We start from the raw sequence: 72,089 nt of genomic DNA, 5'->3' as shown, positions 1-72,089 counted from the left end.
GACTAGAGAAAATAAATCCTTAACTGCTCAAGATCCTTGAGAAACATTACATTCAGGGATCAAGTCCCAGTTAAAAAGTGTTTGTTGAGCCTACTTAGATAGGGAATGGGGCTGGATTTTACAAAAGCAGATTGATAGCAGAAAGATGGAGCAACTGGCCAGAAAATCATTAAAATCTAATGTGGAGGAGAGAGAGAGAATATAAATGGTCTGGAACCATTTAGTGCAGGGACAAATATTAAATCACATTTCAATAGGCCTTAGACTACCACTGTATTATGCCATAATATAACAACAGATAGTCATAATCATGATCCTTTTTCTTGTTGCTGTCAATCCTCACCCAGGGATATTTTCCCCCATTGACTTTTAGAGAGAGTGGAAGGAAGGGGGAGAGACAGAGAAAGAAACACCAGTGTGAGAGAGACACATCAATTGGTTGCTTCCCATAGTGCCCTGATAGGGGCCAGGGATCGAGCCTGCAACTGAGGTGCCTGCCCTTGATTAGAACCGAACCCATGACCCTTCAGTCCACCAGCCAACACTCTAACCACTGAGCAAAACAAGCTAGGGCAATCATGATTCTTAATAAAAAAGTTTGTTATGTCCATAAATGCTATATAAGATGCCAGAGGAGTAGATTGTTTCTTTGTTTGTTTAATTTTTTTGAAAAATTCCATTCAGGGTGGATAAAACACTAAAAGCTTATGGTGCTTAAATAGAGGAAATCATGAGCCATTTGGAAACCCTCATTATTAAAAATGCATTATTCTAAGAAAGAGTCCAGTAACTGAGGTTTTACTCTACTTGGTAAGACAAGTTGAATGTTGAGATGTAACAGTAGATAAAAGTGTTATAGGAATTCTGAAAAAGATGATAGCATAGTCAGAGAAGGCATCATGGAGGAGGCAGAGCTCGTGATTGCTTTCCATTGAAGTGTCTCTCTCCATCCAAAACCTGTTTCTGCCTTTCCTGACTTCCACCATTAAGCAGTCCTGCCAGAGCCTCAGATTCAGAATCACTAAAGAGGACTAGTCTTAAGGTAAATTTAATTATAGTGAATAAAGGGAAGGACAGGATGCAGAACCTGGCCCCATAAAGGAGCCATAAAGAAGCTAGCTAAAGCTTCAATGCCTGAAAAAGCAGAGACTTTCATATGAGCAGCCATTGTAATAAGCAGCAAAAAAATTGTGGGAACAATGAATGGTACCCCATCCATAGTTCTGCACTCTTAAATTACTGGAAAAGCAAGGTTTAACAAAGAATTTTACTTGATTGTCAACTTTTAATGCAGTATATAGAAGTATACCAATGGGAAACCATAAAACATTACTGAAAGAAATTAGAGGACACGAGTAAATGGGAAGACATCTGTGTTCATGTATTGAAAGACTTAATATTAAGATGTCCACACTATCAAGTGATCTACATATTCAATGCCATACCTCAAAATCCCAATGGCATTTTATTGCAAAAATAGATAAATCCATTCTAAAATTCATAAGGAATCTCAAGGAACCCCAGATACTCCCCCCCAAAAAATGAAAGATAAGAAAAAAGTTGAAGGACTCATATTTTCTGATTTCAAAATATATTTCAAAGATATGGTTATCAAACCAGTGTGGTACTGACATAAAAAAAAAACAGATAAATAGAACAACTGAATAGAATGGAGAGTTCAGAAATAAACCCTTGCATATATGGTCAAATGGTCTTTGGCAAGGGTGCCAAGACCACTTAATGGGAAAAGGACAGTCTCTTCAACAAATGGTGCTAGAAAACTGGATATCCACATGGAAAAAGAATGAAGTTGGAATCTTACCATAGACCATATACAAAAATTAACTCAAAATGGATTAAAGGCCTAAACATAAAGCCTAAAACTATAAAATGTCTAGAAAAAAAAAAACAAAGGGAAAAAACTTCATTATATTGGATGTTGCAATGTTTCTTGGATATGATACCAAAAGGGCACATAAGAACAGGAAAAAAGGCAAATGGGTAGCATCAAACTTTAAAACTTTTCTATATTAAGAACACAATCAACATAGTGAAAAGGCAACCTATGGAATAGGAGAAAATATCTGTAAATAATATATGATAAGGAGTTAATATCTAGAATATATAATGAACTCCTACAACTCAAAAACAAAAAATCAAATAACTTGATTTTTAAAAATCAACAAAGGACTTAAATAGACATTTCTCCAAAGATGATATACAAATGGCCAGCAAGTATATAATAGGACGCTCAACATCACTAATCATCAGGGAAATGTCTATCAGAACTTCGATGAGCTACTACCTCATATCCATTAGGATGGCTATAGGAAATAACAAGTGTTATTAAGGTTGTGGAGTAACTGGAAACCTTCTGCACTGTTGCTAGGACTGTAAAATGGTGTAAATACTATGGAAAGCAGTATGGTGGTGCCTCAAATAATTAAAAGAACTATTGTATGATCCAGCAATTCCACTTCTGGGTATATAGCCAAAAGAATTGAAATCAAGGTCTTAAAGAGATTCTTGAACACCATATTCATAGCAGCATGATACTCAGTAGCCAAGAGGTAGAAACAATCCGAATTCCATCAATGGATGAATGAATAAACAAAATGTGGTATATATGTACAATAGAATATTATTTAGCCTTAAAAAGGAAGGAAATCCTGTTATATGCTACAACATGGATGAAACTTGAGGACATTATGCTAAGTAAAATAAGGCAGTCACAGAATGGCAAATGCTATGTGATTCTACTTATATGAGATAGCTAAACTAGGAAAAATTCATAGAAACAGAAAGCAGAATGGTGGCTACCAGGGACTAGGGAATAGGTAAGTTGTTGTTTAATAGCTATAGAGTTTTAGATTTGCAAGATGAAAAAGTTCTGGAGATCTGTTTCATGACACCACTGTACTGGGCACTTAAAATTAGTTAGGATGGTAATTTTTTTGTTATGTGTTTACAAAAACAGGTTAAAATGTAAAATATAAGTATGCCTATATTTTAGGGGGTCAGAGTGATATTCCCATTTTTAAATACATTATTATTGATTTCAGAGAGGAAAAGAGAGGGAGGGGAGGAGGGAGAGAGAGAGAGAGAGAGAGAGAGAGAGAAAAACATCAATGATGAGAGAGAATCATTGATTGGCTGACTCCTGCACACTCCCCTATTGGGATAGAACCCGCAACCTGGCATGTGCTCTGACCGGGAACTGTAACATCCTGGTTCATAGGTCAACACTCAATTGCTGAGAAACACCAGCCAGGTTGATTTTACCCATTCTTAACTAGACTTTTATAGGGAGAAAGGCAATAACTGACACACCACCCATATTTTCTTTAAGGAACCATTTATACAAGTTCTGGTTCTAAGAAAAGATAGACTAGATACACCTTTTTTATTCTTCCCAGTAAGTACAGCTAAAAACACTGGTATACTGTGTGTGTGTGTGTGTGTGTGTGTGTGTGTGTGTGTTTATATTAGAGGCCCAGTGCACGAATTCATGCATCAGTGGGGTCCCTCGGCCTGGCCTGCGGGATCGGACTGAAATCAGCTCTCTGACATCCCCTGAGGGGTCCCGGATTGCAAGAGGGCACAGGCCAGGCTGAGGGACCCCATCAGTGCATGATTGGGGCCAGGGAGGGACACGGGAGGTTGGCCAGCCGGGGAGGGACTGCAGAAGAGCTCCAGGGCATGTCTGGCCTGTCTCGCTCAGTCCTGATCGGACAGACCCCAGCAGCAAGCTAACCTACCAGTCGGAGTGTCTGCCCCCTGGTGGTCAGTGCACATCATAGCAACTGGTCCACCAGTTGACTCTCTGCCCCCTGGTGGTCAGTGCACATAATAGTGTGAAAAGCCCAGCCAGCGTGGCCTCAGGTTCAAAGGCTTGGAGAAAGAGCTGACGCAAATTGATACACAAGACAAGAAATATAAATTTTAAATTATGGGGGAAGCCAGGGAAAGCTTAACTGTAGTAGTCAAGTTCCACTGAGTCTCCATTCCCGTCTGCTTTTATTTACTAGAATACACAATTGCCTTTTAGGAATGCAAACAGACATATGAATGGTAATGTTTAGTAAACAGTAAGATTATCAGGTTGGGGGAGTTTGCTTTAGGCCATTAGTCAGCAGTAGGTAATAAAATGCAAATATTCACCCTGGAATATCAAAGGAGCCCAGTTCAGCCTTCTGACCAGGCTTCTCACATTTATATTAATTACTGTTGATCTTGGTTCTCAGCATAATAGCGACTGGTTAACCAGTCAACTGTCTGCCCCCTGGTGGTCAATGCACATCATAGTGAACGGTTGAGTACCCTTAGCATATCATTAGCATATTATGCTTTGATTGGTTGAATGGCCGACCGGTAGACTGGACACTAGGCTTTTATTATATAGGAGATATATATCTGCCTAATAAAAGAGTAACATGCTAATTGACCGTACCTTCACTACGCCCACCAGCCAATCAGGAGTGGGTATGCAAATTAGCCCAACGAAGATGGTGGGTTAATTTGCATATGTGGGCGCCGAACAGCGGAGGGCAGGGTGGGATGCTTGTGTCATCACCATGGAGACGACACAGGCATTTCGCACCACTCCAGCCTCTCCGGGCCTCTGGGCAGCGTAGGAAGGCGGAAAGGCGGCTCCGGCCTGAGCGAAGGTGGTGCCAGCAGCCAGGGGAAGGAAGGCCCATTCTTGCATGAATCTTCATGCATCGAGCCTCAAATGTGTATATGTATGTGTATGTATGTATATATATATATAGATAGATAGATAGATAGATAGATAGATAGATGATAGATAGATAGATAGATAGATATAGATATAGATAGATAGATATATAGATATAGATATATATAATATATATCTTTGATGTATGTGTATGTGTATATATATGTGTGTGTGTGTGTATATATATATATATATATATATATATATATATATATATATGTTTGAAAGAGAGAAGACAGTCTGGCTTGGAAATAAAACAACACACCTCTAAATAATCCATTGGTCAAAGAGGAAGTCTCAAAGGAAGTAAAAAAAAAATACAGCCGAAACCGGTTTGGCTCAGTGGATAGAGCATCGGCCTGCGGACTCAAGGGTCCCAGGTTCGATTCCGGTCAAGGGCATGTACCTTGGTTGCAGGCACATCCCCAGTAGGGGGTGTGCAAGAGGCAGCTGATCGATGTTTCTCTCTCATCGATGTTTCTAACTCTCTATCCCTCTCTCTTCCTCTCTGTAAAAAATCAATAAAATATATTAAAAAAATACATTGCACTGGAGGAAAACAAAAATACAACATATCAAAATATTTTGCATGCAAGCAAGATGATAGAATAGCATATCTTAGCCCTTATTTCCCACCACAGAAATACCAATTTAACAACAATATATGGACCAAAGTACTTGTATAAGATTTCTAGAATCCAGTTAGGAAGTTACAGAACCCAAGATGAGCAAAAAGCTGAGAACAGCCACGTTGGAACAGGTAAGATAAATTTAATTTTACTCACATCAGCCCTCCCCCAAGCTGGTACAGTTCAATGCCAGAAGAGAATGTCCCAGCCCACAATTCCAGGAAGAAAGTGAAGAAGGGAACATGGCTCCAACATTCTGGCTTTTCAGAGAGCTGCCCAAGGAAATGGTATCTGTCTCAACTCCCTCAAAGAACTAATGGAACTGATATAGCTTGGATGCCTGGGTACCACTGAAAATAGAGAGCAGAGGGCAGTTTACTGGGGCTTGCATGGCTCAGTGCAATCAGAAGGTGCACAACTTGAAACTTACCCCTCAAGAGGGAAGAAGAGGAGTGGAATGTGTATCCAATGTTCTGATTTTTTGGAGGGCTGCCTGAGGGACTGGTATCTGTCTCACACGAATTGGGTGCTGATGGGGAGCTGGCATACATTGGATGCCTAGTGGCCCCTGAGACAACAACACAATCATAGTAGAGGATTTCAACACCTCACTTTCAAATATGGATAGAATATTCAGACAGAAGATCAATATGGAAAGAAAATACTTGAGCAACACTATAGGTCAAATGAGCCTAACAGATACATATAAAACATTCCACCCAACAGCAACAAAATACATATTCATCTCAAGTGAACACACAATATTCTACAGGAAAGATCACATTAGGTCACAAAACAATTCTTACCAATTTTTAAAAGATTGAGATCATACTAACAATATTTTCCAACCACGATGGAATGAAACTAGAAATTAATGGCAGAAGAAAAACTGGAAAATTCACAAATATGTAGAAATTTAAAAACATACTCTTGAACAACCAGTCACAGATGAAATCAAAAGGGAAATTAGAAAATATCCTGAGACAAAGAAAAATGAAAGCATCACAATCCAAAACTTACAGAATGCAGCAATAGCAGTACTAAGAGGGAAGCATGTACTGATAAATGCCTACATTTAAAAAGAAGGAAGTTCTCAAATAAACAATATAACATCATACCTCAAGGAACTAGAAAAAAGAACACACTTAGTCCAAAGTTAGCAAAAGGAAGGAAATAATTAAGATTAGGGCAGAAATAAACAAAATAGAGAATAGAAAATTTTTTTTTAAATAATACTAATTTGTTTTTAATAGAAAAAATTGACAAAGCTTTAGCTATCTATATTACCTAAAGAAGAGAATACTCAGGTAAATAAAATCATAAACTAAAGAGTATATATTATAACTTATGCCATAGAAATTAAAAGAATTATAAAAGACAAACATGAACAATTGATTATATGTCAACAAATTGGATAATCTAGAAGAAATAGATAAATTGCTAGAAATATACAACTTACCAAGACTAAATCATGCAGGAACAGAAAATCTGAAGATAACTATAACTACTAAGGAGATGTAATCAGTAATCAAAAATCTACCAACAAAGAAAAGCCCAAGGCCAAGTAAATTCATTGGTGAATTCTATCAAACATTTAAATAACATATTTTAAATAATTAACTTTAATCTTTCTGAAAAACTTCAGAAGCCAATCCTCAAACCCTTCCAAAAAACTGGAAAGGAGGGAACACTTCCAAACTCATTTTGTGAAGCCAGCACTACCCTGATACAAAACCAGAAAAAGACACAAGAAAACAACAGGTCCATATCCCTTATAAATATAGATGCAAAAATCTTCAACAAAATACTAGCAAACCAAATTCAACAGAACATTAAAAAGATCACACACCATGGCCAAGTGAGATTTATCCCTGGGAAGCAATGATGACTCAACACATGTAAATCAAACAATGTGATATACCACATACCACATTAACAGAATGAAGAGGGGAAATCACATAATCATCTCAATAAATGCAGAAAAAGCATTTGACAAAGTTCAATGCCTTTCAGCATCCCAATTGGAAAGAAAGAAGTAAAACTGTCATTACTTGCAAATGACATGATACTGTATATAAAGAACCCTAAAGATTCCACCAAAAAAATACTAGAACGGATAAATTCAGTAAAGTAGCAGGATACAAAGTAAATATCCAGAAATCAGTGGCATATTTTAAAATATTTTTTTCAGAGAGAAAGAGGAAGGGGGAAGAAGAGGGGCAAGAGGGGGCAAGGAGAGAGAGAGAGAGAGAGAGAGAGAGAGAGAGAGAGAGAGAGAGAGAGAGAGAGAGAGAGAGAGAAGAAGAAGAAGAAGAAGAAGAAGAAGGAGGAGGAGGAGGAGGAGGAGGAGGAGGAGGAGGAGGAGGAGGAGGAGGAGGAGGAGGAGGAGGAGGAGATCATAGAGAAGGAGGGAAGGGAAGGGAAGGGAAGGGAAGGGAAGGGAAGGGAAGGGAAGGGAAGGGAAGGGAAGGGAAGGGAAGGGAAGGGAAGGGGAGAAACATGGATTGGTTGCTTAGGCAACCAATTGGGATCAAACCTGCAACCTGGGTATGTGCCCTGACTGGGAATCTAACTGACGACTTTACAGTGCACAGACAACCAACTGAGCCACACCAGCCATGGCTCAGTTTCATTTTTATACACCAATATGAACTATCTGAAAGGGAAACTAAGAAAACAATCTCATTCACAATTGCTTTTTTAAAAAATTAAATACAAAGGAATAAATTTAACCAAGAATGTAAAAGACCTGTACTCAGAAAATTATAAGACACAGAAGAAAGAAATTGAAAACGGTACAAATAAATGGAAGCATATACTGTGTTCACGGTTAAGAAGAATTAACATCATTAAAATGTCCATACTATCCACAGCAATCTACAGATTCAACACAGTTTCTATCAAGATACCAATGACATATTTCACAGAACTAGCACAAATAATCCCAAAGTTTATATGGAACTGCAAAAGACCCAGAATAGTCACAGCAATCTTGAAAAAGAAGAACAAAGTTAGAGGCATCATGCTATCTAATATCAAACTATATTACAAGGCCATAGAGGAGGGTATAAGGGAGATAAATGGTGACAGAAGGAGACTTGACTTGGGGTGGTGATCACACAACACAATATAGTTGTACACCTAAAAATATATATAATTTTATTAAACAATGTCACACCAATAAATTCAATAAAAAATAAAATTTAAAAAACAGCATGTTACTGGCATAAAAACAGACATGTAGATCAATAGAACAGAATAGAGAGCCCAGAAATAAATCGACACCTTTATGGTCAATTAATATTTGACAAAGGAGGCAAAAACATACATTGGGGTAAAGGTAGTCTACTAAATAAGTGGTATTGAGAAAATTGTACAGATATGTGCAAAAAATACAACTAGACCACCTTCTTATACCATACACTACAATAAACTTGAAATGGATTAAGACTTGAAACCATAAAAATCCTAGAAGTAAACATAGGCAGTAAAATCTCAGACATTTCTCATAGCAATATTTTTTTTCTGTCATATCTCCTCAGGCAAGGAAAACCAAAGGACAAAAATAAACAAATGGGTCTACATCAAACTAAAAGGTTTTTGCACAGCAAAGGAAACCATCAACAAAATGAAAAGAATACCCACTGAATGACTCTGTATTTTTAAAACTCCCCAAAAAGAAATCTCCTGGAGCAAATGGTTACACAGAAGAATTTTTCAGCCACTTAAAAGAGAATCAACAGCAATATTACACAGCTTATGTGGCTCAGTTGGTTGAGCATTGTCTGTGCACTGAAAGGTCGTCGGTTCGATTCCCAGTCAGGGCACATACCCAGGTTGCAGGTTTGATTACAACAGCAATATTTTCTCTTCCAGAAAATAAAAGAGGAGAGAATACTTCCCAATTCTTATTATAAGGCTGATATTTCATTGATACCCAAATCAGACAAAGACATTACCAAAAATAAATAATAAGCCAATATCACTAACAATTAGAGGCACAGAAATCCTTAACAACATAATAGCTTTTCAAAATTACAATTCAGTAATCTATAAACAAATTTATATACTATGACCAAGTGGATTTATTCTGAGAATGCAAGGCTGGTTTGATATTTGAAAATCAACCAGAGTAATACACACATTGAAAGACATGAAGTATCACTGAAGAAGATATAGGGATGGCAAATAAATACATGAAAAGATGTTGACCATCATTAGCCATTAGAGAAATGAAAATAACATCACAATAAGCTATTATTATGCACCTATTAGAACAGCTAAAATAAAAAACAATGACAACGATGGTGAGGATGCAGAGAAACTGGATCTCTCATACGATGGGAATGAAAAACAGTATACCTATTCTGGAAAAATAGTCTGTCGGTTTCTATAAAATTTAAAAATACACTTACCATATGACCTAGCAATCAGTTTCCTGGGCATTTATATAAGAGAAATGAAATTTTACAGCTATACAAAATACCTATACTCAAATATACATAACAGTGTTATTTGTAATAATCCAAAACTGGAAATAACTAAAATCGTAGTATATCCATAGAATGCAATACTTCTCAGTAATAAAAAAAAGAACAACAGACTATTGATAAACATATCAAGTTGGATGGATGTCAAGATCATTATGCTAAGTGAAAAATATTGGAGAAAGTAATATACTTTATGATTCAATATATATAAAATTACAAAATTATAGAGAGCAAATCAGTATTTGTCATTATAGATGGTGGGGTGAGTGGTGGGTGTGACTATAAAAGGGTAGCTTTCTAGTGATGAAATATGTCTGTATCTTGACTGCAGTGATGGTTACACAAATCTATATATCTGATAAAATAACATAGAAGTGCACACACATAATTCCAATGTCAATTTCCTGGTTCCCATATCATATCATAATTATGTGAAATGTAATATTTGGGGTAAACCAGATGAAGAGTATATGGAGCCTTTCAGTACTATTTTTGAAATTTCTTGTAAATATTTTATTATTCTAAATAAAAAGTTTAAAAAGAGCCCTGGCCGGATGACTCAGTTGGTTGGAGCGCCATCCTGAACACCAAAAGGTGGCAGGTTAAATTCCTGGTAAGGGCACATACCCAGGTTTCAGGTTTCATCCCTGGTTGGAGCATGTATGGGAGGCATTTGATCAATGTTTCTCATTCACATTGATGTTCTCTCTCTCTCTCTCTCTCTCTCTCTCTCTCTCTCTCTCTCTCTCTCTTTCTCTCTCTCTCTCTCTCTTCCTCTCTCTCTAAAATCAATGGAAACATATCCTCAGGTGAGGATTAAAATTTTTTGAAAAATAAAACACTTATAAAGCAAATGGCTCAGAAACAAGAGCATGGAAGCAAAAACCCAAGAAGTAAAAAAAAAAAAAAATGTTTTATTATAATCGCCTATAAAAATATGGCAGTTTTATGAAAGGATAGCTTTCAAATGGGGAAGGTTTGTATAAGCCAGTGACATACAATACCAAGTACATTAATTTGTAGCATCAAATATGTGCTTAAAATATTAGAGCCACTGATTAAAACAACTCATCTTAAACTAGGCAACTGGCGATTGTTTATGTGGCAAAAAGCCACATAAACAAATTACATCTGTGCACAATAAAATGTCAATTGCGAAGGGTCTTTGGGCCAGTTGTTCAAACTTTAGTGGTGGGAATGGAGAAGTTTCATTCTGGATAACCCAGAATCTATTCCTATAACTGTCATACAGGTCATTGATTTCCATATGCCCTGTGTGGGGTGTCCTCACATTTGTTTCACTGGAGAATATATGCATTTCCAGTTGTGCTATGGGGAAAAATATTTGCACTGGATAAAATATTTAGTAATAATTAGAAAGGAGCAAATGGGGAGAAATTGTCTCTCTGCACTGTCCAAAATGATAACCACTAACCACATTAAGCTATTTAAATTTAAAATAATTAAAATTTAATACAACCAGAATTTTAGTTCCCAGACACATTTCAAGTGCACAGTGTGACCAGTGGCTACCATACTAGAACAGCTTAGATATAGAACTTTTCCATCATCACACAGAGTTCTATTGGACAGCATTGTTTTAGAATATGAAAAACATGTCATTTCCCCACAATCATAGGCAGAATTACAGCCCAAAGAGCTCTTACAGGAACTAGTATTGTATTATTTGAGGTTTGCATTTATACATAATTTCATCTTTGGCAAAATTGAGCAGTACGTTGTAGTAGTTCAATGCTAGGGCTTTGGGGCAGAATAGTCCTGCATTTCCAGTTTAGCTCTAACTTTTACTAAATCGTGTGAATTTAGTCATGTTCCTTCACTTCTCTGTACCTGTATTCTCATTTTTTAAAAGTTGGGCCTGCAGGATAATAAATAGTACCTACCTCACAGGATTGTTGTGAAGGATTAAACGAGATAAGCCCAATATCTGAATATGTGATCTATAAATGTTAACTATTCTTAGCACGTTAAGTGCCCAGCCTGTTTTGTCTTCCAGACAGAAAATATAGTGTCAATCACCAGTGACTGACATGGGGCTTAACGTGTTAAAATTATTCAGGAAGTCACAAAAATGAACTTGGCTTCATTTGAACTACCACCTCGAATGTAGGTGAGCAGTAGAAAAGGCAACAGGAAAAATTCAATCGTATTGACTCTGGATAGATAAATAAAATATGGGATTGCTATTCCTCCAAGACTTCACAGGAAAAATTCAATCGTATTGACTCTGGATAGATAAATAAAATATGGGATTGCTATTCCTCCAAGACTTGGGGCTAGAGACAAAAAGAAATGGCCTCTCAGCCGACACCGGTTTGGCTCAGTGGATAGAGCATCAGCCTGCGGACTGAAGGGTCCCGGGTTCGATTCCGGTTAAGGGCATGTACCTTGGTTGCGGGCACATCCCCAGTGGGGGGGGGGGGGGCGGTGCAGGAGGCAGCTGATCGATGTTTCTCTCTCATCGATGTTTCTAACTCTCTATCCCTCTCCCTTCTTCTCTGTAAAAAATCAATAAAATATATTTTTAAAAAAAGAAATGGCCTCTCCCTTAGAGATCCTTTTGTCTTGTAGCTTTCAAAAAGTCAAGGGGTACCTCACCCTTGAACTTAAGAAACTCAGAATTGAAAGTTAACCAACATGTCATATCAAATAAAATAAAAGCATAATACCCTGTCTATAAAACAAGATTACCCAAACAAGTCTCTCAGTAGGTGAGGCACTTAAGAGTTGTTTTTCCAGCTGTTTCTAACAATCAAATCCAATTCCTCGAAGTGCTATTATGGTGATATATTACTATATCTTTTATTACAATCTTTTGTGAATACCACACAATGGTCCTGCTGTACCTCTGTAATCAACTGGATAAATATTTATTGAACACCTACTACATACAAGACACTTTTGTTCTATACCAATCATCAGCAAACTACATCTGGCAGGTCAAATTAAGTCCATTTTGTGTTTTTTGTATGGTAAGTAAGGTAGGAATGACTTTTATTTTTTAAACTGTTAGAAGAGCCCTCAACCACTATTATCAAACACTGAATGCCTCTGATAAGTAGCTTTTGCTGCAGAGTTTATAATGTTTCTGAATTCATTCAACCTAGAACTACAAGGCAAAACTGCACTTACATGTGAAACTTATACTGTAGGAAAGTCATTTCGACAACTAACACTGAATCACAAATGATTACAACATGCTTTCTACAATTCCTATAGTTGTCAAAAGTCAAAGCAACAAAGTCACAATGAGATATCACTTCATACCCACTAGAATGGCTATAATAAAAAAAGATAGACATTAACAAATATTGGTAGAGATGTGGAGAAATTCAAACCCTCATACATTGCTGGTGGAAGGGGTAAATGGTACAGTCACTTTGATAAGGAATCTGTCAATCCCTCACAAAGCAAAACACAGACTTACCATGTAGCCCAGCAATTCTACTCCTAGATATGTACCAAGAGAAATGAAAACATATGTCTGCACAGAAACTTGTACATGAATGTTTACATCAGAATTATTCATAATAAATAAAAGGTAAAAACCACCCAAATGCCCATCAACTGATGAATGGGTAAATAAAATATGGTATAGCTATACAATGGAATAGTATTCAGCCATAAAAAGGAACAAAGTACTGATACATAGTAAAATTTGCATAAAATTGCCCTGGCCTATGTAGCTAACTTGGAGCATCATCCCATACACCAAAACGTGGGAGGTTCGATTCCCAGTCAGGGCACATACCCAGGTTGTGGGTTCAATCCCTGGTCAGGGTGTATGTGGGAGGCAATCGATCGATATTTCTTTCTCTCTCTTTCTCTCTCTCTCTTCCTCTCTCTAAAAATCAATAAAAGGAAATAAAAATGAATAAATAAATAAAAATAAAAATTGGATAAATGAAAGAAGCCAAAAACAAAAGATCACATATTGTAGCATTCTATTTATATTGAAGTCAAGAAAATGAAAATCCATAGAGACAGAAAACAGATGAGTGGTTGCCTAGGGCTAGGAGGGGAAATGAGAAGTGACTGAAAATGCACATGAGGTTTCCTTCTGGGGTGATGGAAATGTTTTAAATAAGATTGTGGTGATGATAACACAGCTCTAAAATATACTAATGGTTATTAAATTGCACACTTGTAAAAAGTGTACAACAAGAAGCATGGTCCGTAAAAGAAAAAATGATAAATTGAACCCCAACAAAATTCAAACCTTTTGCACTTCAAAAGACAACATTAAGAAAATGAAAAGACAGCCAAAACCGGTTTGGCTCAGTGGGTAGAGCGTCGGCCTGCGGACTCAAAGGTCCCGGTTCGATTCCGGTCAAGGGCATGTACCTTGGTTGCGGGCACATCCCCAGTGGGGGGTGTGCAGGAGGCAGCTGATCGATGTTTCTCTCTCATTGATGTTTCTAACTCTCTATCCCTCTCCATTCCTCTCTGTAAAAAATCAATAAAAATATTTAAAAAAAGAAAATGAAAAGACAAGCAACAGACTGGAAGAAAATATCTACATTTCATATATCTGACAGGGACTTATATCCAGAATACATAAATACTTCTTACAACTCAACAATAAAAAGAAACTAAAGACAACAACTCAATTTAAAAATGGAAAAATATATAAGCATATATTGCACTGAAGATGATATACGAATGACTAATAAGCACACAAAAAGATGCTCATTATTATTAGTCATTAAAGAAGTGCAAGTTAGAACCACAATGAGATATCATTTCACACACATTTAGCCTGGCTATAATAAAAAGACAGATGATAAGAAATGTTGGTGAGGATGTGTAGAAATAGACACTCTCATACATTGCTATTGGAAATACAAAATAGTGATGCTGCTTTGGAAAACAGTTTTGCAGTTTCTTTAAAAGTTAAGCATAAATTTGCCATATGATCCAGTAATTCCAGCCTTACGCATATATCAAAGAGAAATGAAAACATATGTCTACATGAAGACTTGCACACAAATGCACTTAGCAGCATTATTCACAATAGCCAAAAATTGGAAACAACCTGCATATCTATCAACTAGTGAGTAGATAGACGAAATGTATTATATCCATAAAATGGAATACTGTTCAGCAATAAAAAGCAATAAAGTACAAATACATGCTATAATATAGATGAACCTCAAAAATATTATGCTAAGTGAAGGAAGCCAAGCAAAAAAGACCCCATATTGTATGATTTCATTTAGATGAAATGTCCAAAATAGGCAAATTTATAGAGCCAGAAAGAAGATTACTGGTTACCTGGGGCAGGGAGAGGGAATAAGGATTAACTGAGGGATATTACTGGGGGAGTGAAAATGTTCTAAAACTGATTATGATGATGGCTGAGCCATTCAGTAAGTTACTAAAAATAATTTAATTATACACTTGAAATGGATGAATTTTATGATATGTAAAATATATCACAAAAAAGCTGTTAAAAATAGGAATAGGACAATAGGGGGAAATGAGTGAGAGGTACACAGGAACTCCTCTATCTTTGCAACTTTTCTACAAATCTAAAGTTATTCTGAAATAAAAATGTGTTCAAAAGTTAACAAGAATATGTTTCTGGATTGATATCAGTATTTGGAAGTCCCTATCTATGTGAAAAGACATTTACAAAATGAAATGGGTAAAATATCATTATCGATCAGTATTAACAGATGAACATTTGGAACAAATTTGATAATAGGGAACACTGACTATGAGCCCCAATTAAACAAATTTAGCCCCCCCCCCATTCCATTATTCACACTAGTAGTCCTGTATTACAAAAAAGTACTCTATTATTACTATTATATTTTGAAATTCATAACTAAACATTTGTTAAAATTTGTTTTCTCTCAATATATAAGTACCTACAAATTATCCAGGATTTTGCCTTTTGGCCCGCAAAGCCTAAAATATTTACTATCTGGCTATTTACAGAAAGTTTGCCAAGACGTGTTCTACACCATAACAAGATAAATATAATCATTCTCTTTCTTGAGTGTATTCGTATCGTTAACTAGTTTTGACATACTGTCCTTCTGGATATGTCCTATAAAGGATAAGCCTTGCATCTCTTCTGCCATGGCATTATTTGGGATTTCCATAAACAGAAACACTATTGGCATAGTTCTAGCAAAGCCTCGATGTCATCGTTATAACCACAATATTAAAGGGCCAACACCATACCACAGTATCAAGATGACCCTCATCAAATTGTGATGTTACCAGGCCATGAACTCACTGAGGGCTCCTATGGCATCACACCCAGCCTCTGGCATCACCCTGGCTCATCACCTTACTGTGGTGCCAAATGCTAACACTGCTGTGACAGAATTCTGTCCTGATGTCTCTCCGACAAGATGTCAAAATAATTAATCCCGACTTCTTTCCAGTCCTGTGCTAGCGGCAGGGAGGGGGAGGGTGGCCAAAGCCACCAGTAAGAGCTCAGGAGATAATACTCAGCTCCTACTGTTGTCCCTTCCGCCTGCCACTGCAGGTCAGGCTCCCCGTCCGACAGGACCTCTAGGCTCCCATAACTCTCTTGCCATGATTCTGCACCCGTTTCGCGCAGCCAACTCAATGCCCCACAGCGACCACCCACCCCGGTTCCCCACGAAGCGGGTCCCAGTACCTGACTCCATTCTCCAGCTGTCATCCTGGGCCAATTCCACTGGCCACTTGACTATGGTGGCCGCGAGGGACCCTGGGACTTGTAGTTTTGTGCTGCTAGGGGCAGAGTTGATAAGAGCGGCAAAGGCTCCTCCCAGCCTGGAATTGAGCTCAAACTGCAACTCCCAGAGGCGCCCTGCGACGGGGAAAGGAGCGACGGAACGAGGAAGGTCGGTGATTGGTGGAGCTCTGTCAGTTCTTTTGATTGGCAATTGGAGGCGGCTACGTGAGGTCTAGGTCCTACTTTACGGAGATTCTGGGAAAACGAAATGGAGGGGTTAGTGTCTAACCTAACGGTCTGCAATCTGGCCTACAGCGGAAAGCTGCAGGAGTTGAAGGAGGAGATCCTGGCCGATAAATCCCTGGCTACTAGAACTGACCAGGTAAAGCAGCGCTGGGGCCTTTTCGCCGGCGGCAGCGGTGACGTAGAGACCAACGTGGCTGCCTGGCGCGGCCCAAGCGGAGGCAGATTTCCTGAGGGCCAGATCCCCGCCCCTGTCGCCCCATCCTCACCCTGGGTCACCTCAGGACTCAGAATCGGGCGGTTGGAACTAGTCCCGCAATCCTCAGATTTATTTTCTTTTCTTTTATTTTTAGCCCAGTACTTAGCTCCCTGAATTTTGGATATTTCTAGAACGTTTACTGTGTTTCTCAGAAATGCCAAATCTTTTGAGATGTCCCTGAGGAGGAAAGCTTTAAAAATATATGGGTGCCTTTACTTTTACAAGTGATTTTATTCAACGAAACACAAGTAACCGAACGCCTCTTCAGTGCTAGACAGTTTGCTTAGAGTTGGGGAGACAGTGGAGTGGAAGAAGCGGAGATGCATATAGTACTCCCAAATCAAAGGTCCGATTACAAATTGAGGTTAAAAACTCGGGAGAGAAGTTTACATAGAACTTTCAGAACATGTAATGGGAGAACCTGCTTTAATTTCCCTTAGAAAAGCCGAACGTTGTAATTGAAAAGGCTTTGCAAAGGTTGTGAGGCCTTGCAGGATGAGTGGGATTTCCTTGGAGGATGAAATGGGCATTCTAGGCAGAGGCAGAACAAAAGTGAATGGACTTTGGGAAGTGTTTCTTTCTGCCCTCCTGCTCAAAGGATCCTCATGCATTCACCCTGAGTTTCCAAGCAAGATTCACAGTGCCCTTAGTAATCCAATAATATTTATAGATTGCCTCCTATTTGACAGGCACCATGCTAAGCACTAGTGAGACAGTGTCACATACTTAGAGATCTCCTTTTTGTGTCTTTGGGAAGAGAATTAGTAGTCAGGAGACCTTTTTTTCCTGGAACTTTCCTTTATTGCTTAACCTTTGTCTAATTTATCTTCATATGGTCTGGCAATATTTAATATTTTAACTTAATTTAATAATATTAAATTAAGGTCAAATAATACTTCCAACCATTTTCATCAAGTCAGTGGCATAAAAAGGGGGACGCTATTCAAGATCAAGAGACCTAAGAAACATAGCCAAATGCAACTTGTGGACCTTGTATGGATCCTGATTGAAACAAGCCAACTTTGAAAAGACATTTGGGGGCCCTAGTCGGTTTGGCTCAGTGGATGATAGAGCATTGGCATGCAGACCAAAGGGTCCCGGGATTCAGGTCAAGGGCACATATCTCCGTTGCAGGCTCCTCCCAGGCCTGGCCCTGGTCGGGGCACTTGCAGGAGGCAACCAATTGATGTGTTTCTCTCACATTGATATTTCTCTGTCTTTCCCTCTCTCTTCCTCTTTCTCTAAAAATCAATGGAAAAACATCCTCGAGTGAGGATTAACAACAACAACAAAAAAAGACATTTGGGGGACAATTGAATACAGACTGGGTATTACATATTATAAAGGAGTTAGTGTTAATTTTTTAATTTTTTAGAGTTAGTGCTACTTTTAATAGGTATAATAACGGTCTCAGAGCTATGTAGGAAAGTATCTGTTTTTTAGATATTGAAATACTTAGGGATGAAAAATTATGATATTTAGGATTTTTTTAAAAAAAATAGCAAGGAAAACATTTGATGAAGCAAATATGGCAAAATATTAAATCTAGGTGATAGGCATATGGGTTGCTATTATATTCCCTCTATTTTTATGTGTTGGAACTTCTTGCTATAAAGTTTAAAATACCATTTTATTTTACCTAGGGCTAAAAATATAGCAGTCAATGAAAAAAGGGATTCCCTTAGAAAAATATGACTACCAGCTTACTATTTTTTTTGAAAAAATAAATTCTGTGTGTGGTGTGTGTTTTTAGATGGATATGCAGAAAAACTCAACTATTTGTTAACATTTCTTCCCCACAAGATACATTTGTTCTTTCTAGAAAATCTAGAAATTTCGGATTCAGACAGCAATTTGTGTCCCACTTTCACCATTTACTAGCTGTGTGACCTTGGATTAGTTGCTTACCCTGAGGAGTCTTAGTTTCTTCATCTGTAAAATGGGGATAATATCGACTGTATAGGATCGTGAGGATTAAATGAGACATGTACATCTAGCAGTGTCTGACATAAAAGTGTACATAAATGATTAAATAGTAAACAGCCAAAGCTCTATTTCTGCCACAAGCATTCAAATCAGTTTCTCCCCATGTTAACTAAAACCTTGGTCTCTCTTATATTAGTAATAATATGGTTTAAGGTTACCTACCTGAGGATCCAGTGATCTCCACTTCTAGTTTCCAAACTATAGATTTGCTGGGCCCAATCTTACCGTTTTCTGCTTTCTTACCTTAATTCTTCTATTTCTCTTCAAGAATGTTTATCTTATTGCTTCTCTCTTTCCCATGTAGGATAGCAGAACTGCATTGCATTGGGCATGCTCAGCGGGACATACAGAAATTGTTGAATTCTTGCTGCAACTTGGAGTGCCAGTGAATGATAAAGATGATGTGAGTACTAGATAGAGTTGGTAAATTCCCAGTTATCTGTAGACTTCAGACTATTGTTTACTGAAGCCTGAGTATTAAGCTTACAAACAAAATTGTAACCTTTGTTACTAGGAAATTGCAATATGGCCCTGGTGACCAAGCACAGGACTAGTAGTTGCATTATTTTAAAATATTAGTTTTGCTACTAATACCCTGTAATTTAAGGTAAACATGCAGATCAAGGCTTATTACAATGACTTCTAATAGACTACAGACCGTTTTTATTATGTTGGGAATTTCTGGGGGGTAAATATTGCCTGAATTATGAGGACCTAGATATCTTTTTTGTTATGTAGAGATTTATGTAATGATTTTGGTTATCTATATGTATATATAAAAGCCAAGCGACTGGAACAACTGGAACAACTGGTCACTATGATGCGCACTGTGGCCGGCCAACCAGCCCGATGGGGACAGGGATGGCCAACCTCCCTTGGCCCCTCCCCCTGGCCAGCCCCACCTCTGATTGGCTCCCCCACCCCAATCAGGGGCGGGGCCGGCTGGCCAACCTTCCATGGCCCCTCCCCCTGGCCGGCTGGCCCCAATTGGGGTGAGCTGGCCAGATCCCACCTATGCACAAATTCGTGTACCAGGCCTGATATTAGGATAAGACTTGTGAATAATAAGGATGCAAGCTTTTTTGTAGGCAGAAACTCCTTTTCAAGGATGCTACCTGAAGTAATTCTTATATTAGCAAAGAAATAAGAACAATTTAATAAAGGAACAGTTGGATGCTGTAGGTATGTCCATATGATAAAATAATATGTAACCAATAAAGTTATGATTCTAAAGAATGACAGAAAAATTCTCACAACAAAATGATAAGTGGAAATTTTGGAAAATGCAACTCACAGAACTTGATATTCTATGATCCCAATTTGAAAATACATTATAATTAGTCTTGAGTATCATCACCTCTATATTATGGGATTATGGGTGGTTTTTCTTTGTGTGTGTGTGTGTGTACATCTGCTTTCCACATTTTCTACAGTGCTTAATGAGGGGAAAAGGAAGAATGTTATTGTTTGTTTGTTTTGTTTTTGTCATTACATGGTTGTTTTATTAAATTAATTTGGGTTTACCCCACCCATAATTTTTTTATATTGTCTTTCAGCTCTTTGTAAACCCTGCCCAAATGTTAGTATTAATCCTTGTGCCTTTCTCCCCTGGTTTTGTATGGCCCACCTCTTTTACAGGCTGGTTGGTCTCCTCTTCATATTGCCGCTTCTGCTGGCCGGGATGAGATTGTAAGAGCCCTTCTGGGAAGAGGTGCTCAAGTGAATGCTGTCAATCAAAATGGCTGTACTCCCCTACATTATGCAGCTTCCAAAAACAGGCACGAGGTAGGGTTTTGTTCCTAGGCAACTTCTTTTGAGTTCTGAACCTCTACGCAAACACAAATATATCTCTGCATAGTTTTCTTCTCCTTCTTTCCAGATCGCTGTCATGTTACTGGAAGGCGGGGCTAATCCAGATGCTAAGGACCATTATGAGGCTACCGCTATGCACCGGGCGGCAGCCAAGGGTAACTTGAAGATGATTCATATCCTTCTGTACTACAAAGCATCCACAAACATCCAAGACACTGAGGGTAACACTCCTCTGTAAGTGACAAGTAACAGTCATTTGTATTCTACCTGATATTAGCCCTCTTGCACTAATTATTGCACATCGTTTCCTTTTATTTATTGTGTTTGTAAATGTAATACATGTTTATGGCAAAAACATTTGAAAGTACACAAAAATATAAAGATAAGATTTAAAAATGCCTATCATCTTGCCACCCAGAATCAACCACTGATAACATTTTTATGTATTTCCACCCAGTCTTTTATATGCAATTGCATATTTTACTTTTTTTTTCATTGGGATCATACTGTGCATGTAATTTTATATCTTGTTCTTTTCACCTAATGTTATTAAGTATTTTTAAAACATATTTGAATGACTTTGTACAGTTTAATTTTATGGGTGTTCATAACTTAATCATTCCTATATTACTGTATATTTAAAGGGTTTTTTTTTTAGTTTTCCACTGTTATAAATAATGCTACATTGACCAACTATATACAAAAGTTTTTGGCCATATTGCTGATTATTGCCTTAATATAGACTCCTAGAAGTATAATTGCTGGGTCAACAAATACATAAATTTTAAGATTATTGCTATATATTGCTAAATTGCTTCCAGAGGAGTATCATTGTACCTTCCCAACAGCAGTTTGAGAGTGCCTATTACCCCCTCACCAACACTGAAAATATCCTTTTTTTGTATGAAAAATGGTGTTTCATTGTTTACAAACTCAGCCACTTACCAATTATATTAAATACATTTTTATTAACAGTGAATAGAAACATTTTTAATGCCTACAACTAATGCCATTTCTCTTATAAGTTATAACTTTGTGTCCCTTTTTATTTCCTTTTGGGGAATTAAATTTTTTTACTGGTTTTTTAAGTACCTTTGACTTGACATAGTAAAAATATGCCTTCTCTGCCATGTTAGTTGAAAATATTTTTCCAGTTTGTCTTTTCATGTTGTTCATGATTTTTTTTAAATAACAGAAGTCACTATGTAGTCAAACCTATTAATCTTCCCTCATGACTAGAGAGTCTTTCCTAACCCTTAAATTAGTTAAATATTCACCTGTATTTTATTGTACCATAGGTTGTAGTTGATATTTATTGTCACTGTTTTTCATTTAACTCAAATCCATTTGGAACTGATTTATGTTTAAGGCCTGAAGCCATCATCTACCTTGATATTTTTTTCTCCATTCTTGTCCATTTTTCTTCTTCTTTATTGAATGGTGACTTTTTTTGAACCAGAAATGTCCTATTTTTAGTCCAAAGTGAGACTCAACCTTTTCTAATTTGACTTTAAAGCAACTTATAAAAAATAATGTTTTCTTAACTCTTAGTTTTAAAAATCTTTTCTGTAGTTCTGAGTGACTCCATTTAGAAATACTTGCATATAGCTCTTTTCTCCATAACAAGAAAGGCACAGTGGCCTGGAGAAATCTAGAAGTCAAGCAGTATAGGGTCTGGGAACAGCCTAGGATTTACAAACGCAGCCACTTACCAGCTATATTAAATACTTATATTAAGTAACTTCAAGTAGTTACTTAACCTTCCTGAGTCTTTAACTTCCTCATCTATAATATGAGTATAATAATTCCTTCCTCAGTAGATTGTTGTGAGGTTTAAATAAAATAACATGTAAAGTGTCTAATACCCTGCCTGGCAAACTATAAATGCCCAGAAAAGTTCTTTCAGTTACTCCTCAGTCATGTCATCATAGGCAAGGACTTTAACTACTATCACAATTCAACTGTAAAATGTTAATAGTAATACCAAGGTAGTTATAAATGAGATAAACTCTTTCAAAATGCTTTTCCAAAATATAAACCATATAAAATCCTTTTAAGAAGATTATGAATGGGGACTTTTCTAAATTCCAACCATGAATGTGATTGCATGTGTTTGATGAAAATTACTTCTAATCTCAGTAGAATAAGGAAGTTGTTTCTTAGGCTGGCATTTAGATCCCTTCTTTTATTGCCTTAGGACCAGAATTATGATTTATGATCTGGTATTCTAAGGCCATTTTACTGAATTTTAACTTATAAACACTCTTCCCCATGCAAGTTGATTTTGCTTTCCTGATTAAATAGCTTCCTAATATCATACTACCTAATAATATGCGCTATAGAATACCCATCAGCAAGTCCTAGCATTATGTAGAAGTAGTAGTGATTTATCAGTCTTTGTGGTCCTCAATTTCAGACACTTAGCCTGTGATGAGGAGAGAGTGGAAGAAGCAAAACTGCTGGTGTCCCATGGAGCAAGTATTTACATTGAGAATAAAGAAGAAAAGACACCCCTGCAAGTGGCCAAAGGTGGGCTGGGTTTAACACTCAAGGGAATGGTGGAAGGTTAAACAGCTTGGATTTATTCTTACTTTGTATGTTTTATGGTTGTCCCCAGTGTCCTGGCAACAAATGTACTTTGTACATAAGACATCATCTATGAATGATGACGTTTTTTTCACCTTCAAAGTTTTATAAACATTTTGAATATTATTCCTGCTGAGATATTTGTTCTTCTGAGTTTACAATTTGCTTTCTAGGCTTGTAATAACTGTTCAAATTGTTCTACTGTTGTTGTATAGTCTATATAGAATTTTGGTTAATTTTGAGTAAGTGATTCTGTGGCTATTGTGAGACTTTAGCACTATCACGTGCACCCTCTGTCCTCCTCTGAGGCAGAACAACCCCAGTAGCCTCAGGCCAGTTGTTCTGCCAAATGTTTTAAGGTGGATTCTAGAATGTTCTTTCTGTCTAGTTGAAACACATCGTAACTTGTTTTGCAAGCTCACTCAGAGGCCTATACCAAAAATTGCTGTTTTTTCAGCAGTACGTTTAATTTATTTTTGTTATGGGAGAAATACTTATATATTTTAGAGGACCAAATTTTCAGTTGGAGGACCTGTTATTCCAAGTTTGGTATTCAGAAGCACTAAAATAATAAAATGGTAGCTTGTGTACCCATGTATCTTTTAATAAACTGTTTCCCTCCTTAAAATGTGTTATTTTTAAAAAGGAAGTTTTAAAGTACCTATATTAAGTCATCCTGTATTCAAAAGAATGTAAAGCTTGTTAACATGCTTTGTTACAAAAAATGTACTTTGATTTGTATTTCAGAAACTAAAAAAATAAAATGTTGAGAGAATCTCCCAATTTTCTTTCAAATCAGTTAAACACCCACTAAAACCTTAAAGTCCTTCATAAAAAACATTTCTCAGTTTTTGGTAGCTCTAAAGTTAATAAAATTAGTGAAGCTTGAACTGAGGCATTTTAAAATCTTTAAAAAACAGTAATTTTCTGAATTGCTAATTAAATGTGGAGTCAAAGGAAATTAATAAGTGTAAACTTAATCTCAATTTAGGGAAATGCTTTTAAATGATTACTAGTCATAAAATCTAATGACCTCCAAGTGACTCTTCAAATTATTTTTTTAATTTTGAACTTTGTGCTTCAAATATTGCTTAAAGTAAGGGAGCCCACAAACTTACATTAATTTGGGGTCATAGACTTCATGACCAGTAGCTAAAATGACTTTTGTAAACACAAACTGTTGTTAATTTGCAAACCCTTTTTACATAAATATTTTGCGTGCTAATCTTTACAAATATTAATCAGAGAAGCATCTTCTTCATGGAAGTAAACTTTGTTGAATACCAGGGATAGAATTGATGATAGGGGAAGTAATTTCTTTCCAATATTTTTTAGCATGATTAAAGTTGTACCTAATACAGCCTGTTAGGACTGAAGGAAATTACTCTTCATAAATATAGTCAAACCTCAGTTCTCGAATGTCTCCCATCTTGCACAACTTGTTTCTGGACTAAGTTGTTCAAGAGAAAAAAATGTCTTGGTTGTCAAACAAAACTTCAGTTATTGAGCCTACAACCCTTTCACGCTGATACCTGTATGAACAGTCACACATCTCTCAGGCGACAAAAGAGAATGCATGAATATGAGTTTACTGCTAAACTTCACATTGTTCATTTAATATCTCAGGAACTTGTGCTGTGAATATTTTTGTGTGTTTTTGCTTTTGTTGTTGCTTATTATTATTAAACTAGAGGCCTGGTGCACGAAAATTTGTGCACTGGGGGGGTGGGTGTCCCTCAGCCGGGCTTGCGCCCTCTCGCAGTCTGGGACTCCTCAGGGGATGTCTGCCTGCTGGTTTAGGCCTGCTCCCTGGGGGATCGGGCCTAAGCTGGCAGTCAGATATCCCTCTGGCAGCCCAGGAGCCCTCGGGGGATGTCCAACTAATGGGGAGTTAGCCTAACCCACAGTTGGACATCCTTAGCGCTGCCTCGGAGGCAGGAGAGGCTTCCGCCACTGCCACTGTGCTCACAGCACCCGACTTGTGGCTGAGCAGAGCTCCCCTTGTGGGAGCGCACTGACCACCAAGGGGTAGCTCTTGTATTGAGCATCTGCCCCCTGGTGGTCAGTGCACGTCATAGTGACCAGTCATTCCCAGTTGTTCTGCTGTTAGGGTCAATTTGCATATTACCCTTTTATTATATAGGATACATACAGTAAGTCATCATGGGTTAGTGATAGCAGCAAAGTGAAAAGAAAAGTTGTGAGAACGATAGAGCTTTAAAAATAAATAATTGCAAAATATAATAGAGGTGATCTGGCTACCGAGTATGGCATGGCGAAATGTACAATTAGCTCAATTTTAAAACATAAAGAGGCCATCAAGAGTGCTGATATTGCTAACGGTGTGAAAGTGCTCACAAAACAATGATCACAGGCCATTGAAGAGGTAGAAAAAATGTTGATTTGGATAAACAAAAAGCAGTTAGTTGGTGATAGCATTTCGGAGGCAATGATATGTGAAAAAGTCAAGATGCTGCATCTGACCTAAAAGACACCCTGGAATGAGTGATGAGAGTGATTTACTGTACATTTCATTTCCTTTTTGTTATATTTTCATTTACATTTTATGTCCTTTTTGTTTTTAAAATGTTTACAGATTAAACAGTGCATTAGACATGTACTGTATATAAGAAAGGTAAAAACAGAGTCATTTGGGGGTCTGGAACAGATTAATTCAATTTACATTATTTCTAATGAGAAAAAAATGTTTGGGTTTTTGAACAAATCACTTCTCGAACAGCATTCCAGGACAAAGTTTGAGAACCAAGGTTCCACTGTATTAAGTTCATTGTCTGTAGTAAAAGAAAATTCATCCTAGTTCTTTAATAAGCAATACAGCTGGAACTAAACCTCAGACAATTTGTAGGCCATTGCCATTTTAAATGAAGTGGCTTGTTAACAATATGTAAATCACTGATATGTATAAACTAATAATATTGATGACCTTGAATATTGATCAGATTGCCTTCATTATCATCTCTGAATTCTTTGTTTTTAAACCAAAGCTTCAAAGACAAGTGGGATTATTGAGTCTTTATTGATTGGTTTGAACGTTTTATAAGACCTGTTTTCCAGCACATAGACATTGTAAAACAACTATTACTAAAAGTTGGGTTTGTTTCATTGGAATTAGTAGTTTGGTGCAGTTGAAAGAACATTACACTGGGAATCAGAATTTGGGGTCTAGTCTTGACTTTACATAATCTCAGGCAAATTATTTTATCTCTCTTCACTTGGAGATTCTCCTCTGGGGATTGGCTGGATGTATATAGTCATGACCTAGCTTTTTAAAACTACATTTACCCCTTCCTGTCTCCCTCACCAAGAATGTAATTCTGCATTTTCTCCTGCTTCCACCCCATCATTTTCAGGAGTGAGCCAATGTGTATGTTATCACCCTCAAGTGTTCTGGGTTTGGAAAAGGTTGAGTACTGTTGATATCAAATCTCCCTTCAAGCTCTTTTAGCTCTTTTTACTGGAAGTTCATCAAACTTGAGTTACACACAGGCCCGTATAAGAACTGCAAATTTTAACTTCTCAACTTACAACATTGAGAGGATAGGTCACCTGGTACTCTAAAAGGACATAGGAGCTATCAATATACAGGGGTGGGCAAAAGTAAGTTTAAAGTTGTTCATATAGAAAATAATGCAATAATAATAATACAAGAACAGTGCTAATAAGACAGAGTTCTGTTTAATGTACTCACAACTATAAACCTACTTTTGCTCACACCTGTACATTGTTTCTTAGGCCGAGCATTACTATGGTTTAGTCCTTTTTCATTACAAATCACTATGATTTGCAGTACAAATCCAGCCTTTCTCCCCTAGAGTCAACACACCACTGTTGATAACATACAAGAACTTGTTACAACAAAGCCTTTTTAAACGTATATATTTTATTGTTCAAAGAGAAAGGGAGAGGGAGAGAGATAGAAACATCAATGGTGAGATAGAATCATCCATCAGCTGCCTCCTGCACCCCTCTCACCGGGGATTGAGTCCCCAACCTGGGCATATGCCCTGACCAGGAATCGAACCCTGACCTCCTGGTTCATAGGTCAATGCTCAACCACTGAGCCACGCCAGCTAAGCAACATAGCAAAGCCTTATATGTACTAGAGCTAGCTCTGAATTTGCTCACCATTGTATCACCAGCCATAATACCTAGTTCATAGTAGCCATTCAATAAATATCCCATGGGTGACTAAATAAAAAGATGAATTTAGGAGAATAGGGACCTACAGCCAAGAAGCTTTTCTGTTGACTTTAGCATATCCTAGTTGCTAAATGCAGAAACAAAGAGAGGATAGAAGTTTGGGGAAATATTTTTGGGTGGTAAGAAGTGAATAATTAAGAAGCCCAAGGCTGGTTTTTAATTTGGTTGGGACTGCTCACTTAAACTTTAACTACCTATGGCAAAATAAATCAGGTAGTACCTTCTCTGAATAAGAATTATGCTGACATAATTTGGTTGAAGTTTAATCAGAATATTCAAGTAATGGCCTATTCCATTACTTATTTTCTGAGCCACTGATAAGCAGAAAAAATGTTCACGTATTGCAAGGCTCTTTTAACATGAGTCCATTTTCTGTCCAAGTTAAGATTTAGTGAAAATGTTACTATTACATATATTATAAGGTCTCAGGACTCATTGAAAACATAAATATATGGTATATTATGGATATACTAAACAGAAGGCTAAGGAGACTGGGATGAAAGTCACACTGACCAGGGTGGCCTTGTGGTAAAGTAGATTGTAACCCATGTGGTTTGACTTGGAAGGGGCTGAGAAGTCTCCTTTTACCAAAAATAACCCCCCTCTGGATTTTTCCAATTCTTGAAATACCACCATTTAGACTCTGGATTAAGGAATTGTCTGTGTTCCAGAGTCCCCTGTTTAAAGGTAAATACACCTAAGAGAGCTAAGTCCTTAACAACCTGAATGACATCACTGGATGATGAAAGATCATGTTCACTGGACAAAACCAGGTTACAGAATGGCTACCTTTTGAAAGGATGGCAAGGGTCCTGAGCACTGAATCCTGTCTGAGGAATGCAGACCTGAGTGTGTCACTGAACTAAAAGACACATGAGAATCCTGGATGTTTGGAAAATAAGACACCAGAAAGCCAGGAAGGGCACTGAGAGATCCAAAAATACCACTTCGGATTAACATTACCTACTTTCCAACCTTGCCCAGGTAGGGTTTCTGCATGGGCAACATGTACTCTATTTTTAAATGCAGACCTCTCCTTCCAGTCTTGTTAAATTCATTATGTTATTTTCAGCTCAGCTTCCAGGCTATCAAGATCATTTTTGTCATGATTCACACAACATAATAGTCATTCCCTCTAGGAGCAGAACATCTATAGATTTATTGTGTGCCTTCCACGTTTTTATCGAAGTCATTGGTTCTTAATCTTGGGTTCAGGCTGTGTGTAATTTATCTAAAACTGCATATAACATTTTTTGTGTATAAGAATTTCTCTATAGAGAGGGGTCCAGAGTTTTTAGCAGGTTCTCAAGGTGATCCATAACCTCAAAAAAGGTTAAAAAACACTGATCCAACTATTTAATATTTTGAACAGAACAGTGCTAATAAGACAGAGTTCTGTAAGATCACCAAGAGTGCTTTTCATCTTGTTTGGCACTGATCCACCAGAAATTTTGCGGTGTAGTGGTTGACTATTACATATAAGTCTCTTGTGATTTGCCTTTGTCATAAAAGTGGAAGGGAGAAGTGAATTCCACCTACTTTGGCATTCTGATTGATGAAATTTTCATACTGCTAGTATTTAGTTTTTAATCTCTACATATTAGGTCATTCTTAAGACCATCATTTGCTTCCTATACACATAAGGCACCATATATCATAATATATTTAGCCTGAATATAATTATAGATACTTCAAGAACCCATGTGATTAGCTAAAATTAACACACATCAAATAAAATACATAAGTTATAGCTTGCTATCTGTTCTCTACATGGCTCTGAACAAGTATAATGTGAATTCAATGTCAATCTATCTTAAAACCTAGGGTCTCAGTTATTGTACAGGAAGAATATATATAGAAAGGGTTCCACAGTTTAAGAAAATCCTCTACATGAAAATCTGGATATGATTAGTAGATATTCATTACTTCACTTAAAAAGGATTCAAAAGGGAACCCTATGCAGATTGGTGTAGCCACTATGGAAAACAGTATGGCGTTTCCTCAAAAAATTAAAAATGGACCTGCCATTTGACCCACTTATCCCACTTCTAGGAATATATCCTAAGAAACCTGAAACACCAATCAGAAAGAATATATGCGCCTCTATGTTCATAGAAGCATTATCTACAATAGCTAAGATCTGGAAACAGCCCAAGTGCCCATCAGTAGATGAGTGGATGAAAAAGATGTGTATATTTACACAATGGAATTCTATGCAGCTGTAAAAAAGAAGGATCTCTTACCCTTTGAGACAGCATAGAGGGACCTGGAGCTTACTAGGCTAAGTGAAATAAGCCAGGCAGAGAAAGATAAGTATCACATGATCTCACTCATATGTGGAATCTAATGAACCAAATAAACTGATGGACAAAAATAGATCCAGGGACTCAGAAGCATGAACAAACTGTTGACCCTCAGGGGGAAGGCAGGGAGGGTGGGTAGGAAGAGATCAACCAATGAACTTCTAATCATACATCCATAACCCATGGACACAGACAATAGTGAGATGAAGGCAGAAAAGGGGTAGAGAGGGTCAATGCGGGGTGGGAGAGAAAGGGATGTCTGTAATAATTTCAACAATAAATATAATTTTTTAAAAAAGAAAAAGAACTCAACTTGGAAGGAAGTCAGACACAAAAATTCCTATTGAATGATCCCATTTACTAGTATATGAAGGTCAGGAAGAGGCAAAGTTAATCTCTAGGTTATGGAAAACAAATTACTGATAGTCTAGGTCCAGGATGTTGGTGGGATTGCACAAAGGGGTATAGGAAATGTTTTGGGATGATGGAAATGCTCTAGATTGTTGTGGTGGTGTCCTGGGTATATACATATGTCAAAACACATCAACATATCAAACTGTATACTTTAAATAGGTGCAGTTTATTCTACATAAAGTAAATGTCAGTAAAGTTTCTTATAGACGACTAGAGGCCTGGTGCACGAAATTTGTGCACTGGGTGGTGGGTGTCCCTCAGCCCAGCCTGCACCTTCTCCAATCTGGGACCCCTCGGGGGATGTCCAACTAAACCAGCACTTGTACATCCCTCTCACAATCCGGGACTGCCGGCTCCCAACTGCTCACCTGTCTGCCAGCCTGATCACCCCCTAACCGCTTTCCTGCCAGCCTGATCGATGCCTAACTGCTCCCCTGCCAACCCAATTGCCCCCAACTGCCCTCCCCTGCAGGCCTGGTCCCCCCCCAAGTGCCCTCCCCTGCAGGCCTGGTTGCCCCTAACTGCCCTCCCCTGCTGGCCTGGTCCCCCCTAACTGCCCTACCCTGCTGACCTGGTTGCCCACAACTGCCCTCCCCTGTCGGCCCGGTCGCCTCTAATTGCCCTCCCCTGCTGGCCTGGTCGCCCCCAACTGCCCTCTCCTGCTGGCCTGATCGCCCACAACTACCCTCCCCTGCCAACCATCTTGTGGCAGCCATCTTTGACCACATGGGGGCGGCCATCTTGTGCGAGGGAGTGAGGGTCAATTTTCATATTACCTCTTTATTATATAGGATTTACCTTATGATCATTAAAATAAGATGTTGAATATTATTTATTGAACCTTAAAATATGATTCATTACACAACTGAAAAAGTCTACCTATAAATTTCTTCAAGGTGGGATGTAGGTGAAATATAATCAATGGACAAGCTTTTTAACTGGTGAAGAGGTGATATCAATGCATTTTAGTTACTATTTAACATACAAGAATATCTCCATTAATGTGGAATACCCCAACAATAAAACAATTTAAATAATTAGTTCGAATTATCTAAAATTGATTTTGAGTGTTCATTTAGAGCAGTTTCCTAAACTGGCCTTTCCAAAGTAGATAGCGTGAGACATAGTGATAGCACAATAGCTCATTTAAAGCTACATGGTACATCACCTATGATATCAACATTTTGTATACACTAAAGGAACATTGTATTGGGAATTGTTTGCCTCTACATTACTTTACATTTAAAAATTGGGTTATTTAAAAAAAATGCTATGCTCAGATAGTGAATAACAGTGTGGTTCCTTTGGAAATCTAATATGATAAATGAAGCATTAATTTTAAGACCTAGTTTTAAATGCTATGTACCAATCAATATGAACCCTTTAAATAATCTTCTCTGGAAATTTTTAAGATTATTTTCCCAATCTGGGATATGGTAATGGTGAATTCTTTTCTTAGTGGTTAATGTGAAGATGGGAAGCATTGAACTAATCCTAGAAATAATATTGAATCCAATTAAAGCCACCTTGTCATGTGTGCATGTGAAATGTAACAAAGAGTAGCTAAAAATACAGAAATAAGATTTTCTGAAATACTACACAAGTGTTAGTTGTATATACAGATGTCAAAACATATCAACACATCAAACTGTATACTTGAAATAGGTGCAGTTTATTCAACTGAATTAGAAATCACTTGCTTTTATAATTAGTTAGGTTTATGTGTTAGTAAAATTGTAAGTACATTTTACTGGTAAGGCAGGAACCCTTGCATTTATTTAGTAGTTATCTTGACCTGTTTATTTTGGATTGATAGTAGGAGCACCTTGTTAGAAGAGGGTTGGTCAGAATGGAGGGAGGTAGTGGGTGATCGGTTAGGTCAACTGAATTCTAAGTGCCAGTAGTGGGTTCCTTAGTGATAAACACTGCAGTTAGGCTACCAGCCTATGACTTATTCTGGTTTTTCCTCATCACACAAGGCTTCAATTGCAATCCCGGGCTCTGGCTCTGGCTCGGGTTTGGGCTCGGGTTCCAGCTGGATCTCAAGCTCAGGCACCGGGGCAGGCTCAGGTCCTGGAGCAGGCTCCAGGGAAGGCTCAGAAATAGTGATAGGCCCATGATCTGCCCCCAGGATGGTATCGGGTTCAGTCTCAGGGAAGGAAGTTGGTGTTGCTTCCAGTTGAATAACATCTTCAGATGGCATTGTCTCGAACTCTGTAACTCTGTTTGTCGTTGTCATTGGTCTGCAGGAAGAAGGCCCAGAGAAGACCAAATTAGGGTTTGACATTTCATGTGGAGCCACAGGTTTCAGTGACCATAAGTCCCAGTCTGTTTAAGACCTCTGTGATTTCTGATATTCTGATTCACTCTTAGACCACGTGTCTCAATTTTGGGTGCAGAAAGGTTATGTCTCAACAATATCATTAGAGTTCAAGAGAGAAAAACCAGTGTTCCAAATGTGGGAAAACATCAAGGTGAAAGGATCTATTCATCTAGTGCAGTGGTCGGCAAACTCATTAGTCAATAGAGCCAAATATCAACAGTACAACGATTGAAATTTCTTTTGAGAGCCAAATTTTTTAAACTTAAACTTCTTCTAACGCCACTTCTTCAAAATAGACTCTCTCAGGCCGTGGTATTTTGTGGAAGAGCCACACTCAAGGGGCCAAAGAGCCGCATGTGGCTCACGAGTCGCAGTTTGCTGACCACGGATCTAGTAAAGTCTTTGAGGGCCAAATCCATGACTCGGGTGTATCTCTAGCTCACACTTCATCTAGCATAATACTTGGCATCTGGTTGGTGCCCAATACACAGTTGTGGAAGCATAGAAATGGCAAGATGAACAAATGAACGAGTGTGATATACATTCAAGAAGAAATGGCAGAGTGGTCAAGAGCATAGCCAGTGATGGGCAACCTTTTGAGCTTGGTGTGTCAAACTTCGCCAAAAAACTGAGTATAACTTGCGTGCTTACTTTGAGGAAAAAACATTATTTCGCAAATGTTTCATCCTCAGGAGCAGCAAATGTTTCATCCTCGGCATGCGGCCGCCTCAGCGGCTGTGTGTCATCAGAAATGGCTACACGTGTCAGTGCTGACACGCGTGTCATAGGTTCGCCATCACTGGCCTAGGCTGTGGGCCCAGTCACATTGTGACTTCTGTAGGCCATACGCACTTATGCCTTAGTGGGCCCCTTGTTCCAAAAAAATATTGAAAATTATATTTTATGACTGTTTGGTAGAAAGACAAGTATACTAATATGATAAATCATTTTCTTAGACCTAAAATGGTTATTGTGGTTAAATAAGGTGATATAAAGTGCTTAGAACACTCTGAAACACAGCACTCAGTAAACAGTACCCAACATGATTCTTTTATACAAGTTGTGAGAATGAACAGAAAGATACCCCTGATATTTTATGCTAAAAGGAGTGCTTAGAAAGAGCTGACTGAAAGAGATATGCCAGAGAAATGAATATATTCAAGTAAAGACAACAAATTAAGGTCTTACTCAAGTTCTGTGGTAGTTTTAGAATTTCTCTTCCTTTCCTTCCCCTTTGCCTTTGCCTTGCTCCTTGCGAAGCACACCGCAAAGGTGATAATGGCAGCACCCACTAGGGTACCCACCAAGGCCCCAACAATGATTCCAACTTCTGGATCTGGAGGATACAAGCAGCTGGTTAGTAAAGTGGAATATATTGTCTCTGCCTCATACATGTACTTTTGTGACGGGGGGAATATTTGGGGCATTCATAGATTGGGAAATATTGGACTTGCAAAGGCTGGGAGTATGATCCCCTAGAACTCTGCCAGTTGGAATCAGGGGGGAAGAATGATGGCTGGTTCAACTATGTAGCTTACCCATTCACATCTACACACATAAATAAAAAAAATATGCCAACTTGGGGGAGGTGGCATCGCTTTCAAAATGGGGCATCATGCTATGCACCAAGAGGTCGCTGGTTTGATTCCTGGTCAGGGCACATGCCCTGGTTGCAGGCTCGATCCTCAGTAGGAGGCATGCAGGAGGCAGCCAATCAATTTTTCTCTCATTAATGTTTCAATTTCTCTCTTTCCCTCTCCCTTCCTCTCTCTAAAATCAATAAAAACATATTTTTTAAACTTTATATTTAAAAAATGGAGTTTATAGGAGTCATCAATGTGCATTTGCTTGGTGAGTGAAAGAGACAACATGGAGCTGCACTCTGGTGACCAGAGAAATGACCTCTCTTACAGGCAGGTTTTCCCAGAGAATAGGTCAAGTGGGTCCCTACATTCTTTCTCATAGTTTCCATGCTCACTGTGGAGTCTCATGCATTCTGGCTACTAGAAAGGGATATGCCCATTCCATAAACTGGTTTATTAGATCAGTCTATAGAGAAACTTATTGTGTGGATGATTCAGCTGAGCATGAGACTTTATTGTCCCCAAGAGGCCATGTCTGTGTTCCAGGAAGGCTCATGCCCATCCACCTCCCTTCAAATAAGAATGGACATCTTATATTTTGAGATTAAAGGCTAGTTGAATTGCTGGATTATTCCTTCAACATTTTATGATTAAAGGAATACATGTGCATAATTTAGAAAGTCAAACATTTCCACTAGGCATCTAACAAAAACAAACCAAAACAAAAATCACCAGTCCCCCATCTCTCAGTCCCATTCACTAGAAACAATCATTTTTAAGTATTTTGTAATCTTCTAAAATGTGCCCCCATGTTTCTATTATGCTTGTTCTAATATGTTCTACTTTTTCCAATTTTGGTTATTTTCTATTGACTTCCTACTCTGGAAGTTGAAGTTTTAACTCTCTTACACCATTCCCCTCACACCCTACCACATTCTCCTTATATATTTATAGCACAAGTTGTAGTTACTAGTAAATCCAAGTTTGCAATATTATGACTATGTAAATATTGTCCACAGCTGCAGAACATAGTATTAGTATGATTGTCTCTTGTACATTTTAAATTTTTCTGAGGTAAATAATTGCCTCATTTGGTGATTTTTAAAAATGTATTATTGCTAATCCCCCAAATTTCCAGTAAAACTATTGAACTCCTTTCAATAGATTCAAACACATAGAATAATCTATATGTTTCTTATGTTGTTGTTTTATTTTCTTCAGAGACATCCTTGCTGGAATCCTCCATCCTCCTCCCCCAGCATGGACTGGCTGTTCTCCTGCTCTATTGTCATCCTTCAACCTCTTTTCACCTTTATCCTTATTTTATAGATAAAGAAAGTTCCTTCAAGATACAGCTCAAATAGCACTTTATTGGTAAAGCTGGCCCTGGTTGTGTAAGCATAATTAATTATTTCTTCTTTAATGTCCTATAGACCCTGTGCAGACCTTTATTATAGCATTTAACACATTTTAGTATCTGTTTGTCTCTCTAGCTAAACTGTGAGCTCCTTGATTGTAAGACACATACCTTATTAATCTATGTTTCTCCATCATCTAGGACAGTCCCTGTCATATAGTAGCTATTCAGTGAATATTTGAGGAAGGCAGAGAGGCAGGTAGGCAGGAAAGAATGAAAGGAGGAAGGGAGGAAGGGAAGAAGGAAGAAGGAAGGAAGAGATGGAGGGAGGGAGGGAGGAAGGAAAGAAGAAAGGAAGGAAGGAAGGAAGGAAGGAAGGAAGGAAGGAAGGAAGGAAGGAAGGAAGGAAGGAAGGAAGGAAGGAAGGAAGGAATCCAAGTGTCAACATCACTGGAAAGAGGATTCAAAAGGAAGAGAGGTTCAAGTATAAATCCTAGGTGTCTCTACATCTGCTGTATGACTTTACCTCTGGAAAGGTAAAATGGGATTGGGGAAGATCCAGAGAAAAACAGTCAAAATGGATCAAGGGACTGGGGTAGAATGGTACCACAGAAAGGACAGACCAAAAAGATGAAGTTTCTTCACTTTGAATAAAAATAGCTGAAAGTGATATAAGAATGAAGGGGTATCCTGGAGTTGGAAAAATGTTTGGATCAGGGCAAATAAAAGGAAGAAAGCTCAGCTTCATAGGAAAGTAATGGAACTGGCCACCTGTATATTGTATGTATTAAAACCACAGATTCAAAGTAAGTTAGGAAAAAGGAATAGATGACATGATCCTAAGTGTTAAGTGATCTTTGAAAGGTATAGCAAGATATCCTTTATGGAGGCTTGCCATTGATGGGTCCAATTTGACAATTCCAAGCCCTCAAATCTATGATTAGTAACTAAGCACCTTTGAACTGGAAGGTTGAGGTTTAGAGGCATCCAGACACTGCCAGTTACTAACTGGATTACCTTGGGCATATAACTTACCTCCCTGAACTTCAGTTCTTTCAGTAAAATGAGACTAACATACCCTGCCTCCTAGATGGGGTATTTGGAGGACTGAGTGAAGTAATGCTCACAGTACCTGGCTGTGTGTCTGGCACATAATTTGTGCTCCACAAATGGTAGCTACTGTGACTGTAGGTGTGAGTGTTCTTATTACTATTATTATCAGGGGCATATCTTAACAAATTAGTTAAGAACTGGAAAGTTTGTGAGCTCCATGTTTCACATAGATTGCTACAGTTTCACCTTGATTTACCAACAGCACAACAAAGAAAATTTAGCCTAGTACTATCAATGAGGCTGTTGTTCTATTTATTAAATAATAATTCCTACTTTCTAGAGATTTTGTGAGGGTTAAACAAATTTATTTTTATTAACATTTTAGGGCAGTGTGCGGCGCCTATTAAGTATTGTGTGAACAGTAGATATTATGATGGTAATGCATCATATCCTATATAATAAAAGGGTAATATGCAAATAGACCAAACAGTCTCTATGACGCGCACTGACCACCAGGGACAGACGCTCAGCGCAGGAGCTGCTCCCTGGTGGTCAGTGCGCTCCCACAGCGGGAGCACTGCTCAGCCACACACCTGCTGACAGCTGGTGAACGCAGCGGTGGTGGCGGGAGCCTCTCCTGCCTCCACAGCAGCACTAAGAATGTCCAACTAAGCCGTCAGTCGGACATCCCCCACGGGCTCCTGGACTGCGAAAGGGTGCATGCCTGGCTGAGGACACCCCCCCCACACACACACAAGTGCACGAATGTCGTGCACAGGGCCTCTAGTTAACCTATAAAGCAACAAATCTCCAGAGAAACAGGAAGGACTAACCAGGACTAATTAATTTACTTGATTGGCAGCCCCAGGATACTTGACTTAAGGAGAAACTGTTAAAGTTGTATGATCAACTCACGTGAAATAGTTAGATCGATTTCACAGGAGCTATTGCCAAGGTTGTTGATTGCGGTGCACTTGTAATAACCTTGTTCAAAATTGGTCAGATTTCCAATAACCAAAGTCCCGGTGGCTGGGTCTGTCAAAACCAGGAAATAGACTTTTGAAATCTCTTATGTAGGTAGAGATGTCAATGTAGCAGATCATTCAATGCCAACCCACTCCCTCACATTAGCCTCCCTTTCTTGAGGTGTGCAGGGTCCAACTAGACCCCTTGAGACTATTCCAAAGGTAGCCCCATCCCACCACCTCTGAGCCAAAACCAGGTTTGACTTCTAGAAGTTGGGGATAAGAACAGACCACAATCATCTTGTTAGAAGATAGATGTTCTTTTTACACCCCCTCCCAGAAAAATAGAAGATTGATCTGGAAGATGAACAGTCAGCCACACACACAAGCTATCAGCTACCACACACACCATACCTTGCCAGGGGCTGCTGAAGGATATACTTACTAAAGCTTTCTTTCACTGGGATTATGTCTTTTCCTTCAAGTTTATACCAGTGGTACACAGGGGAAGGCATTCCAAGCACCGAATGGCAAGAAAGAGATATTGGTCGGCCAGTTTCTGCTATTCCTTGAATGCTGCAAAAGGGCTTAGAAGGTTTGACTGTAATGACAAATAGTAAAAATCCTGCTGAATGAATGACAGTCTATAACAATTACAGTCACTTCCTCACTTTCATTTTGTGGAACATCTGTTGCTTTTTTTTTTAAATCTTTAAAACTTATTTTGACACTTTTCTATTTATACCACCAGGTGGGAGTAGAGCACCTCAGATGCAAGAGCCTTTCAGTCTTCTAATTAGCACATCTTCCATTTGCCTCTTTCCCAGATCTATAACCAGGAATTTCCACTTTGTGTGTTAAAATATGGCTTTATTAAAACTACCAAATGTAAGCAAACACTGAACAACTAGGAGTATAGTTTATACTCTTGAAGCACAGCTTCAAAGGAAAATATAACCCTTAAATACTTTGAGATAACCTATTATTTTTCTTTTAAAATTGTTATATTAATGCCATATTTTTATTTTTCCTTTTACTTCATGAGTTATTTTTGGCATTTATTTTTCTTGGGTGGCACAAAATGGTTGGAGGGTTTGAATTTGCCTGTGTCACTCATTGGTAGAGGAAGCCAATTTTTTTGGGGGTGGTGCTACAGACTGTTGAAATCTTTATTCATTTTTCACTCCATAAGCCAATACTTGAGGGCCTTCTGACACAGTTCTGAAGTGGGGTGGGGAGAGTAGTGAAAGAGGGCTTTGTATTTCATGTATTTTGTACTGAGAGCAGGAGGACCACGGGATGAATTTAAGTAGGGGAGGGATGATGGTCATTTTAAAATTTTACTTAAATCACTCTTACTCTTGGGTGCCTGAACCAAGGGAGAGGAGGAGACAAATTCAAGAGGTACTACAAGTCAACAGGATTTGATGACCAAGTGGATATGGGGCATGAGGAAGAAGGTGGGGTCAATGATGTCTCCCAGATTTCTGATTTGAATATCTGGGTACATGAGCTTGCCATCATCCCCTGAGATAAAGAATACAGGAGGAGGCTCAAGTTTTCAGGTAAAGAGTGGGAAGGAGGGAGGGTTGAGGATGAGGTCAGTTGGGGACATACTGAATTTTAGTTGCTTATGAAACACCTCAATGGAGAAGTCCTGTGGGAAATTGAAAATCTGAATCTCCTCACTCATCTTATAGCTCACAGCTTTTCCTAACCTTAGTCTGACAGAAAGATAAGTGCCTGAATGTGGAAACTTTTAATCTTCCTTATCTTAATTTGGGTTTAAAGTACTCCAAAGACGTAGGTTCTCTACCTTAGGCTAGTCAGACTTTAATGCTCCAGACTTCCCAGCTTTCTGCTCTTGCTTGAAAGGTAGCAGTTAAGAACAGAGCTCTGGATTGACACAGAATACTGGCTCTGCAACTTTACCCTAGATGTGTTTAGGAAAGTAACCTAACATAGCCAAACCTCAGTTGACTCATCTGTAAAATGTAAACAAGTGATTATCTGAGCTTTGGCTAATCCGAATATATTATATTTATACAAATGAAGCTATATTTATAGAGCCTTGCACACGGAATTGCTGTTGGCCACGAGCAGAACTAATTCCAGCAGCTGCACTTTATAGCTTGCTACTGAAGTTAATCTTCCAATCTTAGATTCTAACCCACTGCACACATGAGCAAGTAAACAGGTGGATATAGCTGTAGCCCTTTGAAACACTTCGCCATCCCTATCTTTTAAACAGGTGTCATTTTCATTAAGATAAGTATTTTTTCTATGCACCTCTTCATTCTCTCTTCCTTTCCACTGATTTTCTCAGGTGGGGACAATTCATTGGCTATGCCTACCCTAAACAAGACTATTTAACCAGAAGTCCATTGCAACTATCATTAGATTTAGATACTGCATTTTTTTTAAACGTGGTGATTTTATAGCCTTTACAGCAGAATAGAGCAATTTGAAAAGAAAATTAAATGGAGTATTTTATCACAGTCAGATACCAGGACTTGAATTAAATGATGGACAAAAACCTCAATGACTTGTATTCATTTCTTGAGCCCAGAATCAAATCTAGATAGGCATTTTATTTATTGTATTGCTGGACACATTTTCTCCTTTTATTTTTTATTAATAAAACACTTAGTGAATCACTTTGAACCATGTCCCAAACCTATATATTTTCTAAAATTACTGCATCGCTATTGAATTGGCACTTCATCAGTTAAAGCCCACAGTTTACTGCCAAAGCCATTGACCTACCATTTAACTTTTTTGCTTTCAATAGAATCGGGGTGAGAGGAAGAGGCTCACCTCAGAAAACAAAAGAAAATGCTTCAGCAATATCTCAAACCTTCTCTAAATATATCATTTTCTTTTATAAGCCAAATTGCATAAGGAAGATGATGCTCATTCCAAATGCATACAAAATACTTATTCAAACCTCCGCTGGGTATTTTTCAGCGATTTGTTTTTCAAGGCTATCATACCTAATGGAGCTCTCCTAAATGAATGGTGTCCAAACCACCTGGGCCTTTGCTCATTGCTGTTTTCTTCACCTAAACTGTGTCCTGCCACCTCAGCCCCTTTTCTACCTTACACACTCTTACACATACTTCAATATTCAGTGCAAAAGTCACCTTCTCCAGGAAATCTTCATTTCCCATGACAGCTTTTAGTCCTTTCCCCTCACTCTCCCAGATCTCCTCTCCTACCTCCACTGTAAGTTTTTAAATTATATATCGGCCTCCCTCACTAGATTCTGAACTTTTGCAGGGCTCAGACCCTATCTTTTACATCTTTCCATCACCATTGCCTAGCACAGTAACTGGGCATGTGTTCGGGGTTTATTGAATGAATTTATGCATGAACAAGTAAATGCATGGGATCAATCAATGTCCATCACTGGGTAATAAAATGACTCTAAATGGTGCATTGCTAGGAAGATTGATCTTTAAGGAAATATTGGCACTTCTTCCCACCATTGGACTGCCCCATGATGCCCCATCCCTCAGTCAGGGTAAGCAGAACAGGCACTCATATAAAATGGAATTTGGGAACTGTAACCAGCTGCTTCAATTTTTAGAGAAAATTATCAATTTCAAAATATTCAAAAGCATTAACTTGTAGAATGCTTTTGTTTTGAGCCCAATTAATAAAAATAGAATTTTTGAGAGCTCCCAAATAAACAAAGAAATCCACAGACCCTCTGCCTCTTACCTTTTCTGAATCCCAGATGCTTAAGGAAAAGTCATGACATGCCCTAACTGGTTTGGCTCAGTGGATAGAGCGTCGTCCTGTGGACTGATAGGTCCCAGGTTCGATTCTGGTCAAGGGCATGTACCTTGGTTGCGGGCACAGCTCCAGTAGGAGGTGTGCAGGAGGCAGCTGATCGATGTTTCTCTCCCATCGATGTTTCTAACTCTCTATCCCTCTCCCTTCCTCTCTGTAAACAATCAATAAAATATATTTTTTTTAAAAAGTCATGACACAGTCATTGCAAAAACAACTAACCCAAAGACTCATGTGAAAGAACAACTCAGAGATAAAATTACCCTCAGCTTCTTATGGAAGTTGATTAGGGATTCTCTGAACTTTAAATTTAAGAATATTAACCTTTCTCCATTAGAGGACTAATCCATCAAATTCTTTGAACATGGACAGTATATCATTTAATACTCATAGTAACCTTGTAAAAACAGGGTAGGAGTCATAACACCATCTCAAAATGGCCAGAGCAAGGTGGACTGACTTGCCTGATGCCACAGAGTAGCCAAGTAAGAGAACCTAGGTCTTCTGACTCAGAGCCTAAGGTGCTATCATCTATATCAGACCATTTAGTTTCCATGTAAATGACTGATCTTCCAAACTAGAACATCAACTTCACCAGGAAAGGGATTGTGTATACTTATCTTGTCTTTTCTTGTACCCCAATGCCTAGCACAGGGGTCAGCAAAATAAAAACAGGATTGAGCTACGCCACTCTTAAAAATCAGTGCTTGATTACCAGGTGTGTAGATGCAGTAGCAAACCTCACAGTATATACATGGTGTATTTCTGGCATCACTTGAATGGCAATCTCAGACAACTCTGGACATTTCTCCTAGGTGTTCACCTTGTTACCGATTGCTGCTTTTTCAAGCTACTCTATTATCAAGTCACTGGTTTGATCTAGTTCTTCCTTTCCTGTAATGGATGTACTCAGCTTGAAAAGAACAACAACTAGATCAGCTCCATTTGGGGTTACTTAGAAGTGGGAAAGCCCTTAGTTCAAATGGTTAGTTGGTCAGTGTTTACAGCCCTTTCATCCCTCCCTTCAGTACATCTGAAGGTTTGCACACAAGACCTGCTAGGCTGAAAGACAGGAGTAAAACTCCCATTGTCTTCTCAAATGGAGGTTGAAAGGAGCCCTAGACATCTCTAAAGTTATGAATTTCGCAAAAGCAATAACCATGCCTCCAATGCTGTAAACTTTATGGCTCCTAGCACAAAGCAAGCACGCAATAAATACTGCATAAATGAACCACTCCAAATTCATTTGAAGAATAGATATGACTTGCCCAGTGTCACATAATGCATATTTGTATATAAATAAAGTCATTCTCAACTCTGGCTTAACATGTGGCTCTTTTTCTAAATGGTGTTAACATTTAAATTTTTTGTTAAAGTATAGTTAGCATACAATAGTATATTAGTTTCAGGTATATAAAAATTATTTGATATGTATATACCTTATTATGTGATCACTACACTTAGTTTCGTAACCAACTGTCACCATGCCAAGTTATTACAATGCTAGAGGCCCGGTGCACAAAATTCGTGCAGAGGGGGGGAGGGTCCTTCAGCCTGGCCTGTCCCCTCGGGGGATTTCCGCAGGAATCAGGCCTAAACTGGCAGTCGGACATCCCTCTCGCAATCTGGAATGCCACGTGCACCAGGGACCATACTTTTCATACAGGTTAAAGGCATCTTGCTGTTGTATGGGCAGCTACATTTTTTTGCCCTGATTATAAAGAGTAGTACATAACATGATCCTTCTGAGGCAGTAGTGCCATTTTCCCCATCTTATGGGTGGAAAAACTGAAGCAGAGACAGTTAAGTAATTGGCTTTTTCACATAGTTATGTCAGTATCAGGGCTGACCACAAAATGTGCAAGCCAGAGTCCATGCATGTCATTGCTGCATCATCCTGTTTTTTCAGTGTTAGAGTAACCTTGCCAGGTTTTAATTTTTAAATCTAAGAGACTGTTCCCAATGTAGGGTAGGGTCCCTAGGCTTGGCTGGCGATCAGAGCCAATCTGGGGGGCAACCGGCAGGCTGGGCAATCGGGGAGCCCCCGCTGGCACCCACCTTGGCTGGCGGCCTGGCACCACCCACTCGCCTGCCCCACCTCCCAATCGCCACTGCCAGTCACCTCCCAACCAGGGGCAGTTCCTGCATTGAGTGTCTTCCCCCTGGTGGTCAGTGTGCGTCATAGTGACCAGTAGTTCTGCTGGTCGTTCCGCCCTTTGGTTGATTGCATATTATGGTTTTATTATATAAGATTATTGACTATATTCCCTGTGCTGTACACTACATATCCACAGCTTATTCATTTTATAACTGGAATTTTGTACCTTTTATTCCCCATTAACCTTTTTCACACACCCTCCTCTCTGGCAAACAAGAGTTTGTTCTCTGTACCTATGGGTCTATTCTTGTTTTGGTCCATCAACAGATGAATTAAAGAAGATGTGGTGTTTATACACACAGTGAAATATTACTCAGCAATAAAAAAGAATGAAATCTTGCCACTTGCAACAACATGGGTGTACCTAGAGGGTATTATGCTAAGTGGAATAAGTCAGACAGAGAGAGTCAAATACCATATGATTTCACTTATATGTGGAATCTAGAAAAACAATCCAAATGGTGTTAATATATTTAAAAAGGGAACCTCCTGCCTTTATTCAAAATAATGGTTTAATGGTGGAAATTGTGGCTGGCTTAGGAGAGGTAATAAATTGGAAGCTGTCTCCCCCAGGTAGGACTGGCTGTAATTGGAAGTCCCCAATGAAAGAGCTGCTAATGATCATTTAGTGGGACTATGCATTGTCCCATCTGTTCTCACTTTATCCTTCGGAAAAAGGAATCCTTGGAGGTTGGGTCATCTACTGCTGTCTGTCATTTTGGCAGCCCTTTTGGTTTGGCAATTGTTTCAACATGTTTTATGAGTGATTTCTCACTGTTTCTATATGGGTTGGGTTAGGGGATGTGTGTCTAATTCCGTGATAATCAAAGGAGCAGGGAGGATATTTCTCCTTGGGACTTAATTGGCACCATAATCCATGCCCCGGCTTACTCAAGTCCTAAGTTACTCCAAGAAAACCCATAAAAACTTGTCCATACCTAACACATTGACTGTGAGAATGCCTTGATTGTTGCCACTAAAATCTGGGGGGTTGTTAACATCGCAGGTGTAGGTGCCACTATCTTCTGGTTGCATGTGCAAAATAGTGATGGATGCATTATCTGGCTCATTGGATGCAACAATTCGATCTTTAAATCGCCCGATGGATGCAGCTTGTCCACCTTCATAATAGTAAATCTAGGACAAAAAAAATGAGAAAAGTGAGAACTGGAGAATGTCCAGGGCTAGGATAAACAACCTGGGAGCTCCCTCAATCCAAGGTTATCTTCTTTGATATACAGTAGCATTTTACCCCCATTAGGGAACAGGTCCCTGTGGCAAAAGTTTTTCAACTCAGTGGAATATGTCAGCTTCCTCACAGCTTTGCACAGCCATTACCTCATTTGTTCTCAAAGCAGCTTTGTGATATCATTAGAGCAGCAAGGTATGATGGTCTTACATACAGTAGACAGCTGGAGCTGATGGGATTCAACACTTAAGCTTAAGTTAAGAGATCAAGATACTCACCTGATGAGTCTACTTGGATGAAACTCATTTTATAGGACACAAATGCCTGATGGGAAATCCAAAACCAGCACATTCCCCCCCACCTCCATCTCATACACACACACACTTTATAAGCTTTTTAAAAATTGAGTTTATTTTACTCAGTGGGACTATCTGGACTATCTGGTTTCCCTGAAAGTTAGAATATTCATGCTCCTTTCAAACACACATACTCCTTTGGATAAGCAAACTTGGGTTCACCATGTTAGAATACCATTTCAGAGGAGAAAGGCTTCTGAGAAATCATCTAGTCCCATTTCCTCGTAATGGTGGTATGGGGGTGGAACAATATAATCCAGAAAAGGGTCTAGAAAGTGCTTAGTCAATGGAGCTACTACCTTTCTCCCCATGTGGCAGGAAGAAGAACTGGAATTATCATTTCAGTAAGGGTATTCAAATCCAGAGAAATTCAATGACTCATCTAAAGCCACAGGATTTTTATTATTATAATTTAGTACACTTAAGAAAGATCTGGATTCTAGTCCCAACTTTATTTAATAACATGGATATTTATATCATAATGGCAACTGTTGGAGCAGCATGGTGAGGTAGAAAGAGGCCTGGGTTTTAGCTACAGCTCTGCCTCTGACTAACTGTGACAATGTCAAGGGAGGTGGCCTCTGGTCATGTCTCCATGGAAACCTCCTTTGTGATAAATAACAAAATTATTTAATCTTTCCAACCTTTAAAAGTTTCCACATCTGAATATCCAGAGCAATATTCTCCTAAGTATGATATGTATTCCCCAAGTATAGGCACATAAGTTGATTTTAGGTATTATATAAATGAAAACTTTTTAGAAAGAGACATATATAGCACATTAAATCTGTTAGTTCATGAATATTATTGCTTAGGCTGAATCTAAGATAGATATTTTAAAAATTTTAAGAAACCAAGTTAGTATAGAAAACATTAAATAATACTGCTTGTGTATACAAATATGACAAAAATCATAAAGACAAGACATGACTGACTGAAGCTTTGGAATCACTGATCCCTGGGGTTTCACAATATACACAGTCTATGTACACACTTTGTATACAAATGTGTGTAATTGAAATATTTATTATTCAATAAACGGTTACTTCCCTAGTCCAGTGGAACTAATTAATATTTTCATAAAATCTACTTGAAGAGCTTTATGGTTCATTTAATTCACTCTCCTCACTTTATAGTAGAAATTGAAGCACAGGGAAGTTTATAGTTGGGACAGTTCTAGAACCCAGTTCTAATTTCTTGTGCAATGCTCCTACCTTAATAGGCTAATGAGAGCAGGAAGGTGACCAGCAAGCTGAAAGATGTTGTCTAGATAAATTCAAAAGCACTGTCCTTAACGCAGAAAGCCAATATATTTTTAAACTAAGGCAGAAAGGTAGATTTTGAGGGGAAAAATCAAAGGAAAAAGCATATTTTAAAAGATAACTTGTCTTTCTCCTCTGGTTCTCTAATATCACCTAGCTTTCTTTTCCTGCCCTAAAATGAGTCACTTATAATTCAATTCATCCATTCATACCTACTGAAATTACTAACTTTTGCCCCAGAGGGGTGCTGTTGTACTGACAAACCAGAAAGCCAGTGTTAAGGTATTCAAGTGGGCCAAGAGGAAGTTCAACTCCTCAAATGTCTATCCCCTTCATTTGTGTTGACACCTAAGATATCTAGCTTTTCATTTCACTAGCCAATATTGGGCTTATTTACTTTCTAATCAACGATTTGAGATCCTGTGAATTCTTACCTGGGACACAGCCTGCAGTCCATGAAGGAAGCCCTTTACAACTTCAACATCTGGCCTATTTCCCTGCTCCCAGGAAGACTGGGGGTAGGACAGCCTGTTTTATATTGAGGTTTGAAGACACCACAATGAGATATGACACCAGTTTTGCCTATGACCCATAGTAAGTCTCAGAGGATCTAGGTGAAAGGGCTTTGTTGCTGCAGAGATCGGGGGGGTGAAGAGAGTGTTTTATGCCAAGACTAGGACATGAAAATAAGTCACTGTAAAATTCTCACAGTTACGCATGAATCAAGGTGAAATGATCAAATAATCATGAAGCCCTGAACTTGTAACTTCCTTATGAAAAGGACCTTCACCAACCCTTCTACCCCAGCTCCTCACACTGGAGCTTATATTTTGCCCTCTCACAAATAATACTACAGGGTGTCAGGGACAGGATGGGGTAAGTAGAGAGAACAATTGAGACCTAAAAGGGAAAGGACTTGGTTTCGGGATGCTGTGAAAGAAGGAACGTGCCCAGGGCAGACACATAGATAGACGGACTTTCTGTTAGGGGAAGTCCACACTGTCACACTGACCTTATAAAGAAAAAAAATAAAATGTTTTCCTAAACCTGCTTATCTAATCATGCAGGAAGGACTGCAACTTGATACCATTTTCCACAAAAGAATAATTCTTTTAAAAATCAAAGCTGAACAATGATCAAGGCCTGGTCATTACCCTGTGAAGCTTGTACACTTTTCAAAGAAAATATATGGTCAATTTAGAGATCAAAGCAATTGAGGTCCAGGAAAAGCCATGGATGTTCAATAAACTACATCCTTGGTGGGGAGGGGTGGCTCCTTAAGTGGTGCTTGTTAATTTTATGCCCACTTGCCCTTTGTTGTTGTGTTTATGGCAGACTTTCCTACTTTGCCTCTAGGGTCCTCTCTGCCTGTCCATTGGTGATGCTAGAGGCTGAATGTGGAATCATAATACCATATTTGTTATGCGACCCCCTGAGAGATCACTTAGTCATGGCTTCTAAGGTTGAGGAACCGTAAGGAGCCAGATGGATATAAGAAATATAGTAAGTGTCTGGGAGGGGCTGATGGATGGTGGTAAGATCAGAGAGAATAGTGGGGCTTATGGTGAAGTGGGGATCCAATACAAACAATGCTTTCAAAGTGTGGAAACAAACAAAATACTGGGCTGGCCATCCAACATGCATCCACTGGCCAAATCAGGCCCCAAGTCCTCCAGTTTGTAACCTCTGATTCATCCTCCTATATTACAGAAAAGGACACTGAAACCCCTCCAGGAAGTACTTTTTCCCAAGGTCACACAATTTATAGTCAGACATGGAATTCAGACCTCCCAATTCTCACTGAACATATTGAAATGGCACTTATAGTCCTGACTTAGGCAAGGAAGATGATTTACAGGCAACATTCTCCTTTTGGGGCCATTCCATCTCCTACTCCAGCCTGACTCTTCTTTTGCCAATTGATGCTATTTATTGGCATGATGTTTCTTCCCATGCTCAGTAGGTTCACCACTGCCTTCAATATCTGCCAGCTGCAATAACTAACTTTCCCCTCCTACTATGCCAAGTTCCTATTCACATGAAGCCATGCAGCTAGGAGTCAGATTTATCCAAAAAAGATTCTTTTATCAGCTTTGTGATGCTCTCTAACTAGAGGTTGGAATATAAACAAGAGGGGTGAAAGAATTCAATCTACTTTCCGTTTGAGTCTAAGTTGCCGTTAATAAATGTGTTTAGCCTCCAGAGCTGATTTTGTGGGTTCCTTTTGGAAATGTGGAAGCATTAGAAGTCCACAGCAAACCATCCATTCATTCCCTTCCAGCCTCTTGCTTTCCTGCACTGTTCATAAAGGGGTGGGCCACAGAAAGGGGGAGTGAGTGTAGGTAGCAATGGTCTCAAGCCCAGAATTTTCTCTGGACTGTACTAGGGGAACTGGGATTGCACATAGAAGTGATGTAACACCAAAAGGAAGACTTTCTTTCCCACACCTTCCCTTCCCAGCTTGCAATTTGCCTGAAATTCCTAGTATTTAAGTAGCTTTTGGGGAGTGGAGACTGCTTAAATTATTTTCTTTGGGAAATAACAAAATAAATTGCTACCAGTCCATAACACCTTAACATATGATTAATTTATCAAACTTAGCAAGTATAGACTCCTGAGGGAATGGGACACAGAATAGGTAACCTTTGATGGGAGGGGGCAGTGGGAAGGGAAGAACTTAGAGAGCTTCTCAATGAGTGTTACACTGGTATTTTGGACAGAAAACTCTTATATGAGTCTATTCTATGTATTGCAAGACATTTAGCATCTCCTGCCACCAACCACCAAGTGCCAGTATTGGCTCTCATTTATAACAATTAAACCAACATCCTTCCCCCTCATTTTAAAATGTCCCTGAGGAGATGGACACCTCTACTCTGCCAACATTTGAAAAGCATTTTATGTAATGCTATCTGTTGAGGACAGGGTAGGTTGGAGGAATCTAACAGCCAGAGAATATGAAGACACTAGGTTCTGGAAAGAAATTGTCCACACTCTATGTGTGTTGGGGAGATGAGGATGGCAAAGGGTTTCTTCCACTTCTTTATTTTAGAAGAGTAAGTATGATCTGAGAGACCCATGCCAAGTAGGATCAAAGCCTGTTCTGTTCACAGGCAGCTGAGGTCTCTGAAATTTACCAGTGACTGGATGGATGAAAGAGGAGGCCACTGTTGTGATCAGAGGGGCACCAGACCACCTGAAACTTCCATGCTAGTCTGACTGTCCCAGGACCTAGAGTCTTCGGGTAAGAGTTCCTACTGAGCAAATGATCAACTGAAGCTGTTCATGTCTTCCAAGAAAAGGGATTTTCTAAGAGGAGGACCATGCTAATGAATATCCTGGCCTTCCTGGTCAGAAGACTTGTGGGATACTTCTGTAGACCCTATTCGGCAAAGGAATCCCTTAGAGGAGATAGTCAGTAAGAGATAACATCCTCCCCTGGGTATTGAGAAACACTAGGCCTTGGAGTCAACTGCTCCTTTAAAACACAATGATCTTGGTGGTGGGAGAATATGAGTCTATGGCAAGATTTGGCCACTGCCCTGCTCAATAGGGCAGCAATAAGGCCCTGACCTTTTGGAGGAGGCTGAAAAGAACTCCAGACATCATTATGAGAAGGCTGTCTCAGTTTTGTCCAGGGTTTGTGCTGATCTGGATTGTTACCAAACTCAGACCCTCCCTTCTCACTCCTGAAAGCTAGTGCCATTGCCTTAGAGACTCCAAACAATGAAGGGGTCCAGTAGTACACCAATAGGTATTCTTACCTGAGAGGTCCAGCTACATCTTCCCCGAGCGTCTCTTGCATGCGCCATTTTTAGACACTGACTGACTGCCTTTTCCTCCATACCCTCAGTATTGAGGCACGGGCTGTGCTGTGTTTGAGCAGAAATGGGTGGATCTGAGAGCCGAATGGTATACAGGCATATCAACCCAGGAGTTGAATTGAATCACTCAGTGGTCAGTCTGGCAACATCTTACTCCCATAAATCACAGAATTATCTAATAGCATATCAGTCTCCTTTTATCACCCCCCAAAAGTCCTACCAGCCATTCCTATATTAACATACAACATGCCCTACAGAATTCTGAATGCATGGAAGTGCTCAAAGAGGAAACATTTGAAATAAAAGCCAAATTTTATTTTGGAAAAATACATCTCAAAGGAAGATATCTGCAACCTCTTTGTTGAACAGGTCTCTGTTCAAGGTAAGGAGCAGGCAGAGAAGGTGCCTACCCCCTCTCTTTAGCCAAAGGCACCTGGAAGACCAATTCTGGGCCAGGATACCCCCAAGAGTTCTGCCCCAGCTGTCCAGCTATACTAAGTGTATCTTGTTGGGCTGGGTTTTCTAGTGCCCATGACCCAGGGAGATGGATGGAATAGGGATTTTGCAAAATAACCATTTTGTGGGTAGTGTTGCTGGTAATAATTCAGCATTCACTGAATGGTTACTATGTGGAAAGCTTCCTAGTGTTTCACAAACATTATCTCATTAAATCTTGCAGCATTATTCACAGTGGCTAGGACATGGAGACAACCAAAGTGTCCTGCGATAGAGGATTGGCTAAAGAAGATGTGGTACATAAGCACAATGGAATACTACTCAGCCATAAGAAAAGACTAAATACTGTCATTTGCTACAACATGAATAGACCATGAAGATATTATGCTAAGTGAAATAAGTCAGAAAAAGCTAAGAACCATATGATTTCACTCATATATTGGATATAAAACTGAAAATTGTTGACACAAAACAGAAGTGTGGTGGTTGCCAGAGGGAAGAGGGTGGGGTGTGGGGGTGAAGGGCACCTAATATATAGTGATGGAAAATGATTTGACTTTGGGTGGTGGGCACACAGTGCAATATACAGATCTTGTATCATAGACATCTACACCTGAAACCTATATGATCTTATTAACCAATGTCACCCCAATAAATTTAATAAAAACTTAAGCATTAAAAAAATCTTCACAGTAAACCTATGAGGTAGGTAAGTAACCCCATTTTACAGATAGGAAAACTGAACCTCTGAAAGGTCAAGTGACTTGTCTAAGGTCATCCAGCCAGCAAGTAAGTGGAAGAATAATGAGTAGAACTGACATCCATTAGGAGGTTTCCACTGGGGCTCCAAAACTACTCATCTGGAAAAGCAGAGAGAAGAATATGCCTACAGTGTATGGAGGAAAATAGGGAATAACTCAACTTCTCTAGATGTAGAAACCTAAGAATAGTTATAATGGAGCTCTTGCTTGGGCAAGGAGGAGGAAAAGAAAGCCTGCCTTTTCGGGGGTGATTTTCCCTGTCTCTAAGCCAAGAGCTGGCCCTACTCCACCCTGTCTTCTATGTGGCCAACGCACAAAAATAGGACAGGTCTCATGCTCTTAAAGAAATACCTAGAATGTTTTATGATCAAGCAGCATATTCTCATTGATCAAGTGGTTCAGAGCAGAAGAATTCCTTTGATTTGGACATCCTAAAAGAATAAATTATTTAAATTACTTGCTCTCCCTGTACCAGACATTTTGAAGACTGAGGTAAACAGCAAGTAAATAAGCTACTTAATAAATACTTATTTGTTAATAGATTTTCTTTCTCAAGTTGCTCTAAGAGATGTCCTTAAGCTCAAGTCACACTCAGTTCAATACCTATACCTTCTTCCTTTGCATTTCTAGGTCTAGAAAAAACTCATTGTTGGTCACAAAATCCTTTGACCTTGCATCTCCAAGCTCCTCACCAGCCATATAATTCAACCAAGAAGTGACCTTGTAAATTCCAGTGTCAGAAGAGGCATACAGAAGAATTTATGTTTTTAAAATCAGACTGGTATAGCCTGGCATCTAAACAATTGAGTACATCTTTATTTGAGAACCAAGCATAAAAAACATTTCAAAATATATTGGCAAGGCCTCTCTAAATTCAGCCCCTATTGGCAAAATGAGAAGGACTTAATACCTATAGAGAAAGAATATATTGAAAAGGCTAGTTGGGAATGTAAATTTTAAAAAGGAAGAAACATTGTGTGATTATTGTCGCCCACAATTAAGAGAGTAGCCTTCTCTCTTAGTTGACTGCAACATGTGAGGTCTTAGGTCAGGACATTTTGGATTCTGGAAACTGGTGGACTTACTGTTGCTGCTGCTGCTGCTGATGTTGATAACAGTGTTTACAAGGGTGAAAACTTACAGAATTTATATTATTTTCAAGTATTTTACATACATTATGTCAGTTGATTCCCCATGCAACCTGTAGAAATCTATTACCATTCTACCATATTTTAAGTGAGGCACAAAGTGATTCAGATATATGTCTAAGGTAACCAGCACTGAGCAAAATTGTTGAACTTTGACTAGAGGGTGAAATTGATGAAATCTCCTCTTGAATGGTATTTTCTGCTAAACAAGTATTCAGGACCTCTGGTGAAGAGCTAATTCAGCACCTCCAAAAGACTAGTAATGGTTGAAGCAACTCTGGCCCAGGTGTAGCTTCTTCAAGATAATGTCCTTCTTCTTCTTCACCTCTCCCCTGGGCCTCCTACAGCCCACTCAGCTGGCTCTCCCTCTATATTTCTACTAATCAAAACCCTTCATTTCCTTCAAAGCCCAACTCAGCTACATCCAGCTATTCCAAACCACATTGATTTATCTCTTCTCTAAACTTCTTGTTTTGGATTATACATAGTTGTTAAAAATCTGATGAAAGCTATGGACCTTGTCTCTCAAGAGATATCTGTCAGCGAAAGTGCTTGCACACTAATGCATACACACACACACACACACACACACACACACACACACAGATGCACACACCTTGAGTATACAATTTTAATATGTGGGTTAATTTAAGCATGCAATTACCCTTTAGGTCAGATGGAGAAAACCTTGGAATAGACAGCTTGCTGGTAGAATCATCCTCCTCATTTGATTTTCATACACCTTCATCTGGCAACATCTTCCCCCAGACTCTAACCTACCCTCCATATTCTCTAGCTTCATGCTGTCTTTGATTACCAGAGTTCTTCACTACCTTGGCCCTTTTCCACCCATCTGGGATTCTCATTCTACCAGGACTCAGTCTGACTCAATGAGCTAGCTCACTTAACAGGCAGATCCCAGATATTAAGTTTGACAGAGATCTACAAATCAATTAGGACATGAATTTGAACTAGGGTCTTCTGGAAATAACTGTGAGGATGATTTTGGTGGGTGGAAGAAAACTCTTTCAGAACTGTTTATTTCACCACTGAGAAGGACCATTCCTATCTACTCTGGAATACCTGATATACTCACTGTCAACTTAAACAGAATTATGATAACAAGCTATAACTAAATATGAAGAGAGGACAAAGGCCAAGTCACTTACATGATGGTATTCCCTAAACAGATGCCTTCAAGTTTTTTGTATCTGATGTTCTACCACTGTTGTTACTGGTTTACTATTCCTTCACACACTGACTTCAACAGTTTATGCTAGAACTACCAAAGGGGAATAGTTTAGGAATAAAGTTCTTACAGTAATTGGCCGTGACTCCTTCTTATTGGAGAGTGACCACTGGATGGAAAGATTGTCCCTGGAGGCCACAGTGCTGGTGTAGGTGCAGATGAGAGTGACATTATAGCCAATAGTCACATTCACGACACGGTTTGGGATGGTCACTTGCACCACATTAACTTGACCTGAAAAGATAATCATCAAAAAGGTAATGGTACACACTCACATTCTGATGATACTTATTAATTACAAAGCACTTCCAATGACATCTTATTTGAGGAATCAAAGGTGAAGAGGAGAAGGTAGAAGAAATCATATAGGAAAGCTGAGCAAGCAATTGGCATGGGGTAGGATAATTTTTAACAAATTACTATGTGAAGATACTCAAATCCTATGTGATGGTGAGGTGATAGCTCTGAACTAGGAATTTTTTCTGTGTAAGGATGGCCTTGAACAGAGGTTCTTAAAATGTTGTTTGGGGATCCACAAAGGTCCTTGAGTATGGAGAACAATGAATCCAGTTTTCCCAGATCTGAAGTGTCCCTAGTATATGGGACTTTCCATTTTAAAACCAGGTAAGAAAAATAAATAAATAAAACCAGGTAAGTCTCAAGCAAACCATACTGGTTTGCTAGGACTTTCAGTGCTTAAACCAGAAAAGTCCCAGGAAAACTAGGACGAGTTTGTTGTCCTATCTCTAAGACCATTTTGTTAGGCCAAAAGATCAAAATTATATTTACGATAATATTAAGATGTTATTTTTCAGTCTCACCCTCTCATGAGTGTACAATGAAGTGTTCTAGAAGCTACATGCTAGATAATAATGTCATTGCTCTGGTAATTAATGGAATGTGTGCTTGAGTATTTTTGTGTTTACCTTTTTTGTTTTGTTTGCTAATATATTAAGTATAGATTGAAATAACCCACACAGCAAAAATTATTTGGGGTCCCCAATAATTTTAATTGAAAATTGTATAGAATTAAATTCATATACATACACACAAGTACAAGTAAAAATGAAGAAATATAAATAAGATAGGTGGATTGTGTTAATGTCAGTGTCCTGGTTGTGATATTATACTATAGTTTTACAAAATGTTACCATGGGGTGAGATTGTCTAAAGTGTACATGGTATCTCTGTCTTCTTAAAAAATATTTAATGACTACAGAATCTATAGTGATATACCATATTGCATTACTGATATTTGTGATTTATATCTTACCTGTTTTTATTTTTACCAGTCTTGATAGAGGTTTGTCATTTTTGTTTATTGATTTTTCCAAAGAACCAATTTTTTATTTCATTTAATTTTCTCTATAGTTTTCTTATTTTAACTCCACTGACTTCAGCTTTTAATTATTTCCTTCTTTCTGCTTGCTTTGGGATTGTTTTGTCCTTCTTTTTCTAGATCCTTGATGTAGAAACTTCAATTACTAACTTGAGACATTTCTTCATTTCAAATGTAAGTATTTAGTATTATAAATTTCTCTCTCAGCAATGCTTTAGTTGCATGTTACATATTCCTATTTTTATTCAGTTTATATTTTTAAATTTTTCTTTGAAACTTCACCTTTGATCCATAGATTATTTAGAAGTGTGTTGTATAACTTTCAAGTGTTTAAAGACTTATTTCTGTTCTTGATTTCTAGTTTGATAGTTGTGCTGAGAGAACAAACCCTGTATGATTTCAATTTTTAAAAATATTTTTATGTCTATTTATGGCCAGCTACATGGTCTATCTTGGTAAATGTTCTGTGGGTCCTTGGGGGAGGGAGAAAATGTATTCTGCTGTTATGGAGTGAAGTGTTCCATAAAAAGAGATGTACTTTAAAACATTATGAATAGTCACCAAGATAGACCAAGTTATGGGCCATAAAACAAACCTTAATGAATTTAAAATAATAGAAGTCATACAATGTCTGCTGTTAGACCACAATGAAATTAAAGTAAAAATCAATAACAAAGAAATTACCAGAAGGACCCAAAATACATGGTGATTAAATAACATACTTCTAAATAAAAAACAGGTCAAGAAAAAAATCTTAATAGAAATTTAAAAAATATTTTGAACTAAAATAAAAATACCATTTATCAAAATTTATAGCATGTGTCAAAAGTAGTCCTTATAGGGAAATTTATACAATTGAACACATATAATAGAAAAGAAGCACGACTTAAAATCAATAAAGCTTAGGAAACTAAAAAAAAAGAGAGAGAGATGATTAAATCCAAAGTAGGCAGAAAAAAAAGAAATAATGAAAACTAGAGCAGAAATCAATGAAATTGAAAAATAAGAAATCAATCAAGAAAACTAAAATGGGCTAATCACAAAAATCAATAATATTGATAAGACTAGCTAAGCTAACTAAGAAAAAATATACAGAGGACACAAATTACTAATATCAGAAATGCAAAAGGGCCATCACTGCAGATTCTATGGACATTAAAAGCATAGAAATACAGGAACAATTCTATGCCCACAAATTCAGTAACCTAGATGAAATAGATTGATTTCCTGAAAGACATCATATTCCAAAACTTACACAAGAAGAAGTAAACAATTTGAACAGTCCTATATCTATTCTATATCTATGAAAGAAATCGAATCAATAATAAATAACATTCCAAAATGGAAAGCACCAGGCCCAGATGGGTTCATTGGTGAAATCTACCAAATATTTAAGGAAGAAATTATACCAATTATCTACAATCTCTTTCAAAAGATAGAACAGCGGAAGAATACTTCCTTACTCATCCTATGATGGCCACATCACCCTAATACTACAACTAGACAAAGACAATACAAGAAAAGAAATCAAATACATCTCATGAACATAGATGCAAAAATCCTCAATAAATTCAACAATGTATAAAAATAATTCTACCCCATTACTAAGTGGAATTTATCCTGGGTATGCAAGCCTGGTTCAACATTTGAAAACCAATTAATGTAATCCATCACAACAGGCTAAAAAAAATCGCATGATCATATCAATAGATGCAGAAAAAGCATTTGACAAAATCTAACACCCATTTGTGATTTTAAGAACTCTCAGTAAACTAGGAATAAAAATAGAGGAAAACATCCTCAACTTGATAAAGGACATCTATAAATACCTACAGCCAACATTGTACTTAATGATGAAAAACTAGAAGCTTTCTTAACTAAGATCAGGAAGAAGGCAAGGATGTCCTCCCCAACCACTCCTTTTCTTCCTCACAGTGGAAGTCTTAGCTACTACAGTAAAACATTAAAAGGAAATAAAAGATAAACAGATTGTGAAAGAAATTGCAAATAATATAGTTGCCTATGTAGAAAAGCCAAAAGAATCAACAAAGAAACTCCTGGAACTAATAAGTGATTATAGAAAGATTTCAGGATATAAGGTTAATACACAAAAGATTATTGTTTTCCTACATACCAACAATGAACAATTGGAGTTTGAAATTAAAAACACAATACAATTTACATCATCAAACTCCAAAATGAAAGACTTAAGTATAAATCTAACAAAATCTGCATGATATCTGTATGAGGAAAACTAAACACTCTGATGAAAGAAATTGAATGAAAAAACTAAGTAAATGGAGAGCTATTCGATTTTATAGATTGGAGGACTCAATATTGTCAAGATGACAGTTCTTCCAAACCTAAACATAGACTTAATGTAACCCCAATAAAAATTTTAGAAGTTATTTTGTGAATATTGACAAATTTATTCTAAAGTTTATATGGAAAGCCAACACAATATTGAAGGAGAAGAACAAAGTTGGAAGACTGACACTACCCAACTTCAAGACTTCTTATAAAGCTACAATATGATAATCAAGACTGTGTAGTATTATTGAAAAATAGACAAAATACATCAATGGAACAGAACAGAGAGCCCACAGATAGACCCAAATAAATACAGTCAACTGATCTTTGACAAAGGAGCAAAGGCAATACAATGGAGCAAAGATAATCTTTTCAACAAATGCTGCTGGAACAACTTGATGTCCATGTGGGGGGAAAAAAACAAATCTAGACACAGACCTTACACCTTTCACATAAATTATCTCAAAATGGGTTACAGATCTAAGTGTAAAAAGAAAAACTATAAAACTGCTAGAAGATAGTGTATAAAAAAATCTAGATGACCTTGGGTTTGATTATGACTTTAGATACAAAACCAAAGGCACAATACATGAAAGAAAATAATTGATAAGCTGGACTTCATTAAAATTTTAAAACTTCCGCTCTGAGAAAGATATTATCAAGAGAATGAAAAGATAAGCCACAGACTGGGTTAAACTATTTGTAAAAGACATACACTAAGTGGCCAGATTATTATGATCTCTGAACACATAATAATCTGGCCACTCAGTGTATATCCTATATAATAAAAGGCTAATATGCAAATTGTCCCCTAGACCAGGAGTTTGACCAGCAGGTAAGCTGGCCAACCACCCATGTCCCCTCCCCCTGGCCAGGCTGGCCGGACCCCACCCATGCACGAATTCATGCACTGGGCCTCTAATATATATATATATTAGACTCTGCACTCAGCACCTTGCCGGGAGACTGGGAAGCAATGTGCTTTGTTCTCAGCACCCAACTGGGAGCCTGGGAGGCACTGAATCTGCTCTCACCACCCTACAGGAGTCTGGAAGTCACTGACTCTGCTCTCAGAACCCTGCCGAGAGCTCGGGATGCACCGTCCTCTTCTCTCAGCACCCTGCCTGAAGCCCGGGAGGCACTGACTCTGCTCTCAGCACCCAACTGGGAGCCCGGGAGGCACTGAATCTGCTCTCAGCACTGAAACAGTACCCTGCAAGGCACTGACTCTGCTCTCATCACGCTGCCCAGAGCTCGTGAGTCACTGACTCTACTCTCAGCACCCTTCCAGGATCCTAAGAGGCAACGTGCGATATATATATATTGTACTTTCTGGTGTATAAGACGACTGGGCGTATAAGATTTTCCTGGGTTAAAAAGTTGTTTTATATGCCGGAAAATACGGTATATTGGACTATATTGATGGGATTAGATATAATGGATTAGATATATTGGACTACTGTATTTTCCGGCATATAAAACGACTTTTTAACCCAGGAAAATCTTATACGCCCAGTCGTCTTATACGCCGGAAAATATGGTATATATATATATACTGAGTGGCCAAATTATTATGCATTCAGAGATCATAATAATCTGGCCACTCAGTGTATGTGATAAAGAACTGTTATCCAAAATGTACAAAGAACTCTTAAAGCTCAATAATAGGTAAACAAGCAACCAGACTAAAAAATGGACCAAAGGCCTTAACAGACATCTCACCAAAGATGATATATGTATGGCAAATAAGCAAATAAAAATATACTCCACATCATATGTCACCAGGGGAATGCAAATTAAAACAACAATAAGATACCACTACACACCCATTAGAATGGCCAAAATAAAAAACACTGACAACACCGAATACTGGCAAAAATGTGGAGCAACAGAAACTTCCATTCATTGCTGGTGGGAATGCAAAATGACTTCAGAAGACAGTTTAGTGGTTTCTTACAAAATTAAACATAATCGTACCATACTATCCAGCAATAGCACTTCTTGATATTTACCCAAAGAAGTTGAAAATTTATGTCCACACAAAAATTTGCACAGATGTTTAGAGCAGCCTTATTCATAATTGTCCAAATTTGGGCAACTAAGATGTCCTTCTGTAGTTGAATGGATTAATTAACCATGGTATGTCCAGATAATGGAATATTATTCAGTGCTAAAAATAAATGAACTATAAAGACATGAAGGAACATTAAATGAATATTCTTAAGTCGAAGAAGCCAATTCAGAGTCTACATACATGTGATTCCACTTCTATGACTTTCTGGAAAAGGCAAAACTATGGAGATAGTGGTTGTAAGGTGATGGAGAGAGGATGACAGTGGTGGGGACAGAGGATTTTTAGGGAAGTGAAAATAATCCTATATAATAAAAGTCTAATATGCTAAGTGTCTGGTCATCCAGTCATCCGTTCAACCAATCAAAGCATAATGACGTGCACTGACCACCAGGGGGCAGACAGTCAACTGATCGACCAGTCACTATGATGTGCACTGACCACCAGGGGGCAGTCAACCAGTTGAACAGTCGCTATGATGTGCACTGACCACCAGGGGGCAGTCAACCAGTTGAACAGTCACTATGATGTGCACTGACCACCAGGGGGCAGACACTCCAACTGGTAGGTTAACTTGCTGCTGGGGTCCAGCTGATCGGGATGGAGGGAGACAGGCCAGACATGCCCTGGAGCCCTCCCACAGTCCCTCCCCGGCTGGCCAACCTCCCGCGTTCCTCCCTGGCCCTGATTGTGCACCAGTGGGGTCCCTCAGCCTGGCCTGCACCCTCTTGCAATCCGGGACCCCTCAGGGGATATCAGAGAGCCGGTTTCAGCCCAATCCTGCAGGCCAGGCAGAGGGATCCCACTTGTGCACAAATTCATGCACTGTGCCTCTAGTCTGTATAATAATATAATGATGGGTACATGTCATTATATATTTGTCAAATCCCACAGATATTTTGTCTATTATGTTATGAAATTCCTATTTAAATTTTTTATTTTAGCAGTCTCTTTTATTTTATGTTTTCTTTAAGTTTTGTACACAGGCCTAAGCCTACTTTTGTGTGCTGTGGTTCTAAGGCTAGTTTACTTTCCAGTCTTTTTGGTGTTGTTGTGGTCTGTTTGGTTTATCTGGTATCACTAGGGCTTTAGTTTGTCCCTGATCCTTTTGTCTGAGGGGGTAGAAGTGTTTCCCAGGTCAGCCTCTGGGTGTCTCTCAGTGGGGGGTTGTTATGATGGAACACTCCTAGTGTCTCTGTTAGTGTGAGGGAGAGTCACAGACCCACAGAGACAAAGAGCCTTCTACTGCTGTGGCTTTATCCCTCTTGTATGTTCCATCCTCCCACTTCAGTATCTTTATGTGAAAGTAGATAGTCTCAGGCCCAGTGGAGAAGAAGCATGCTTTGTCTACTATTGTTGGTGGGACTCCTGATGATCTCCCCTTGCCAGTGGTATTGGGTTCATCTGATTTTATATGGACTCCCATTCCACCTGGGGCAAGAATGAGCCTCCCTGATTAGGATCAGGATATACCACAACTGGGTTCACTTCTGTTGGGTTAAGAGACATAAGACACCCTGCCTCTCTGTTGTTCCCCGGATCCCATGCTTTTTATTTTGTAATCATCTTTCAGAGTTCTCTCTTGGTTGTCTGTTGCATTATTTCCAGGGAGGGTTTGTACTTGTTCTTAGTAGGGGAAGCAAGGAGAAACGAGTCCATACCATTTTGACCAAACCAGAAATATCCCTCAAGTTTTAAGAGTGTAAAAGGGGCATGAGACCACAAATTTTGAGAACTGGTGGTCTTACAAAAGGGTGAGCTGCTTGTATGATTCCGACAAATACTGAAGAGCTCCCTACCCACAAATGCAACCTACCGCTGTACTTGAAATTCTCAGTACTACATAAGCAGTACTATTTTCCAAAAGGGATATTATAGGGGATAATTTGGATAACACTATAGAGGTTTTAGCTAGTCTAAATAATTGGTTATTCTCTATTGCAAAATCAGAGAGCACAGAACTTCTCCATGGAACATAAGACTGTCAGGTAGGTGTTAGAAGAAAAAGTCAAGTTTAAGAGATGGTCTCTATGCTACAGGCAGGCTGGAATGAGGTGTAGGGGTGGTATAAGGATACAGAGATTGTAGGAAGATCAGAGGAAATAGTACAGAAAGACAAATACCTGGCACCCTTCCCAATTTTGCACACCCAAAGAGTTCTTTAATTTCGTTTTCCTTAATGGCAGCAATTAGGCAAAAGGAACTCAGGGAAGTGACAAACACTTAGAAAAATTTAAAGAAAAGCAAACCATTGTACTGATTACCCTTGTTTTCTGCATTCAATAATTGTGTTCTCTTTCACAGCCAGGCCACTGGTCCAGCTGCTTCTCTGCCAGAGTTGGCTATTTACATGGCAACCCATGTCTTGAATTGAGAGAAGTACTTTAGGGCACACACCAATGCAACTCCTTCTAGTTTCCATGCAGTTTCTTCCCAATGTTCTCCTCCCCACATTTTCCTGGTTCCCATAATGCCTCCTCAAAAAACAAAATTGGTCTGCAGAAAGCAGCTACTTTTTCCGATGGAAACTTAATTTGAGAAAGCTAAGTGGCACTCTTCTGCCCTCAAAAAGCCCATCTCATTTCTCTTGGAAGTTCGCCATATTAATCTCTGGCTATGCTTAAATGTTTACTTCAAAATGTTCAAAATGAAACAGATAAAATGGGAATTTGATGGCCATTAAAGTTCCCAGAAACTTTCCCCTAAAAATAGAGATTTTGAAGATACTACATTTGGCCATCATTTTTGTCCTCTAATGTGGATTCCAATATCTGCTATGGAATTGACTAATGGTGGGAACTTAGGACCAGGTAAGGCTCAAAACAAGCAAAAAAACAAAACAAAACAAAAAACCTTTAAAGGCTGTTCTCAATGAAAGAGTTTGAAGGCACAGTAAGCACAGTTCTCACACAAGGCAAGCCATGGAAGAGGCCATGGTGCCTATCAACAAATACCTATTGAGCACCTTTTTGTGCCACAAACAAGACAGACACAATCTCTGCCTGCCATATCAATGCAGTAGGAAGCCATTTATAGCAAAGAACAGAATGGAGGCACATGAAAATCAAGGATTTGGGATCTATAAATCTGAATTAAACATTTTCAACATTTTCAAATTGACAACATCCTACCTAATAAAAGAGTAATATGCAAATTGACCGCACCTTCGCTACACCAAAGCCACGCCCACCAGCCAATCAGGGTGAGTATGCAAATTAACTCAACCAAGATGGCGGTTAATTTGCATACATAGGCGCCCTGAGCGGACCCCCTGGGACGGATCGCAGGAAGCTGGGGTCTGATCTGGCACCAGGCCAAAAGCCTCCGCCAGAGGGAGCTGTGTGTCTGCTCCAGCCTGGTGCAGGAGTGGACCCCTGCGATTGATCACAGGGAGATGGGGGTTGCTTCGGCCTGGTGCACGAGCGGACCCCCTGCAATCGATCACAGGGAGCTGGGTGTCCGCTCCGGCACCAGGCCGAAAGCCTCCAGCAGAGGCTTTTGGCCTGGTCCCGAAGCAGACCCCCTGCAATCGATTGCAGGGAGCTGGGGGTTGCTTCGGCCTAGTGCACGAGCGGACCCCCTGCAATTGATCACAGGGAGCTGGGTGTCCGCTCCTGCCCAAGAGGCTTTCGGTCTGGGCAGGCCTGGGCAGGGGCTGAGCTGGTGATCAGAGGGAGCTGGAGGGGACTTCCCAGGCCTAAAGCTTTGGCCAGAGGCTTTAGGCCTGGGCAGGGCCCAGCCCTCCATTGGTGTGAACTATAGAGGAAACACCTTTTCTGACTGCACATTGGCTAAGCTTCCTGTATGCCACTGGTAATATTCTTAGTAACTTGGGTAATAAGAATCCAAAAAGGTGATCTAGGGTTTTTCCACCACTCTTTCTGGAGAAAAAAATGAAGGTCCGCTGCTGGACGGCTAAGAAATGTCATATCCTGCCCTAGCCAGTTTGACTCAGTGGATAATGCCTTGGCCTGCAGACAGCAGGGTCTGGGTTTGATTCTGATCAAGGGCATGTACTTAGGTTGCAGGCTCCTCCGTGGCCAGGCCCAGATCAGGGCTCATGCAGGAGGCAACCAATCAAAGTGTTCCTCTCACTTTGATGTTTCTCTCTGTCTTTCCCTTTCTCTTCCACATTCTATAAAAGTCAATGGAAACATATCCTCAGGTGAGGATAAAAAATAAATAAAGAAATGCATATCCTATGAAAGACACATCTTGAAAATGCCTAAAGAAAGTTGTCATTTTTTCTTGGTGAAGGCACTGGAGTCCGTGTTGATGAAAACACCTTAGTGGCTGCGGTGACTGACAGTGGCTGCAGCAGCGGGGTGATGGGGCTGGTGCCTTCCCCTGATCAGCCCGTGCGGCACGGGCCTAAGCCATCAGTAGGACATCCCCTGAGGGCTCCCAGTATGTGAGAGGGGGCAGGTTGGGCTGAGGGACCCCCGACCCCCAGTGCATGAATTTCGTGCACCAGGCCCCTAGTATAATTATATAAATAATTTGATATCTGTAAAAGCTCAACAATATCACCTTGGAATAAAGATGGTAACCTCCAAATCTACTGCAAGACTATATATTTTTAAGAATATGCGCTCTGTCATATAAATAAGCAAAATTGGCAAGACAATATGCCCAGACAATTTTAATGCCCAGATTCCCAAAACTCAGGGCTATAATCAATTCTTAAATTCTGAAGAAAAGATGATTTTCAGAAATTGCCCATCCCTAATATAGTGACAGTATAATTCAGAGCTAAGAGCTATATTTTTCCAGATGAACTTTTAAAAAATGTTACATCATTCAACTAGTGTACATTACTTAAACCTCTGAGCTCATCCTCTAGCCCAGCACTGTGCACAGAACTTTTTGTGATGATGGAAATATTATATCTCTGTACTGTCTAATTCAGTAGCCATTACCCATATGTACTTATGGAGCACTTGAAATGAGGCTAGTGTGACTGAGGAATTGAATTTTTAAATTTTATTTAATTTGAATTTATTAAACTTAGCCACATGTAGATAGTGAACAGAAAAAAATTAGTCTTAAATTGATTCTGTGAGTGTCAGGCAAAAAAACTCTCCTTCCTTTGGATTAATTTTCTCTAAATTGAGAAATTGTTTAAAAATTGTAAAAAGGCAGAAAATTTTCTACATTAACAAAACTGTGAATAAAGAGCAAAATAAAGATAAGTACCCGAGGGGAGGGAGGTGGGGTGACTGGATAAAGATGATGAAGGGGTTAGCTAAAGAACATATATACATACCCATGGACAATAGTTTGGTGAAGGCCAAGGGAAGGGGAGGGAGAGGGAGGTGGAGGTGGGCAAAGGGCACGAAAAAGGGTGACATCTGAACTTATGTCAACATGAAAAAATTTTAATTAAAAAATTAGTACCTGATTTAAACAAAATTTAGGATTTCAATTTCACTCATGACCTGATTGAATTACATAAAACACCAAAAAAATGCATATGGTTAAAATGTGTGACTGCTTTTTAAAAAACCAGTGCTATTATTAAAGGAAAATAATCCAAGGTGCATACACAAATTAATTAACATTCTAAAAATATTTTAAATACTTGTGTTTTGGTTGTGATTGTTCATTTATTTATTTAACACCTGCATTGTGGCAGGCACTTTGCTTATGGGGGGTTATTCTCCTAATATACCACAACAAAAATATCCTCTAAATATTCATATTTAACCTGACACATTTAAAATGATTTAATTTCCAGCAACTTCATGTATAATGGCATCATTTTTTAGTGAGAAGATAATATAACCAAATGATCACTCACTTTTTTTTATTTAACTGCAAAACCAAAGTTCAAATATATTACTGCATAAAACATCAACACACATTTCTAACAGGTGACTAATATATATTACAAGCACCTAACATGATATGCATAAACTTTTTGCCGAAGACATCTTTGATTAAAATTATTTTTCTAACATAGAATTTAGCCTAAGACTCCCTAAGGAGTCATCAGAAAGATTTTGATTAAAATAAAATCTGCCTTGCTTAGTTGTACAGAAAATTGTTTTTAAATATGTTGTGAAAATCATTTCTGGAACCATCACTAAGGCCCTACAGGGATTGACAACTTTAGCTCATGAGTTAGCTAGAACCCTGAGATTGAGGATCCTTTCTCCGATTCACTAAAGCAATGGTTTGGAAAGTGAAAGGGAGCGATGGTATTCATATTCACCCCTTTCACTAGGAGCTAAAGTGATGGGATGTTACATCATCCATGTATTATCCAAAGGTTAATTGAAACTGCATTGACCAAACAGCAAAATAGTCTTCTCCTAGACACTGTAGAGCATGAAAGTCAATGAATGTTAGCAGAATTTGAAGAAAAGAGTTTAAATAAAGAAAAGGGGAGAATTGTGAGAATAAACAAGTAATATTTTCTGTCAAAGAACAGTTTAGGCAGCTGCCATTTTGCACTGCGTAACTTGGCAGCCACCATTTTGGCCTGCATGACTTGCAGCTCCCCTGGGGGCTGCCATCTTGAAATGGCAAAGGTCAACTCCTTCCTTTGAATTAGCCAATCACAAAAGACTGTGAGCCTGAGCTCCAATCAAGAGTAAGGGATAGGTCACATGCATCAGAATTAAAAAGCCAAGTGGACCACCTGCTCAGTGTGCGCATGGTTCCAGACCATGTGCGTGCGCACCCTCCTGCAGGAGTAAAGATATGTGCCTTGCAAAAAAAAAGGAAAAGAAAAGAAAAGAATTTCTGATTGTTTAGAGTTTGGGAAAGTAATTCATTTTTTTATTTTTCCAGCTTTATTGACATATAACATTGTGTAAATTTAACATGTACAAAAGGTTGATTTGATACACATATATATTGCAAAATTATTCCCACCATAGGGTTAATTAACACTTCCATCACATCACATAATTACCATTTACTTTTCTGGGTGTGAACACTTAAGATCTACCCTCTTAGCAACTTTTAGGTATCTAATATAGAATTGTTAACTATAGTCACCATGTTGTACATTATATCCCCAGAACATATTCATCTTATTAGTGGAAGTTGGTACCCTTTGACCAACAGCTCCTCATTTTCCTCACCCACCCACCCTGATAACCATCACTCTACTCTCTGTTTCTATTAATTCAGGTTTTTTAGATTCCACATAGAAGTTCAATCATACAGTATTGTCTTTATCTGACATTTCATTTAGCATAATGCTCTCAGGGTCCATTTATGTTACAAATGGCAGGATTTCGGAAGGTAATTCATTCTTTCAATAAATATTTCCTTTGTGCCCACTATGTGCCTGGCACCATGCTTGATACCAAAAACATGACATTTTTCCTGACCAGGAAACAAGTTCAGCTAGCCCATCTAATTATACATCTATGGAAACATTACCAGTTGCCTCACAGCCATATCTGGATCAACTGATGGACACTACTAATGTCAGGTATAGATTATTAAAGTCTTTCTCTGACTTCTATATATAGGTAAGCATGGCAATTAACAATATACTGTATTATACCACATTTCCATTCCATCTGCTAGATTGCCACTACCATATTTTGCTTGGGGCCAGCTAGACCGTGTATGTATAGATACATGGTATACACAATATGTAAGTTACAAACCCAATTTTTTAATGTAATATATACACTTGCAAAGGGGGAAAAAAGAAATTTACCCAAATTTGTGGTAACAATTGCTGGTGATTTTTATTTTCTTATTTATATGCTTCTATATTTTCCAACTTTTCTACAATGACCACACATTATATTTATAATCAGTAAAAATTATATATGTTACAGTAAAAAAAAAAAAAAGCAACACACTCTTACAACTGTTCCAAAACTGCTGTCTAGTATAAGCCAGATGAAGGCCTCACATAGAAAAATAGATGTTGACTACAGGTGTGATTTTAGAGGGATGGTGCCGGAGGCCCAGGGGTGACCCAATTAGCTAATGACTGTAAGATCTTTAAAGGAAACAAAGACTTTCACTGTGTAAAGTTAAGGTTTAAAATGAATATTCCTGAAGGAAAGGAAAAATAGTAACATCTGTTTTCAGCAAGATGGAAATTGAGAAAGGCGGCTTTTTCCAGCTCTAAGTCCTGGTTAGATCACTGGATAAATGCAGTATTCCCTTCTGGTGACTCCATAGAACATGTTGGTTTAAGCATTTCATAATGGACATTTAAATAACTATTACTAAAAAACATATAGTTTTAAAAAGTAATACTTTTATTCTGGTTACAAAAATAGTATAATATTTTTTTAGAAACCCTGGAAAAATTGGGGAATAAAATTAAAATCATCTATGACTTCATCACCCAGAGGTAATCACTATGAGCAGCAGTTTAGTATATAACCTTCTAGAAATTTATTCTAGGCATGTGTCTGTATCCTGCTTTTTCACTTAATATTTTATCCTGAGCATTTTCTTATATCATTAAATGTACTTGATAAACCTCATTCTAATGACTGCCTAATATTACTGATGGCTTAAGGATATCATTTTGGGAGAAGGAATATTATTGTATCTACCATGGATCTAATTTATCATAAGAGCAGATTCAAAATATATCTGGTATTTGAAAAAACTAGCCAAGGATTTTTCTGAATTAGTGATCTCTTATGGGTCTAACCAACATCGGGATTTTTTACTCTAAAAATTATTTTGTTCTGCTCAAATCCCTGAAAATACCCATATTGTGCACAACAATAAATCACACATATTTTCCAAAATACAGGCTTAGCCTCAGAAAAGTACAAGTTCCTAAGAAATGTTAGATAGTAAAGCATGGCAGGCCCTCCCAGCCAGGCTCTGCCTGCTGTAGCAAATCAGGTTCATCACAGGGAGCTTAAAGGAAATAAAACAATAAAACTCAAGTAAAATAGAAAAAATATCTTTAGCACAGGCTTGAGCTTCTAAGTTCATCTGTTCAACTTCCAAAGTAAAAAAATATAAAGAGAGGGAGGGAGAGAGAGAGAGAGAGAGAGAGAGAGAGAGAGAGAGAGAGAGAGAAGGAAGGAACTGTGATTTTTCATTTAAAATATTTTAAATTCAGAAGCTACATAAACCAATTCTTTTTACAGGCTTCCCTCCCAAATCAGCATGGCACATATTTGCTAAGTAAAATTTCTAAAATCTATTTTACTCAGCATACTAATCATATGTCCTTTCCAGTACAGGAAGGGAACATTCTATGTAAAAATGTACAATTTCAGTTCAAAATGAAAAACTCCATTCCCAATTTTCTTTGGTGGTTTGGAGATCCTTTCCTTACCTACAAGGCAGTTTAGGATCAGAAAGACCTTCCAAAATGCAAACACCATGGTGTCGAAGTTCGTTGAGCGCAGCTGGGGACCAGTAGCTTGCCTGGGCTAGGCTGAGTCTCAAACTGGCTTATTCAATCACAACGAGGTTTGGCAGTCTTATCTACAGGCATCACCGAACAAACAAGCTTTTTCGGGCTGACTTATTGGGTACAGACCTTTCGCAGAGCAGATTTCTGTTTCTTTGAAACACTTTTCATGGGGCGTGTTTCCTTGATATATTTGCTACTGTGTTAATAATAAACCCACATATTTAAATTCTTCAAGCTCTTTGTACACAGATTCTCTCAGTTTTATTGTTTAAAATCAATCTTAATAAAAGTTATACTTGGGGGGGGGGATATAGTTGGAAGAGAGCCTATGCAAATAAAAGTTGGCAAGGCTAATTAATTTCAGATATTTCCATAAAGGTCTAAAAGCATTGATTCACTAACATCCTTTAACAAATTAGGACCATAAATTGGTGCTCTAAGATTTACTCAAGAGACAGGGTTCACAAGAAGGGCACAGGGGTTATGAAGCATTAATTTCAATGTGAACAAACTCTGGACATGTCACACTTTTTTGAAGCCCTGGTAGTCCTCATTACCCTCCATCAAAACTGGCAGTAAAATGAATTCCATACTTGTCTTCCGGGTTAGAAACCTTACAGCATTTATTCACTCACCTAATTTTGAAAAATTGGATGAGTGAATAAATGCTTTAAGACTTCCATTGGATGAGTCTGAAATTTTGCAGAATTGGGTAACTGAATAGGTGCTACAGGACTTCCTTGGAAAGTGGGTTCACTAGGAGGGAATGGCAGGCTGCACAGGTGAGAAGCCTTCATATGAACATGAGCTTCTAACAGAGTTCCTCTTGTGCTTAAGTTACCTTCAGATACATAAGCACCTCCTAGGATCTTCCCCTGAGGTCTCAAAGTCTTGCTGTTTCCATCTTTACAGTGGCTCTCAGATTTGTCCTTTCCCTAATCTGCAGTTTCCATCATGGTCCAAGTCCAGATCCTCAATCCCTGGCCTACTATAGCAGCTTCCTAAGTGGTATCCCTGACTTCTTCCTCCTTCCTGTGTACCAACTACATGCTAATGTTCCAAACTTGATAAAATATCTTCAATAACAATATTATGGGCTATTTCATCAAGTATCAAGTCCAAAACCCTTAATCTGGATTCCCAGACTTCCCAAATCTTGTCCTCACCTCTTCTAAACTTTAGACACCTTTAAATTATCCACCTGAAAAATGCTGTCAAGATTTATTGCCTCAAAGTATTCATTCACATGAAATATGTACAAGTTTCATAGATATGTTTTATGAACTATAAGTTATGGGAGATGTTTGACCCCCCATCTCACATTAGCCAAGGCAATTTCCTACTGCTTCTCAGAAAGCCATTTTGCTTCCATCAGTCCTAATTTATTCTCACAACCTTCATGCTCATATTTGATGCCAAACCTTGGCTCCAGGTGACTTCCATCATTACTTAGAATTTTCTCCTTCCTGTTACTATCTAAACATATTCTTAGTGTAGATCAGTCACGCTGTCCTATGTGAAAATTTCATAATACTCCTCTCAGGGCTTCCCCTTGGATAAATTCACATTGTACATAGAGACAATATCCAACAGTTGGCCCTGGGATAGCTAGGGTATGATTCAAGGCTATTGCCAAAATACATCTGTACCAGAATGTCTCAGACACTCTAGAATATTTAGGTAAAATGCCAACATTTATATTATGTGGGACCTAACTCGGACAGGTAGAATTATGTTAAAATAAACTCTCAGAGACAATCTAGATTTTCTGCTTCAGACTGAATTTTGATGTTTTACACTATTGCTCAAAAGAAGTGGGTCACTAACTGGCATATGAAATATTAAATATCTCATTTTTACAGGAATTTATAATTTTTAAACTGCTTTTTCATTTTATCTTAACAACTGACAATAAAATAAATAGGTCAGGTGTTATCTACATTCTTTCCATGAGAAAATGGAGGTTCAGAAACGTTGTGTCTCTCCCAAGGCCACATAGTACGCAATAGATGCTGTCCCTCCCATCACACAGCACAGTGGCACAGTGTAAATGTAATGTAACAAACATTCTACTGCCTCCTTTGGGAACTTTCAGAAATTTGCTGTATCTGACTTATCCCTCATTTTTTAACTTAAAAATTACAAAAGTAATACATTTGATTGTAAAGAGATTTTAAAGAACAAAGAAGTAGTCACAGGGATGTAAAGTACAGCATAGGGAAAATAATCAATAGTATAGTAATAGCTATGTACATAGTTATGGTGCCAGATGGGCACTGGAAATATCAGGAGGAACACTTTGTAAGTATATGATTGTCTAACCACTGTGCTGTATACCAGAAACTAATACAGAATAATGTATGTAAACTGTCATTGAAAAATAAAAAATTAAAAAGAACAAAGAAGTATCCAGAGAATAAAGAGAAAATCTGCATTCCCTCAACAACATATGTAATCCCATGCCATGCTCACAAGCAATGGGAGTTTCATATTTTTCTCAGACCTCTATAAATTTACACACACAGAGACATGTACACACACAGTGTTTTTTTCACATAAAGGTAATCATAATACACATATTGTTCTATAATTTGCTTTTTAACCTTCAAAAATCATTTTTAATTATCTCTTTTACATCACCATGTACAACTACATCTATAGATATACCTTATTCATTTTTTTAAAATATATTTTTATTGATTTTTTACAGAGAGGAAGGGAGAGGGATAGAGAGCTAGAAACATCGATGAGAGAGAAACACCGATCAGCTGCCTCCTGCACACCCCCTACCGGGGATGTGCCTGCACCCAACGTACATGCCCTTGACCGGAATCGAACCTGGGACCCTTCAGTCCACAGACCGATGCTCTATCCACCGAACCAAACCGGTTTCGGCATATAGATCTACCTTATTCATTTTAAGGCTGCATGGTATTTCATAGTATGAATGTACCACAACTTATTTAACCATTCTCCTATTGATAAATTCTTAGGTCATTTCCAGTTTTTCACCATTATAAACATTGGTGAAGTGAACATCCTTTTGCCTATATCTCTGCCCACTTTGTATGATTATTTCTGTACATTAGGTACATAGAAATAAAATTTCTGGATCAAAGGGTGTGAACATTTTAATTTTTGGTAGATT

The 72,089-nt window shown here is 38.5% G+C and overlaps 3 protein-coding genes across 3 annotated transcripts in view; 1 reads left to right on the top strand and 2 right to left on the bottom strand.

Moving 5' to 3' along the window:
- The window catches only part of ATG4A (autophagy related 4A cysteine peptidase), a 75,385-nt gene extending 58,743 nt beyond the window's left edge, over positions 1-16,642 (bottom strand). The window contains exon 1 of the mRNA XM_079764918.1: positions 16,516-16,642. Within this exon, the coding sequence (XP_079621044.1) occupies positions 16,516-16,525 (10 nt within the window). The 5' untranslated portion in view covers positions 16,526-16,642. The remainder of the gene's footprint in view (positions 1-16,515) is intronic.
- Positions 16,643-16,770: 128 nt separating this feature from the next.
- Positions 16,771-24,215, top strand: PSMD10 (proteasome 26S subunit, non-ATPase 10). The gene is made up of 5 exons (XM_079764386.1): positions 16,771-16,936; positions 19,347-19,445; positions 20,681-20,827; positions 20,922-21,088; positions 23,271-24,215. Exons 1-5 carry the CDS (start codon positions 16,823-16,825, stop codon positions 23,422-23,424), a joined length of 681 nt encoding a protein of 226 aa, XP_079620512.1. The 5' UTR covers positions 16,771-16,822; the 3' UTR covers positions 23,425-24,215.
- A 7,926-nt stretch (positions 24,216-32,141) lies between these two features.
- On the bottom strand, positions 32,142-68,909 carry VSIG1 (V-set and immunoglobulin domain containing 1; the record flags this gene model as incomplete). Its single annotated transcript, XM_079764919.1, has 7 exons — positions 32,142-32,621; positions 33,890-34,037; positions 37,610-37,729; positions 38,105-38,260; positions 44,551-44,749; positions 53,928-54,091; positions 68,861-68,909. The coding sequence occupies 7 exons, from the start codon at positions 68,907-68,909 to the stop codon at positions 32,330-32,332; spliced, it is 1,128 nt and encodes a 375-aa protein (XP_079621045.1). The 3' UTR covers positions 32,142-32,329.
- Between the last annotated feature and the right edge of the window lie 3,180 nt (positions 68,910-72,089).

This window comes from Cnephaeus nilssonii (assembly GCF_951640355.1).
Source record: "Cnephaeus nilssonii genome assembly, chromosome: X".
Taxonomy (NCBI): Eukaryota; Metazoa; Chordata; class Mammalia; order Chiroptera; family Vespertilionidae; genus Cnephaeus; species Cnephaeus nilssonii.
This window is presented reverse-complemented; position numbering and strand designations above follow the sequence as displayed.

What these genes read in the sequence shown, in the direction of transcription:
- PSMD10 (XM_079764386.1), top strand. Translation starts at nt 16,823, where the DNA reads ATGGAGGGGTTAGTGTCTAACCTAACGGTCTGCAATCTGGCCTACAGC. An exon ending in TGGCTACTAGAACTGACCAG is followed by an intron (nt 16,937 to 19,346) that starts GTAAAGCAGCGC and finishes TTTCCCATGTAG; the next exon opens with GATAGCAGAACTGCATTGCA. An exon ending in CTTCCAAAAACAGGCACGAG is followed by an intron (nt 20,828 to 20,921) that starts GTAGGGTTTTGT and finishes CCTTCTTTCCAG; the next exon opens with ATCGCTGTCATGTTACTGGA.